Consider the following 72,089-nt stretch of genomic DNA (forward strand, 5'->3'; position numbering starts at 1 on the left):
CTAAAGAGAAGATTTCTAAGTCCAGTACTGTCAATCTAGCACCTTTCCCAATATATAAATCCACTACAAAAACTGAATAAATGATTAAAAATGTGACTAAGTACATAAATATATCATTCTTTGTTGCTAAAAGGCAAGATACATCGTCAAGGTACATGAAATGTTGTAAATCTAGCTGGTAAATCAAATACATACACACTGCTGGAGATAAAAGGGAAAAAAACAGGGATGATGTGATGGTAAGGTGTACTATACAGCACCAAATCAGGAGAAGGAAGTAGATAAAGCATTTCTAGAACAAATAACAGAAATATCCAAAACACATCTGCTGAAAATGTAACATGACAAAACAAAAAATGTCCAATGAATTCTTGGAATATACTGGGGATACCTTTTTGTTTCAGAAGCTGGAGGAAGTAATCGGGGGCACAGCCATTTTACATTTGATTATGACTAATGGAGGAACTGGTTGAAGGTGAAAGGTAACTTGAGTGAAAATAATCATGAAATGATAGATTTTTTTGATTCTAAGGAAAGAAAAGAATGAGAGCTGCAGAATAAGGACAATGGATTTTTTAAAAAGCGGGCTTTAACAAACTCAGATAACTTGTATATAAGGTCCTGTAGGAAGACAATCTAAGAGAAGAAGTTCAGGGGAGCTGGCAGTTTCTCAAAGAGACTCTGTTAAAGGCTCAACAGGAACTATCCTGATGTAAAGGAAAGATAGGAAGAGGTCAATATGGCTGCACCAGAAGCTATTTACAGTAAAAGCTTTTTTATCTGACATGTTGGGGGGTATAGGGGATGGCAGTAAGTGAAAAATACCGGTTAACTAAGAGGGAGGGAGTTTGGGTGTGGGAGGGGGCTCGGGGCAGGGGGTTGGAGTGCGGGATCCGGGCGGCGCTCACCTCGAGCGGCTCCCTGCAAGTGGCGACCTATCCCTGCCTCTGCCCACAGGCACCATCCGCCGCAGTTCCCATTGGCCGTGGTTTCCAGCCAATGGGAACTGCAGAGTGAGCGCTCAGGGCAGAGCGGGGGCAGTGCGCAGAGCCGCCTAGCTGTGCCTCCACCTAGGAGCAGCAGGGACAGGTCACTGTTTGCGGGGAGCCGTCAGAGGTGAGCGCTGCCTGAATCCGGCACCCCAAAACACCTCCCACATCCCAACCCCCTGCCCCTAGTCCCCTCCTGCACCCAAACTCCCTCCCAGAGCCCACAAACCCTCCCACACCCCATCCCCTAGCCCCTCAGCCCTCCTGCACTCCAAACCCCTTGTGGCTGTTCCTCCACCTAGGGGCAGCAGGGACATATTGCTACTTCAGGGGAGCCCTACAGAGTCAGGTAGGGAGCCTGCCCAACCCCACACCTACCGGACTATAAACCAGACTTTCAATGAAGGTCAGAAATGCCAGTTTATAGAGCTTTCCAGTTGGTAAAGTGCTGGATAACACAGCTTTCACTGTAATTACCTGAAAATATAAAAGGAACTGTACAAAAAGTGGAATCATAAACAAATTCCTAAGGATGAGTACAAAAGAATAGCACACACATTTAGGGACAAAATCAGAAAGCTAAGACACAAAATGAGTTACACCTAGGAAGGGACATAAAAAGCAATAAGAAGAAACTCTGTAAATATATTAGGAGTGAGAGAAAGGCAAAGGAATATGTAGGTCCATAACTTACTTGGAAAGAGGAATAAATAATGAATGACTCCAAGAAGGCTGGCGTATTCAATGCCTATTTTGCTTCAGTTTTCACTAAAGAGGTTAATTGTGACTGGATGCTTAACACAACTAACTTTAACAACAAAGGGGAAGAAATACAAACCAGAGTAAAGAGAGAACAGGTTAAAGAATATTTAGATAAATTAGAAGTATTCAAGTTGAAATTCACCCTAATAAACGTAAGGAACTAGCTGAAGCAATCTCGGAACATTAGGGTTATAAGTAATAGCCAACATGAGACTGTCAAGAACAAATCATGCTAAACAGACCTAATTTCCTTCTTTGACAGGTTCACTGTCCTACAGGCTGGGGAGAAAGCTGTAGCCATGATATAATCTTGATTTTAATAAGGCTTTTGACACAGTCTCACATGCTTTCTCAAAAGTAAACTACGGAAATGTGGTCTAGATGAAATTATTATAAGGTGGGTACAAAACTGGTTGACAGACCATACTCAGAATACTTATACATAGGTTTGCTCTCAAACTGGGGACATGTATCTATTGGGGTTCTGTAAGGGTCTGTCCTGGGTCCAGTACTAGTCAATATTTTCATAAACAACTTGAATAAGGAGTAGAGTGTATGCTTATAAAATTTGCAGGTGATATCAAGCTGGGAGAGGCTGATAGAGGGAAGAAAGGCTGGGAATTCAAAATGACCTTGACAAATTGGAGAATTGTTCTGAAATCAACAGGTTAATAAAAACAAGTACAAAGTACTACACTTAGGAAAGAAAAATCAAAGGCATAACTACAAAATGGGGACTAACTGGCTAAGCAATGGTACTGCTGAGAAGGATCTGGTGGTTTTAGTGGATCACAAATTGAATATGTCTCAACAATGTGACGCAGTTGCAAAAGAAGCTAATATCATTCCATGATACATTAACAGGAGTATCATATATAAGACCCAAGGAGCAATTGTCCTGCTCTAATTGGCTCTTGGTAAGACCTCATCTAGAGTATTATGTCCACTTCTGGGCACCATATTTTAAGAAAGATGTGGACAGATTGGAGAAAGTCGAGAGGAAAGCAGCAAGAATGATAAGAGGCCCAGAAAACATGTCTTATAAGGAAAGATTGAAAGAACTGGGTATGTTTAATCTAGAGAAGAGAAGGATGGGGTTGGGGGGAGGACATGGTAATAGTCATCAAAGATGCAAAATATTGTTATAAAGAGAAGGATGGTCAGTCATTGTCCATGGTCCTTGATGATAGGAGAAGAAGTGGTTGGCTTAGTTTGAAACAAGGGACATTTAGGTTGAATATTAGGAAAAAAAACTTTCTGACTATAAGGATAGTTAAGTACTGGAATTGGTAACCAAAGGAAGTTGTGGACTCCCCATCACTGGAGGTTTTTAAGAACAGGTTAGACAAACACCTTTCAGAGATGTCTGAGTATATACTTAGTCCTGCCTCAGTGCAGGGGGCTGGACTAGGTGACTGCTCCAGGTCCATTCCAGCACTATATTTCTATCATTCTATGATTTAAGGCAATATCATGCTCAGTTGGTACCAGTTGGAATTGGTGATGTGGATTGAGCATTTCATGGATGTTAGTGGTAAAATGGTTACTGACAAACTTGAGCTAACTTTTCTGAGCACCGTTCTTCACACCACCACGAATACAATGAGTCTTTGCTTTTTGTTTCGGGACCAGTGCTGGGTGACATTTTTTTACCCCCCCTTTTTTTTTTCTTCAGTGAAAAATGAAGATTCAGTAACACCAAAGCATTTTGTGAATTCCTGACGATTTATCTGAATTTTGTCTTGGTCTGAAAACAAAACAAAACCTGGAAAAAAATCTAAATATTTAATTCTCATATTTTGTACATGAACTATTTTAATTTTTCATTTGAAAATTACTTTGTTTAGACATTTCCTTTAATTTTATATTTTTTAAAATAAAAAATGCTAAAAATCAAAATGATCTTTTTAGTTTTGGGTTGAATAAAAGAGTTTATTTTAGCAAATAGAAAAAAAATTAAAAATGTTTTGCGTCAAACAATTTTAAAAATTCAATTTTGATTCAATCCAAATTTTTTTTTTTCATTTTTCGGAATTGCCAGTAAATTGAAAAATCTGTTGTCACCCGGTTCTAATCAGGACCAAAAATAATTTTGTATTAGGTTGAATGTGCCTTTTGACTTTGCCTTCTTTTTCATCCTCCCTGAAAGATAAACGTAAAATCTCATCGTTGCAAAGTAAAAAGCAGCAGAACTCAATTGGAGAATGAAAGGTTTAATTTTTTGCCTTATTGCAAAATTTAGCTACTTCTCCAAAGTCTCTTATTGTGCTTTGTGTGTGAAACTTTTTGTACTGCTCCGATTATAACTATCTTTACTGTACCAGGTTTAATTTACCATGTCTTTCATTTCCTTCCCTCCCTCCACCACTATAATTGCTTTCCCTCAGCTAGTGAAGATGCAACATTATTTTACTGACCCCAAATCAGCCCCCGAGGTTGACAATGCTTTTCTGAAGGGTGAATCTCTGTTTGCACAGTCTTTTGGTAAATGCTTCTCTGGAAGTCTGACAGATTTGCTGGTTTTGTCTTTTTGCTCTGTTCTTGTCTCAGGGTTTTTTCATCCAACATCATGGTAATTAAAGACAAGCAAGTCATGCCTTAAGTTGGATGAGAGAAGATGAGAGAGTGGGGAAGTAAGTACAGCCTTTAAGCCCTTTCTTTGTTCTCCTCTATCAAAGAAGAAATTGCCATAAGTTTTCCACTTATTTGTTGCTTTGTATATTTTGTTAAATATGTGGCATACATTAAAATATATAATGCATAATTTTTTTCTCATTTAAAAATCTGTGAATATTTATATCCTCTATAATTACTATGATATTTCACAATATAGTAAGAGAATACATGATTTCATAATCAGACCATATATTTTCCACTACACCTGTACCCCGATATAACGCTGTCCTTGGGAGCCAAAAAATCTTACTGCGTTATAGGTGAAACCGCGTTATCTCAAACTTGCTTTGATCCACCAGAGTGCGCAGCCCCCTCCCCCCACCCCCCTGGAGCATTGCTTTACCACGTTATATCCGAATTCGTGTTATATCGGGTCACGTTATATCAGGGTAGAGGTGTATATTTACATTAAGCTAATAGTGAATATTTTACGTATACAGTACATGAAAGACATTATGGTAAAGGTAGAACAAATAAATTGAGCCACATCCTCAACTGGTGTGAACTAAAGTAGTTTCATTAAAGCCAGTGGAGTTTTGCTGATTTGCACCAGTGGAGTGTGACCGATAGACCTTAGGGTTGGGCAGGTTTCAAAGACAAGTTTTTTTAGATGTGCCAGATGCTGTGGGTGCATGGATACTCAGACTATTCTCTATAACTGTGATATTGTCAAGATCTGTGAGGAATGGTTATGGAGCTTCTTCCCACTCTCTCCCTGACAGAATCAAAGCCCAATGACTTATTCAGGCCCTCCTATCAGCTACAGAAGTTAGTCAGTCATTCAATCAGAGAACAAAACCCTTAACATGTGACTTAGATGACCTATCAGATCTCCAATGCAGAATTGAAAATAATGAAACATCCATGGCAATTCTCACAAGAGACAATCTGCAAATCATCAGTAGGCTGAAGTACATTCAGACAAGATAGTTTTTGAATAAATGTGATCCTAGAACAAATCTGCAAACTCTCTTGCCCATTCAGGACAATACACAACTAGAAAAATGGACCAAATTTTTGAAAGTTATGTTTTACCCGCCACTGAATTTGACACTTCTTTTCCTAGAAGGAACCAGAAGTGCAAGGATTAGTGAAAAAGAAAAATAATATTAAAAAAACTCCTTTTTGAACATGTACAAAATGGGTTAGATTCAACTTCTCAGTGAATGGGTTGCTGCTTATTTTATCCAAACAGATTCCCCCCCCCATTCTGTTCTATTCAGATTTTTATACCATGCCCATCACCAGGCACTCTGTGTCTACTTATCCCTCCTTCTGTCATTACTTAGTAGGCATCCAAGTTGTGCATTAACACCCCATTTCCTTTTTCCTTGCACGGTGATTACAGAATCACTCAGGTTCTCTTTTGTTATATCAATGTTGACTCTCTTTGGGGGATTGGGCGTCACTGTATTTGTTTTCTCTATCTGCTTGATGCAGTTAGTGTGAGATTCATCTGGGTATATTTTGAGACACTGTGATTGTCTTGCTTGGCTTCATTTATTGTTGTTGTTTTTTTAATTTCTTCATGGGTGATTGGCGGGTTGTTCATGCCACCATATGCTTTTCACGTTAGCGCTGCAGTACACTTGACAGGTTTAACTAACATTTTTTCCCCCTGTGGTTCCTGCATGTTAGGTTGCAGCAGGGATTCAAAAGACTAATTTGTGTCTATTGTATCATATTAAAACAGACTAAATTGTCTGTTCAGCTAACTCATGAGATTCAGGCAGAAATGATAATTTTGGTGCTTGGTGATATGTATTGTATCTGATTAACTAATGTTACCGGTATATTAATAGTACAGATATTTCCTGCTTTTCCAACAGGTTCAATAGAACCTATTCCTCTTGGTCAAACCATTTGTAGATATTAGATGTTAATATTGTGAAATAAAATCAACTGATATGAATTATGTAATGTAAAGAAGCTCCTCTAAGACATTAACAGTGAGTAAAATCATGTGTTCCCAAGGTGACCAGCATTTTATTTGCATTGAGCACTAATTAGTGAATCCACCTTGCTACTGAATTTTCTTTGTGAGGGCTTAATTCTGAAGGTGCTGAGTGCTTGAATCCTGATCCTGCAAAGGATTAAAGCACAGTAGTTCTATAGACCTATGAGAATATGCAAATGCTTAAAGTTAAACATGTCCTTTGCTGGCAGGGCCGGCTCCAGGCATCAGCTTAACAAGCAGGTGCTTGGGGCGGCCAAGGGAGAGGGGCGGCAATTCGGGGGCGGCAGGTCCCTCGCTCCCTATAGGAGCGAAGGACCTGCCGCTGAACTGCCACCGCCGATCGCGGCTTTTTTTTTCTTTTTTTTTTTCCCAATTGCCGCCGCCGATCGCGATCGCGGCTTTTTTTTTTTGCTTGGGGCGGCAGAAATGCTGGAGCCGGCCCTGTTTGCTGGTTTGGGACTTGAGTGCCCAACACCTTGTGTCATTGAGCCCTGAATAGCCATGGATTTGCTGCTCTGGCTTGTTGAGGCCTTGAAACTTATCAATGAGGATTGACCCTTACCATTCATTGAAGTCAGGTAGTCTTAACCTGTCTGAATCAGCTTGCAGGGCTGAGACTTAATTCTGTGCTCTTGGCTCCTTGTCACTTTCAAAATAAGTCAGAGAGTATTTAGATCTAACAAAAACAAACAAACAAAAAAAAACCCAGCAGAAACCAGGATAAAATGAAGGTGCCACTTAGAGTTGAAAAATACATCTTCTGATCTTTAGAATTTATGACCAACAATCATTCTGAGGCCTTTTAAAAAGACATTTGCTCTCCTTTAGATTTGTATCTTAATGAAAATAACCTGATGCTTTTTTAAAAAGGGAGTCACATACTTAAGCAGATACCTGTTTAGAGTAATGCTTGAGGAGATTTATTTTAGTTGGGAGTTCATCCATAATACATTATCTCTTTCCCATTAATGGTGGAGATTTTCAGTAAGTGAAGTATAGTGCTTGGGTTCACAATTCTAGTTTATTCAAGTTTCAACTACATTTCATTTGAGAGCTACTGCATCTGCAATCACTTTTAAAATGGATTCATGCAGAATTGATTGCAGGTTTCCATGGGTGATCATTATACTCTTCTTTACATTTTTTGCCACTTTCTAAATTTATGTACTGCATATTGAGGTAATCTGTTGCACTTGCTTTAGGGTAGAGCAATGTAAATAAGTTACGGATAGTAAAAATTAAAGAATAAATAAGGTAGAGATTAGATATCTCCGTACATAGTAACAACTCCTGTCACCCACCCACACTCCAGGGGACTGCAGTCCTCATATGCAGTGGAATCAAGTGAGAGCAGTATTTGAGGAGCCTTCTTAGAGCAGAGATTGTGCATGGCTGAATATATAACATATTGTCACGTGGGATTGGGGTGGCTGTTTGAAGGTGAGGCTATTCTGGTTGAGCCATCACTGGCACAGATCTAGCAAGACATTCTCCCTGATTGCAGCCTCATGGTGGCAGTATCAGGTACATATTGACTGCTGAAGATCCATAGACCTGGGACAGGGAGAAAGGAATCTCCCAGAGCATGGCCTGGTCACTTGATGTTCAAAGTCAACATAGAGCTTGTTTACATGGGAATACTCAGGAAAATTAATCCAAATTAACTAAAGGTGTGAATTTAAAGTGGATTAATTAAAGTGCAAGAAACCCTTTAATTAAGCTAATCTGAATAAAGGTCACTGAATGAGTGTGTCCATACAGGGGTTTCATGCAGTTTAATTAAACCAATTTAAATTCACACTTAATTTAGATTAATTTTTCAGATGTCCCTATGTAGACATGGCTACATGGTAATACTTGCTCTACTCTTCTCCAAACTAGCAGGAACCATCACCTGGAATTTACTGACCTTCAAAATCTTCATTTTTAAGAATTACTTTCAGTACCACACAGTGCTCATGGGCCAGAGCTCTTCTTGGGAATGATCTAAAATAATGGTAACTCCTAGTGGGATATATGGAATATATGCAAAAGGTGGTACCTCTGCATAGTAGATCCCAGCAAGGGGGAATTTGCTTGCAGTTGTTCCTGGAAACTTACTTTACTCTCACTGTGTCTCCAAGCAGCTGTGTAGGCTCGGCAGTGCCAACCTACGGGACCTTGCCTCAGCTGGCATGCTGAACCTAGAGAGAGTAGCTAACAGCAACCACTAGTGAAACGGCACATCTGGTCTCCAAGTGCACAAGAGTCTCCAGGGCAAAGGCAGCAAAAGGATTTCCAAAATATAATATTGGCAGAAACAGTGCTGGAGCAAGCTAGTGAATAGCTTAGAGCAATGTTGCGATGGATTATTACACATTGTTGTTTGCAGTGTCGTTATAGCCATGTTTGTCCCAGGATATTCGAGAGACAAAGCTGGTGAGATAATATTTCATTTGACTGACTTCTGTTGTCTTTTTCACTAACAGAAGTTGGTTCAATAAAAGGTATTACCTCATCCACCTGAACATATTTTTATACACAGTAACATTACCTACATACGGTTGATTAAATTGCTTAAATTTGGGGGGTGGGAGGGTTCAGAACCCTCTGTTCTTCCCTTGAGATGCCTGGACTTTGATTGTCACACAAAAAAAAACGACTGGATAAAATGCTTACAGCAAAACATTATGAGATACCCATTTTACTGTTCTAAACTTTATTTCATATTTTAATAAAATGACGGGAGTCACTATTTTGAAACTATGCTTTAGTTGTAAGGGCTGAGGTGCATTTGAAAATGTTGCAAACTGATGTGAACAAAACAAAACTACTAAAAAGAAATGGCCAAAACGTTCACATTTGGATGCTTAAAGCCATATTTAGATACTTAAGCAAGCAGACTGATTTTTCAGATGTGCTGAGTCTCCACAGCTCCCAGTGACATCTGCCATAAGAACTCAACACATCTCTGATTGTCAGGCCAAATGCATGTGTGTGTAAATATGGATCTGGGTACCTAACTTTAGGCACCCAAGTTTGAAGAGTTTGGCTTCTATGTACAATAGAAAAAGTTTCCATGACCTTCCATCAGCATCCTGCAATCACTTGTCTCATGGATTACATTTTGCTATTGTGACGTTTTTAAAACACATTTATATCCCTAATGAAGCTGTTGGAGAATTTTTAGCATTTGCTTAGTATTTTTGCTGTATATAATGCTTCTGAATTCCAGTCTTGCCAAAACCCCATTGCTCTTTACTTGTGCAACAAGTAAAAACGATTGCAATCTGCTCTGGCTAGACTCACAGGGATTTGTTATGTGTACAGCTGGGACACTGCACTGTCTGAGTTTGCATTTATTGAATGAAAGGGTATAATCTGTACAAAAAGCTGTCACCCGAGAGTCATTATAAATTTTCCCAGATGCATTGGTTTCATTTAACAAACAATAGGAATGCTAAAAGAAAGTGGCATTTATTTACTTAATATATAGAACCTATTAAGCTGTTCGCCAGCCAAATGCTGAAATCACACAATGGAGGCACTTGCGCTCATTATTAGTGCTAGTCTCTCCCAGAGAAAGTGGTTTTAAGATTATTTCCCAAAGCTACAGCAAAAAACAAAAAAAACAAAAACCTTCCCTACAACCAGTTTCCCAGTTATTTTATTTCCACTTGCATATTTTCTACACTAACATCTCCCTATAAATCACCTCATGAATGACAAATGCTTTGAAGGTCATTTGATAAAGACAGAGTTTACATTTGATAAAGACAGAGTGCAGTAGCGTAGTCAGAACAGGGTTAATATTTCAGAGAGAGACTATGCTTTTATGAAGGAAACTTATTGCTGGACTTATTTGAATGAAGGAGTCATATTTAGCTCATAACCTTGCTGACACTTGCCTGATGTTGGTAGACTCCGTTTTTGTTGCAAGCTTTAATGAACCCACTGGGCTCATGATGAAAAGTGAACAGGCAAGCGAAGTGGTAATGCTTGGGCTACAGAGGTGCATGTACAGTTAAACTTTCAACCCCCTGGAGCCATCTCTGCTGGAACATTAAGGTCATGTTCAGAATGAGAGCAGTTTATCATGATCTAATGGTGACTGGGTATGAGAGGTGAACAGCATGAGGCCAGACTGATGACTGTGTCAGACACAGACAGAGAAGGAGAAAATTGAGGCAGGTGTGACTTGAGCATAAAAATATTAAAACAGCACTTCTAAGTGTCTTGGGCACCAAAAGCACAAGAGAGAGAAAAGCAGAAACAGGATGAATCTTTAATCTGTATTTATTTGAAGTAAATGAATAAATACACAAATGGACAGACAGTGGGCCCTCTCACTGACCAGTGACAATGTGTCAGTAATGCAGCATTTCAGTGAGGTAAAGTAGACAGTCTGACATGGCCACGTACAGCATGCAATTGGTGGCTTATTTATACAATTTGAGTTAATTGTTTTCATTTCATTAGAGGGCACTGGGCCAGATCTTAGCTTCTCTAAATTCCCATTGCAGCACAGAGGTAGTCGAAAAGGAACTAAAAGCTGGTCAGAGAGGGTAGCTGAGGATTTACCTGGCATGAGTGAATCCTCCATACAGCTCTGTCATCATTGCTTGCTCCCTGGAGTAGAGAGGGAGAGCCTAGAGAGGGTGATCTCTGGATGGCATAACAAGCCTATGGGGCTGTTACAAGTAGGTGCAATTTAGAGCAGTCCTATGGTTTCACTAAGTTATCCTTGGAGCCAAATCAGCCCCTCGTGGCACCTTAAGAGTGGGGAGACAAAGTTGTTGGGAAGCCATCTTTTTCCTCTCCCAATCAGGTAAACTGTGTGCTGCTCTAGTGCACCTGAAGATTCAGTCCATACTGTCTACGCAAAGTCTAGGAATCCAGGTCTGAGAAGCAACTTTTAAAGGAGGATATGAGTTCTAGCAGATGGCGACAGGTACGGAGTTTCAGATTTTGAGGAGGTCTTAAAAAAAGATGTGGTGGTGGGTGTGGGAGAAATACACAAAACAGGTGGTGCTTTGGGTGACCAGCGTGGGCTGAATGAAGAGGCCAGGGAAAACAGGTAGGAGGGAGCTAAGTTGTGGAGGGCATGGGAGACTAGAACAAGCAGCATTGCATATTTGTAGGATAGACCAGGGAGCCAATAGAGAGATTGGGGGCGGGGTTCAATGTGACTGTATCACCAGGAAAGTTAAATGATTTTCTCAGCCTCGTTTTCAGCAGACTGGAGAGTGAAGAACTGAGTTTCAGGAAGAGCAGAGAGGAGAATGCAATATAGCAGAGTTGTGAAATGTTGTGAACAATAAGTTGAAGAGAAAGGATTAGTTCATCAACAGTGGTTTGTTCAACCCTATGTTATCACTCCTCCTTGCCTCTTACCCTCTGCTTTTTTCACCACTGGCTCCACCAAGTTTCCAAGCCCATCAAGTCAGGTGGGTGGCATTTTTCAGTAACAGTAAAGCAGTTTTTCTAGCAAAAAGCCTGGTTTTCACCTATGCTGAAAATAAAATATCTTTCCTCCATACATCTGTTGTGTAAACAGCCAAAATTGCTCACTTTTACATCTTGCACAATTATAAACACCAGTGCTTTCTCTTAGGGGAAAAACTCTCCCAGTCTCCCTAGCTCCTCATCTGTTTGTATTTAGACTTTCAAATTACTCAGATCCAACAAGGAAGTTGGAAGACTATCTTTAAAATTATAGCATCATCTTCATGCTACTGTGACTAAGTTTGTGTCAGCATTTCTATTATAAACTTATATTTTCAGGTCAATGATCCATGAACTAGGAAGGGTTTACAAATAAGCCGATAACAGCTCCAAAGGAGCTGTTGACATCTATTGTATCAAAAATCCTCTTTTTCAAAAGTGCCTCAAGCTAGTTGCGTGCTTGTCAGGGTTCCCTCTCCACTCTGAACTCTGGGGTACAGATGTGGGGACCCGCATGAAAGACCCCCTAAGCTTATTTCTACCCGCTTAGATTAAAATTTCCCCAAGGCACAAATCCTTTCCCTGTCCTCGGATGGTATTGCTGCCACCACCAACTGATTTAGATAAAAATCCAGGAAAAGTGGTCACTTGGAGTCTCTGTTTCCCCCAAATACCCCCCCCCCAAGACCCTTCACCCCCTTTCCTGGGGAGGCTTGAGAATAATATACTAACCAATTGCTTACAAAGTGAGTACAGACCAAACCCCTGGGTTTTTTGGACACTGAAAATCAATCAGGTTCTTAGAAGAAAAAAGTTATTTTTTTAAAAAAGTAAAAGAATCACACCTGTAAAATCAGGATGGAAGGTAACTTTACAGGGTAAATAAAAAGATTTAAAACACAGAGGATTCCCCTCTGACTCTGTTTTCCAGTTACAAAACAGGAATGAAATTACCTCTTAGCATAGGGGAAAATTCACAAGCTAAAACAAAAGATAATCTAATGCATTCCCTTGCCTTTACTTACAAATTTTGTAATCTTAGATGCTCATTTCAGGTAGGTTTTTAGGAGATGTTTTTTTTCCTGCCTGGTCACTCTCTCACCCAGAGAGAGAACAAACAAAGAGAGCACAAACAAAACCTTCCCCCTCGATTTGAAAATATCTTCTTTTCTTGTTGGTCCTTTTGGTCAGGTGCCAACCAGGTTATATGAGCTTTTTAACCCCTTACAGGTAAGATTTTAGCTGTATGTTTATGACAGTGCTAAATATGCTGTTTTATAATATACATACTATATCTAGAGCCAAATTCTTTCAACTCAATTAATTTCAATGGAGTTCCATCCCGTTGTCCATTCCCAGCCTCTGGCAAACAGAGACTAGGGACACCATCCCTGCCCATCCTGGCTAATAGCCATTGATGGACCAATCCTCCATGAATTTATCTAGTTCTTTTTTGAACCCTGTTATAGTTTTGGCCTTCACAACATCTTCTGGCAAACAGTGCCACAGGTTTACTCTGGATTTTCACGAGGGTAATTGAGAAGAGAATTTGCCATGTCACTAGATGACCAACAGCAAATAGTGAAGTTAAAATAAGTTTTTCTCAACACCATGAGCTGAAAATTGTGCATCCAGTCTATTTGGTGACCATGTGTAACCTTGTGGATACAAATCAGACTAGTGAGTGGTTGTGTCATCACTTGACCTGTAACCCTCCATGCTTTAAATGCTCCGTTGCTGCAGCTCCCTGCCTGGGATGCTCTGAGTCAGCAATAAGCATGCACTCTGTCTGTATGCTGTGCAACCCTTATCCAATACTCTGACATCAGCAGTTTGCCTCCTGCAACAAAAGAGTCACTCCCTGGTTTTCACAAGCTTTGATTACACTTGGCAAGATGACCCCCAGCACTCCTTAGTCCCAAATTTTCCTCAAACTGTGCACTTTGCCATGTCCAATCCCTTCCTGGAATAGTCAGAGTAATCATAATGTTTGTCTGCTCCTCTAAAGAGACAATCTGCATAGTTTGTCACTTTTACTGCACTATCACTTTAATTCAAACACTGCACTGGGTTGGTTCAGGTAAAAAATAAAACAAGTTTAATAACAAAAGGAGATAGGATTTAAGTGATACCAAGTAGAAGGGATAAAGCTAGAAAGTACAATAAACAAAATTTAAAAATATGCTTTCTAGTGACTATGATTCAACAAAACCACAGTCCTCGTTCAAGGCAAGATTCTTACCCCACTACCTTCCATCAAGATTGTCAGGATCTCCCACAAAGTCCAAAGTGCTTGGTTTCTTTGTTGTCTTGGGTGAAAGATAACTTGGGGCTCTTCGTTCCTTGTTTATAGTATAACAGACATTTGAAATGGATTCTTCTGAAGTTGCCTCCCAAAATAAAGTTTATTCGAGCAGTCAGGAAGGAGACATGGAGTCTGGTGGTGAAGGAAGTTCCATGCTGGTTTCTTCGCCTGCTGGTGTTTCCTATAATGCAAATTGATCTGAAATGCCCCCTCTGATGTAAATAAATGGCCACTTGACATGTGATTGCTAGTTAACTCTAATGACACCTGGCTGGAGGGATCAGCTTGTCCTTTGTCTGGAAGAACCCAGTTTACCCACTTCCCAGACTTGTTTGGTGAACACATTTTAGTACCATATTTCCTTCAGTTTTGTATGATCCTTTGGGCATTTACTGTACACATACCATACAAGAATATTAATGATCAGTGTGTTTTTAGTTTTCCAGTGATGCCTTACATGCCACGTATCAGATCCAGTTTATGATGTTAATGAATTGCGGTACACTGAACTGGTCAGGCCAGCAGAAACTCTCTACCAGATATCAGGGAGCACATTTCCCTTCAAAATTGGGGTGCTTTTAAGTAACACCATAATAAAACAAGCTTTCAAATGGGGAGAAAAACACATCCCAAATTCAGAAGGTTTGACATTCAATGTCAAAGTTCATATATAAGTGTAAGTAAAATGCTATAAAAAACACCTCTTGTTTAGAACAACAGCCTGGCCATCCACTCCCAACCCAGATATAGTTGACCATAAGTATTTTAATATTTTAGAATTTTGGATTTAGTTTTTAAGTTTTATTGTAATACTTTGTTTTCTGCGCAGTGGCCCAAGCCTAAGTCACTATTAATAAATCATTACTATTACTCACCTGGAGAACCAACTGCTATTTTATCCTTAGTTTGCACTGTGTGCTCCTTTTTTTTGCTCCTTTTTACTGTTCAGCAAAAGTAACATTTGAAAGCCTGAATGCAAACAGGTAAACATGCCCATGATCAGGATATGTAGTTCATAAACTTACCCATAGATCTGTTATCTCTGCACTACCTAACTCATAACAGGTCAGCAATACCGGACCATGGTATAATTCTAGCTTTAATGTGCAGTTATAAACATTTTCAGTTAATGATATAACTTTAGGCCCTGATCCTGCACTGACCCAGTGCAGGTGGATCCTTGTACCCATGCACAACAGGCTGCAGAATCAGGGCTTTAGTCTATTTGGTATTGTTTAGTGAATCAACTGCTTTTAGTGTGTGATGATAATTCGGTTAGGGTTTAACAAAAAGGGGACAGTAATGCATAAATAAGTCTCTGGCTTCTAGAATATTAGTAAAGGCTTTTTGCACCATTGTGCTAGGGGGCGCATTTATTCTTCTTTGTTGTGATTGGCTAAACTGGGTGGGGGAAACAGACAAACTAGAAGATTGCTGTGCCTATTTTCATAACATTATCAGTCCTTTTGGGATATGTAACCATAGTAATGAGGATTGAGTTTCCGGATATCAGTGTGGGAATCACTTATTGAAAAGGATGCTCCCTTTGGGGAAAGTAGATGGAGGAGGGAAAGGTTGTATGAAACTAGATTAATGGCCAGTGCTGGGAGGACTAGACTGCGGAACTGAAATCTAATGACTAAAAGTGGGCGTAATTGGTATCAATGTTAATGAACCAAGGAGGAAGTGAAACATATTAGAGTAAAAATATAGTACCATTACATGCATTTTAACCCATTTTTAAAACATTTCTGGCTTAGAAATCTTTACTATCCATAAAATTTGTTGATGCTTCTAATTGTTTAAAATCCCAACAAGGCCTCTAATAGCAATGGGAATGCTCATTCTCATCGGATATAGTCCAATAACACACACACAGATTTAATCACTATGGTTCCTTAGCAGAGAACTGCTAATGCGGTGTTAGTCTAGATTGCATAAATCGTATTCACTCAAGTACTGCAAATGGGGGAGTACTTAATTCTATTATTATTTTTTCTATTTAATTGAAACTGAACCACTTAAATAGCACAATTAGAGTGTTCTCTGGCAGCCTAAGTACAGTTAAGGTTATCAGATTTTATTTTGATTGCTTTTAGAGCCAGCATTGCTAATGCAGATGACAGGTTTAGAGTTATTTTGTTTATTCTATTGAATATTAGCTGCATATAAAATAATTCTATACCTGTGTGAAGTGCACTTATTACAAATTCCATACGGTGCTGTCTGTTATGAATTAGCCTTTCTAAGAACTGTTTAATATTCTTACATGAAACAACAATTGTTTTGTGATTGGGCTGTTTGGATAAAATGGATCTTTCCCCTTCTTCCTCTCCCTCCTCTCCACACTTGAAGGTATTTGTGGTAACTGCTGAATGAACATGCCGAGCATGTACACCATACAGCTGCCTGTCACACAGGCGGTGTGGTATGAAAGCTTTCGCTGATCTGCTTCTCTTCTTAATAGGTCTAGTTAGGGTGACCGTGGAGTGACATTTATTAATGCTTTTTCAGATAAATCTAATGGCTAAAAAATGCAACTATTTTCTAATGGCATTCTTAAAAAAAAAAGTATACAAGGTGTTGTGTTAGTGTTCAAACTTCTTATTAGCTGTAAAGCGAAAATGATAAACAGTAACAAACCAGGTAAAATGACATTGCCAAAATATGAAGGAGGGGCACTTCCTAGATTTTGTGATGGAGTAAAAATATAGAAGGCAGCATCTATCAAATACATTTCCAAGGCTCACATCACTGTAGTATCAAAATGCCAGTCTGTAATTAGAATGTATATCAGTGAGACTTCAGGTTTCCTTCCCTCCTCCCTTTTTTTAAAGGTATTTACTTATCAGTAACTAGGTTTAGGTTCAAAGAAACATACCATTGAAGTTATTGGGTAGCTTAGCTCTTAAGGGAGGCAAGTTTTGAACTGTGTTCTAAGGTCTGCAAGACTTTGGGCTCAACCTAATGTCTGATGGGAGTGAGTTTCTACATCAAAAGTCCTCCATCAAAGGCCCAAATTGGAGTTATTTGTTCAAGGGAACATGATTCAGAAGGCAGCTGTCTCCAGCTCTGACCCTGTCCCTACATGCCATTAAAGCTGGTTAGAAAATGCCAGGAATGGGTGAAATCACAACAATTCTCATGGAATTTCATTTCCATCCAAGTATTAAAACCAGCTCTGCATCCCAGGCTTCCCTTTGGGCCTCTGCAAACTGACTTTGGCAGACAGGATGGTGACAGCTATTCAGTGCTTTCATTTGGAAAGATATTTTCAGCAGATGCTTCAGCTTTATTTCTCCCTTTTTCTTCCAATAACAATGAGAAGACTATATATGGTATAATGACTCATATCTGCTCACTCCAGCTTGAGTACTGTGACTTCTGTATGTATTAGGGGATATAAATCCCTTTGTGACCCTGAAAATTTGATCCCAAAATTAATAATGACAGAAAATGTAATTGCAAGTCGGTCTGTGGAAATATTTATTTGTATATAAAATAAAGAAAGAAAAAGAAAGAAAGAAAGAAAGAAAGAAAAAGGAAACAAAATAAAACCTATGTTTAAAAGAATGTTAAGGTTGCAAAGTCAAGCACTCAAAAGTTAGGAAATGTCAGAATTAAGGTTGTGTGTGCAACCCTAATTTGGCCTTTTCTGCATATATGCATGATGATTGTCTTTAATTACATAATCATATACTATTTTTATACAATGAACCCAATTATAGTCTTACTGAAGTCAAAAGCAAAATTTACAATAACTTCAACAGGAACAATAGCATAGTTCAGATATATGCAGTGATGACACACCCCCATTGACTTCACTGGGCTTTGGCTCGAAGCCATAAGAAGCATGTTTTTATTAATTTAATTCATTGGGGTATGGTTCGTAACACTAATTTGGAAGTTGGCAGATTTTGTGTAGTAGTAACTCTTGGTGAATAAATAGTATTGTTTGATACTTTGGGTATATTTGAATGCAAAGGCCTGATCATTTCTCTGTCTCCCAACTAGTTCTCTAAAAATGTGTATACTTTATTGATCAGATCATTATCATTTCTGAAAGTTATTCCTTTTAAAAATCTGAGTTTATTAAACAATCATCTGAGGATGATAATTGGGGGCTAAGTAGATTAGTGCCCAGTGCTTTTTAGAAAAATAAAACAAAACAAACCATTTGTCATGAAGATATTCACAAAAATGCCTTGCCTGTCACTATGTATAATTGATTGTAGGTTTTCAGTGTTTAATCTGTGTTTAAACAGACCTAAGATAAACTTTATATGTTGTTTCAGTCCAATCTGGCTAATATAGTAATTTTTTTTACATTCTGAGTTGTGAATTTCATCAGAAATATATTTCATCACACAAACCAGTTTTTTGACGTATAAGTTTTGAAGATCACCTGACATATTGTCTCTACAAGTTGCGTATTTAGGTTTTAGTTCTCAGGTCTTTTGCTGATAAATAACTGCCATGTTTCTACAACTTCTTACTTTGTAGGTGAGTACAAACAAAGAAAATGTTATTTTTTCTCTGGAACCCAATGGAGTGTTAAACTACCACAGCCTGAAAATCTTCTGGTAGATAGCACTTTCAGGCAGGTTTGCTGCTCTGTTTACTGGAGGTTGTGATTTTGCAAGTTTAATTGAAGCCTTTTTTCCTCTTCTGTATAAAATACCCTGTCCTATTTGGGCATACTTACAGGAATCATCTGAGACTATAATTAAGTTGAAATAAAGGTATGATTTTAGTGAGACAAGGTGGGTGAGGTAGTACCTTTTATTGGACCAACTTCTGTTGGTGAGAGTGACAAGCTTGTCTATCTTTTTCTCTCTAATATCATGGGAAACAACATGGCTACAACAACACTGCATACAGTAATATATAATTTTAATAATAGATCTGTCACCATGGGCTAAGATTTAAGGATTGATTAATATGCTAAATCTCAAGCTTTATGCCAGTTAGTCATATGCTAAATGATCAAGCTTTTAGACAAAAGTTTCAAAGGTGGACAAAGATACTAAATTAATGAATGCTCAATGACTTAACACCATCTACATTAGACATAATTAAAAAGTATTGATTGGGCTTGAAGGATTCTGCTGACAGAATAAAAGAATCAGCTTGGTTACCTGATCTTTGCCCAGTACTAGAAATAGATCAATGACCAAAGACAATAGTTCAAGTTCTGTTATATCCAGGCCTAAAAACAGATTGAAAGAGGTCAAGGAAATCCACGGACTCAAACAGAGCAAGACATGCCTCACCACATCTTTTTCAGTAATTGTCCCCTCACCAGGGGGATCAGAGACAAATCAGTAATTGGCAAGATTGTGCTCAAGTTGAAATGTTATTTGAGCAGTTGTCTAGTTGTTATTTGTTAAACACTGACAATGCACCTGACATTGCATAACATGCAAAGAAAGTTTCTGCCCCAAATTGCCTAAATTTGAACAAGACCCTTAGAAAGATTGGGGAACCTTAAATGTTATGTCAACTTAGAATACATATATTTTAAATGATCACCTCCAGTTCCTGCTCTTGTAAAAAATTCTCCATAGCATGGCCTTAAAAATCCTCACAGCACGAAATACTCATGTCTGCATCCAAGCACAGAAAGATGGTGGGACCAGTCTCTATGTACCACTTGGAATAGTGCTGATGGTTGGAACTTTCTGGATGTTATGGGGAAGAACTGTCCATCTTAGCCTCCATAACAATCACAGCATAAAAGCCCTGATCCTGAAATGAGATTTGCATAGGTTCAGAAGTCTGCTTGTGTGCATCTCTTTGCAAGTTAGAGTCCTTGATTAGGATTCAATGCCCAATAATACCATGGTGGTCCTGCTTACAGTCCCAGAACAAATTCTTCATTGCTGTTCCAAGCAACATTAGCTTCCAAAGCTATTTTCAGCATTTCTTACATTGATGTATGAGGCAAATAAGCACCTGCTCTCTCAGCACCAGACAGTCCTTTGGAATACATTCAAAAGCTCTTTATGATGCAGTCGGACTAGAAATATGATTTTGCTATAGGTGTCCTAGCCTGCTTCCTTCCCACTTCATCTGCATGTGTCGTGTGTACCAAGATGACCACTGAGGATAGTACAAAACAGTGGTCGGCAACGTTTGGCACGCGGCTCGCCAGGGTAAGCACCCTGGCGGGCCGGGCCAGTTTTATTTACCTGCTGACGCGGCAGGTTCGGCCGATCGCGGCCCCCACTGGCCGCGGTTCGTCGTCCCGGGCCAATGGGGGCGGCGAGAAGCCGCGGCCAGCACATCTCTCGCCCGCGCTGCTTCTCGCCGCCCCCATTGGCCCGGGACGGCGAACCCCGGCCAGTGGGGGCCGTGATCGGCTGAACCTGCCGCGTCAGCAGGTAAATAAAACTGGCCCGGCCCACCAGGGTGCTTACCCTGGCGAGCCGCGTGCCGAACGTTGCCGACCCCTGGTATAAAAGGAAGAGTTTTGTTTCCAGACCCGCAATACTAGATAGCCAAAGACAAAAGATAATTTGTCCAGCAAGCAATTGATAGCATGGTCCATGGACCATGCGACCTGATCCACTGATGTCAGTGGACAGGCCATTAAAACAGGCCCTGACAGAAGCAAAGGAGAGCTCCAACCTTGAAGCAGAAGTGGCTAAACATGACTCTAGAACTGTAATTCTCACACCTTTCATGTGAACTGAATAGTTTTTATTGAAAATAATGTAGCTTTCTTAAAACTTGTAGCTAAACATCAAAGATCATCTAAGGCATTCACGATTTTTGTAAGCATTCTGTGGGAAAAAAGTGGATTTGAACTGTTTGCAGATCCAATCGTCTCTGCTAACAAGCAATTATGTGAAAGATGTGGGTATATTTCACTCCTGTACCCACAGGGAGAGGAGTAGATACAAAGATTAAATGCTGATCTAAAGCCATGTACTGTAGCATTCTGCATTATCTTCAAGAAATCTACTGTCTCTTTATTTTTATTTACCCCCATTAAATCCCCTGACTAAACTCTTTCCCCCTCCAGGCAACACACTGAATGATGAAAACTGCTTGTTGTAACCTTTGGTGCATGGGGATTCTACTGAGGATCAGATCAGAGCTGGGCATTAAATAAATTGCTAGATTTTAAAGTTTTATGTTCTCATTTGTTAGATCAAATTGTCTGACTGTGGTTCTCTGCTCCTTGTTGGTTAAATTAATGGAGCTACCTCTAGAATAATTCATGATGAATACTTAAAATATACAACTGTGTACCTCCCAGTTCCCACAGTTTATCTGAAAGACTCAAGATTCTGACTCAAACAGTATTTATTTTCTTTACGTCTTCTAGATAAAAATCCCTATTAAGTTCCAATGGACAGCTTTCCAATTTCATGTTTTTATTGCTAGGAATTTCAAGATTTTTCACTGTTTGAACTTGAATAATATGCAATTTTATTAAAGAATGCATCTCAAAACCTTCATCTTTACCATCAGTTGGTATCAGTTTTATTTCTGCAAATATGCAATATTTGTGTACAAATTTGCTTGCATAAAAGGTAAGGAAACCACAGAGAAAAGAGATACTTTATATCACTCTCAAAAGGTATGTCATGTAGCTTGTAAATACAACAGTTGATGTTGCATAGATGATGCAGCATTGACCAATGAGTCTGACAGCTGCTTTGCTTCTTTCTTCCTGTTCCTCGGAAACCTAAATTTTTGTTTCTGAATCTGGAAGATGTCAGGTGAGTTAATCAATTAAAACCCAACTATTAAAACTAGATATAATGAGAGGTCAAGGATTGAATGGGCTGGAGGCTGAACTATACTCTCAGGATCACACCTCTCAACTCTCCTGCATTAAACAAAGTTTTCTGAATTTTGGCTGTGGTTTTGAAAGTTATCTTCCATTGCACCAAAAACATTCCCATCTTTTCAGGCTCCATGTTGGTCACATTTCTGTGGGCATTTCTGGCTTCCCTTCCAAGTATTATTGTTGTTGAAGTGCGTGGGTCCCTGCCCAAATGGGGCTTGCAATCTAAGGAAGCTACCCATGACTTAAGGTGAGAACTCCTCTGGGAGGTAAGCAGGGCAGTCGGAAAAATCTACAAATTAAGTATTAAATCTTTCAACCTTCTCACCAGAGGAAAATATTCTAGTGAAAGAAAGATTCCCATGTGAGTTGGCTCAGTCCTTTAAGAAAAGTTTTAGAATGTGCATCCTGATAGCTGCCTTGGTAACTGGCATTTGGACAAGAGAAGAGGTATAATCTGCATCAAAGTCAGTTACATTGAATTCTCCCACCTTGTTCATGTATTTTACCATGATTAGTTCAGAGAAGCAATTTCCACCAGGCAGTGGAATATATATTTTATTTACAGAATCTAGCAGTAGTAAAGGCTGTATAGAAATAACAGAAAAGCCCAATTGAATTAGTCATACAAGCATAACAAAAAATGTACCAAGACTTCCAACCACTTAAGTATAATGCATTCAAGAATATTACCCAAGAATAATGTAATTTAAATAATAGCCATGTCCTTATCTAAAATCATAAAATAGATTCTCTTCTTCTCACTCTACTACCCCTTCTGTAGTTACCATTCCTTCTGTCCCTTGCTCCATTCTTTTCACTCTCCTGTTCTGTTTTCACCAGCACAGTTTCTGTCCTCATCACCCTTGCCCACTCCTGTGTGGAGCATCAATCAAACCATCAAACAAAATGACCCAAGGAGGCTAATCTTACATCAGTTGATCCCAGTTGCAAAGTTCCCATTGATTCTAATAAGAGTAAGATTGGGACTAAAGTAAATTGTACACATGTGGAAGTAATATGTGTGTGGAAACAGACCATTTTCTGTGAACCAGCAATATTCAAATCAATATCAGGTTGTTTTGCCCTATCTCCATTATCTTATTTCATAAGCTTTGTGTATTGTTCCCTGCTGAATGTATTCAGGGAGTTAAATTTAGTTTACTTCAAAGATACAGCGTTCATTGTGATGGGGGAAAAAGACCGTAAAAAGAAGCACAACAATCAGGTTTAGCATAATAAACAAAAACCCAAACCAGACTTTCGTTTTGAAGCATTATCCTTTTCAGTCACTGCAGGCTATTTTTTAATTTCACATCCTTATCCTGTACTATATTGTATCTCAGTAAAAGTATTCTTAAATTCTTAAATTAACTTATGTTAACATTTTTATTAGTATTAGAGTTGTGGAAATAAATTAATAGCACTTTTGTTCAATTCTTTTGTGGATATCCATTGTTGAATTTGTACAACAAAGATTATTCTGTATTTAAAAGAGTTAGCGATCTGGGGGGAATTTGTGTATTTTGTGTAGTTTTCAGTGTCTTCAAATATGTCAACAAATATGTCAGCAAAACATAGAAAAGCATAAACAAAATAACATTACACTACACGGATTACAAATCACAGTGCTATATTCTGCTTTGATTTCCATTTTCGTCATAGGGAAGTGTTTGTCTCTAATGTATGTGCTTGTCATGGTGGAATTTAATCTGGGAAATGGTAAAAATGTTATCTTTAAAAAGATAAGATTTTAGTATTATAATACACAACCTAGGTATTGATAAGGGCTTGAGAAATGCCTCAGTCATACACCAAAGGCTTCACAATTTACCTTCTATTGGGGACGTATGAGGGGCCACTGCAGTCCAGAGAATGGGATTCTGGCTAAGGAGGACATCTGTCCAAGATTTGCTGGTTCAGCACATCCCCTTAGGAGCCTCCAATGGAGTATAGCAAAAAGCTAAAGTTGCCTTCCCTTAGGTTGGATTCTTAGGGTACAGGAGAAGTAGCTGGCAGACAGGGATGTGACTTACATCTCTCTCTCTCTCTGAGAGGCTGGGTGAAACTGGTGCAACGTGTGGATATTAATACATACCTACGGTATTTTCCTTATTACATGGCAAAGCTGTTACTAATGTGACTCCAGGAAGCACTTCATGTCCCTGAAAGTTTGTTCTCATCTCTCACCATTTAGTGTTTGCCATAAATATTTGCCTACTAGAGCCAGTGGCCGTGCAACCTTGTGACAAGCATCATTTCGGAATTTGAATTCTGAATTTCCCAAGAATCCAAGTGGAAAAAGTATATTGTCTACACCCAGAAATATAATTGTGGCCCTTGTGTCTGTTTCCTTCTGGCCAAAAATTCCGAGTAAGTTTAACTCTGAATATCCTGTGTTGCCATAACGTCATTCAAGACAATGGACTTATTCCAGCACGGAATTTGGCCTCTTTTCTCCATTTAGTACTGAGCCATTTGAAAATCTGGATCCAATTGTGGGCTTAGCTCCTTTGAAAATTCTGGCTTATACCTACCTGAATTAAATAATGCTAGAAGATTGATTGTTGTGGATAAATGTTGCTTCTCCATAAGTATTGTATCTACAGTACTATATATATTTATAGATTATAAAGCCAGAAGGACCATTGTGATCAAATAATCTGGCCTCCTGTATAACACACAGGCCATAGGACTTCCCTGAATTAATTCCTGATTGAACTAGAATATATCTTTTAGAAAAACATCCAACCTTAATTAAAAAATTTATAGTGATGGAGAATCTAAAACAACCCCTTTGGAAGTTGTTCCAATAGTTAATTATCTTCAGTGTTAATAATGTGTGCCTTATTTCCAGTCTGAATTTGTCAAGCTTCAGCATACTATCATTAGATCTTGTTATACCTGTTGTCTGCTAGATTGAAGAGCCTTTTTGTTTGTTTGTTTGTTTGTTTATTAAGGTATTTATAAACTGTGAGCAAGTTACACCTTAGCCACCTCTTTGTTCAGACTGAGATATTTATCCATTGCTCTAAAATAGCTATTTTAAGTCTATTCAAGTAAGCTTTGTTTCTAATAAGAATCTTAAATATTATTTTAGAGGCTACTTTTTGAATTAATTGCTGCTTTAGCAGAAATTATCAAAGACAAAGTGCTTTGAACAATAAGGTTTTCCTTTGGCTACATCGCTGTTGATTTTGGCCCAATTTACAACATGAAGTGAAATGAAAAATTTGCTGTACCGATTATATTGCGGTGAGAAACATACATTGGGGGACCAAGGATTACAGATGGCAACACAATACTCATATCAGGTTTGATTGTCATTGAGTCAATCTGTCCAATTTAAGGCATGTGAGGATGTACTATCATGCCAAGCACAGAAAAGAAATCTATGTATTAGCTCTTTTTCTTATTACTACGGGAATAATGTTCATATACCATCCTCGTCTCAGAACATGACAATATGTTCAAATAAATCCAGAAGACTAAATGCAACTTCCCCTTTATATATACTATTGTAGAAGGGCTCGGCCGAGGCTCATCCCTCCGCGGAGCTGTGGGGTATCCCACCGCCTCGCAATAGTTCGCTATGGGCCCAGGCCCTGGGTCAGGGCGGGACAGTAAACAAACACTCAGGAGCTCAGGCCCTTAGGCAGGGGCTGAGCCAATAGTTCAATAGAAGCCCAGGCCCTGGGTCAGGGCGGGGCAGCAAACAAACAGTCAGGACCTCCTGGTTCTGAGCGTCTGGTGCGAGGGGGAGACTGCCACCCGGGAGTGGGGTGGCAGAGGGGATGCAGGCCCACCCACTCCACTGCGTCCCAGCCCGGGGCCCTAGCAGCAGCAGAAGACTTGCTACTGTGTCAGTGGGGATCCTGACCGCAACACACTGACATTGGTTCTGGCAGTGCTGCAGCCGGACCAGGGTCGTCTGCCCCCGGGCTACTTCCGCACTCCCCCTCGTAAAGTACCTGGGTTAGGGCGGTTTCCTCGGTCGGAGGTTTCCAGCACCATCGGTTCCTCCGGGTAACTGGCGAGGGGTAGGCTCGGCTGCTCCTCGGGGTAGCTGGCGAGGGGTAGGCTCGGCTGGCCCGGCCAGTCCTCGGGTCGGCCGCAGCCTGCCGGTGTCTCCCAACCCGGAGCTAGGACACAGGCATCTGGCCTCTCCAGCGGCTGTCTTTCAAGTGAGCTCTGCAGTTGGGCTTTTATACTTCCTGTCCTGCGCCGTGACCTCTGGGGTGCGGGCGCAGGATCCACTGGCTCTGCCCATGTTGGTGCTAGGGGAGGCTCGTCCCTCTGTGGGGCTGTGGGGTATCCCACCGCCTCGCTACACACCCCCCCTCTCAAGGCTGGCTCCCGTCCATCGGGGCCAGACCCGTCCAACTCTCCCAGGCAGGACAAGAAGTCAACATTCACGTGGTCCTTACCGGCCCTATGGCGGACAGTAAAAGCATAGGGCTGTAGTGCCAGGTCCCAACGCGTTAGCCTCATATTATTATTTTTCATTCTGGCCAACCACTGAAGCGCGGCGTGGTCGGTGACGAGTATGAACGGGGGCCCCAGGATGTAGTAACGCAAGGCGTCACAGGCCCGTTTTACTGCCAGGGCCTCCTTCTATATCACCATGTAGTTCCTCTCTCATGGAAACAATTTTCGACTGAGGTATACAACCAGGTGTTCCTTTCCATCCACCTCCTGAGACAGGACCACCCCTAGTCCTACCTCCAAGGCATCCGTCCGGAGGATGAACTCTCGGTTAAAGTCAGGGCTGTGCAGGATGGGCTCGCGGCAGAGACTGCCTTTGAGGGCCTGGAAGGCGCCGTCACACTCCGGGGTCCATTCTACACATCGGGGGCTGGTTTTGGTCAAGAGTCCTGTTAAAGGGGCTGCGATGGAGGCGAAATCAGGGATGAATCGTCGGTAGTAGCCCGCAAGTCCCAGGAACTGGCGTACTTGACGCTTCGTGGTAGGTGGTGGGCATGCCACCAGGGCCTGAACCTTTCCCACGAGAGGTCTCACCTGTCCCCTCCCGATAGTGTACCCCAGGTAGGTGGTCTCCTGCCACCCAATATGGCATTTTTTTGGATTGGCCATTAATCCCACTGCCTGCAGGGACCTCAGGACGGCCGCTATCCATTCCAGGTGGTTGTCCCAACGGCAGCTGTAAATAACGACATCGTCCAGGTACGCGGCCGCATACTCTCGATGAGGTTGAAGGAGGTGGTCCATCAGCCGCTGGAACGTTGCCAGGGCACCATAGAGCCCGAAGGGCATTTGAGTGAACTGGTAGAGGCCCGTGGAGGTGGCAAATGTGGTCTTTTCCTGAGTGGCAGGGTCGAGGGGGATCTGCCAGTATCTTTTGCTCAGATCAAGGTTAGTGAGAAAGCGGGCCTTGCCTAACCGGTCCAGCAGTTCATCGACCCGAGGCATCGGGTATGCGTCGAATTTTGAAATCGAATTGACGCGTTGGAAATCAATACAGAAGCGCTGCGTGCCATCTGATTTGGGAACCAGGACTACCGGGCTGCGCCATTTGCTTTGCGACGGTTCAATAACCCCCAGCGCTAGCATCGCCCGGACTTCCTCCTCGACAACCTGCCGCATACGATGTAGCAAGGGCCTATTTGATTCCCGGATCACCACCCCCAGCTCCGTCTGGATGGTATGGTAAACGAGGGTCGTGTAGCCCGGCTGGGCAGTGAACGTTCTGGGGAATGCCTGCAGGAGGCATCCGGTCTGCTTTCGTTGCTCCTCGGTCAGGGATTCTCCAAGCTGAGGCGTTGTGGAGTCCTCGGTTGGGGTTACATGGGGTCCTAACTCGGGCTCCGGGGAACAGGGATTAATTAGAAGGCCTTCTCGTTCTCACCAGGGCTTCAGGAGGTTAATATGGTATCACTGGGCTTTTCTTCGCCTGTCCGGCTGGTTAATCTCATAGGTGACCAGTCCGACCTTCCGAACCACCTCATATGGCCCCTGCCACCGGGCCAGTAGTTTTGACTCACTGGAAGGGAGGAGGAGCAGAACCCGGTTGCTGGGTTCGAACTCGTGGATTCGGGCTTCCCGGTTATACGTTTGGGCCTGAGCTTCCTGAGCCAGAGCTCCTGCTTGCGTGAGACGTCCCTGAAGCTGGAGGATGTACTGCAGAAGGCCCTGGTCTTGCTCCCACGTCTCCCTCATGAGGTCCAGCAGCACCCTCAGACAACGGCCATATAACAGCTCAAAGGGGGAAAATTTAGTGGAGGATTGCGGTACCTCACGGACGGCCAGGAGCAAAGGCGGGAGCAACTGATCCCATCGGCGCAGATCCTCTGTGCAGCATGTCTTTCAGGGTACGGTTGAACCATTCCACCAGGCCGTCGGTTTGCGGGTGGTAAATGGAGGTGCGTAGTTGCTTAATTCCCAGGAGGTTGCACACCTGCTGCAGCAGCCTAGAGGTGAAGTTGGTGCCCTGGTCAGTGAGGATTTCCCGGGGCAAGCCCACACGGGCAAAGACCTTGATAAACTCATCAGCGATGGCCCTGGCGGTGATGCTCCGGAGCGGGACGGCTTCGGGAAAATGGGTAGCATAGTCCACGATGACCAGGATGTATAGAAACCTTGCCCTGCTTCTTGGGAGAGGTCCCACCAAATCCATGGCTACTCACTCAAATGGCGTTTCCAAAATGGGCATGGGGATCACGGGGGCCAGGGCCATCCGTGAGGGAGCAGCCAGCTGACACTCCAGACAGGAACTACAATAGTTCCATATCTCCTGGTGCACCCTGGGCCAGAAGAATCTGGTCAGAATTTGGGCAAGGGTCTTTTCCTGACCCAAGTGCCCTGCAGCCAGGACGTCATGGGCGAGTTTCATCACCGTTCGTCGGTGGCACCGAGGCACCATCAATTGGGTCTGGACCTCTCCGGTGCACGGATCTCAGTCCACCCGATAGAGGCGGTCGTGGCGTAGCTCGAAATGGGGCCAGACCTTGGCCCGGCCTGGATCAATCAGAGCGCCATCCACGGCTGCCAGCTGCTCATATGCCCGACTAAGGGTAGGGTCCCCCCTTTGGTCCCGGCAGAAGTCAGTGCTGACCCTGGGGTCATCAGCAGACGTTGGCGGAGGGTCCTCAGGCGCTCCTTCCTGCCTACTAGGGTCCGGTTCTTCCACCTCCTCTGCAGGGTCCTCGCGGCAGTACCCCTCCAATGCTGGGGTGACATCGGGGCTTTCCTCGGCGTTTGAACGAAGGACGCCAGGGAACTCTGGCCAATCACCTCCCAAGATCACGAGGTAGGCGAGTCGCGGGGCCACGCCAACCACCATCGTCCGCGTGACCCCATCCACGGTTAGTCGGACTCGGGCACTGGCGTAAGGCCGGACGTCGCCATCGATGCACTGAAAGTGGATGGTTCCCAGGCGGGGGTCCACCGGGAGGCTTAGCCTTTGGCGGACTAGGGTCTGGCCACAGCCAGAGTCAACCAGGGCCCGCATCAGGCAGTCCCCGACAACTACGGGCACTGTGACCTTGGTGGCCTGCGGCGGTCGGGCGCGGTTTTCCCCTGTGCAAACGTGCCTAAAGCTGCAATCCATCTCGGTGCAGTCCCGTTGCAGGTGTCCATGTTTCCCACAGGAGAAGCAGGGCCCGAGTTCTGGTCGTCCAGGCCAGGCCGAGCCTCCCCCTGGCCCCTGGGGGGACTTCGAGGGACCTGGCTGCTCCTTATCTCCGGGCCCACGGGGGCTTGTCGAGCTGGTCCCTCGGGACGTCTATAACGGGGCTCCTGACTCCGTGGAGGATTTCGCAGTTTGATCCGGGCGCTCCCCTTCCTCTCTAGGTTAGGGCGCTCGAGACCTGGAGGGTGGCCCCGAGTAGCCGGTCCGACCGGGACTTCCCCGCAAGGAAGTCTTCCATGAGGGCGACGGCGGCGGCTACCGTTGGAGGCCGATGATGGAGGACCCGAGCCCTACCCCGCGACGGGGGGATATGGACAAACTGTTCCAGGATGACTTGCTCAGTGAGCTCATCAGGGTTCCGCCTGTCAGGCTGCAGCCACTGCTTGCACAGGTCTCTCAGCTCCTGGGCCACCAACTGGGGTCGGGCACCCGGGGTGTAGGTCAGACTCCGGAACCACTGCCGGAAGGTTTCCAGGCTGACGTCTAAGGCATCTAGAATCGCCACCTTTACCCGGGCATAGTCTCGGGTGTCCTCCGCGGATAGCCCCCAGTACACAGTTTGGGCAGTCCCTGTCAAATACGGGGCAGGAGGGTGGCCCACTGGTCAGGTGTCCAGCCTGCGACCTGTGCCACCCTTTCAAAAGTCACCAAAAAAGCTTCGGGGTCATCATTCGGTCCCATCTTGGTCAGCTGCATAAGCGGCGTGGGGTGGGGTGACCCAGCCGTGTCTCCCGGCTGGGGCTCTGTGAGGCGAGGCAGTGCCGTCGCCAGCTGCTGTAAGCATTGCTGCTGGAACTCTTGGTTCTGCACGTTCAGGTCGGGACCTGTGCTCCCAGCTGCTGGACGAGCTGCTGTTGCTGTTGGAGCTGGGCGGCCTGCTGCTGCTGCTGGAGCTGGGCCGCCTGCTGTCACTCCTGACTCTCCGCCAGGAGCGTAAAAAGTTTAAACAAATCCACGTCTCCTGCGGGGGACTGTTCCCCCCCAGACCCTTTCTCACAGGGGTCAAGGGCTCGTGCCCACATCCTGGGCAAGGTCCCCACTTCTGGTACGACTTGTAGAAGGGCTCGGCCGAGGCTCATCCCTCCGCGGGGCTGTGGGGTATTCCACCGCCTCGCAATAGTTCGCTATGGGCCCAGGCCCTGGGTGAGGGCGGGGCAGTAAACAAACACTCAGGAGGTCAGGCCCTCAGGCAGGGGTAGGCTTGGCTGCTCCTCTGGGTAGCTGGCCAAGGGTAGGCTTGGCTGGCCCGGCCAGTCCTCGGGTCGGCCGCAGCCTGCCGGCGTCTCCCAACCCGGAGCTAGGACACAGGCATCTGGCCTCTCCAGCGGCTGTCTTTCAAGTGAGCTCTGCAGTTGGGCTTTTATACTTCCTGTCCTGCGCCGTGACCTCTGGGGTGCGGGCGCAGGATCCACTGGCTCCACCCACGTTGGTGCTAGGGGAGGCTCGTCCCTCTGCGGGGCTTTGGGGTATCCCACCGCCTCGCTACAACTATAAATATATATAAGGATGCTACAGAAGATGTAGGTCATCTGCTTTGTACAATTACCCTTGCTTTATTCTGGCCCAAGGGAGAATTTTCTTATCAGCAATAAATTTGAAAGTGAAATTTATTTTGTGTTCAATAGAACCCTAACCCACTTCTCTTTTATTAATGTGTGTTTGATACCAGCACGTTCATGAAGTTCTTTCCCAAGTATAGAAAGTTGAAAAACCATTGTAAAGATCCTGTCACTCCTTTATATGTAAAGTACTAATTAAAAAAGACATCTCACCATGTAGTTGAAAGTTATCTTCTGGAAAACATTGATTCTTAAATCCTATACAAATGTCAGGTGTAATGAATATTCACTGTTACACATTCTCTTTGGAAATGTGTTTTACCCTGTGGTATTTTTTTTCCCAAACAGTCACAATATGGATCCATCTTGATTTTAGATGAAATACAGACATTGATGATATTTTATTTTTCCTAAATAAGTTAATCAATCTAAGAATGAGAGGTCTAATTTTACCTATTTTTCTGAAAAAAAATTTATGAGTATGTAGGCACACTTCAACATTTTCAGAATTTCCTTGGTCTGAAAATCTGGGCTGGAAGCATTTTGAGAACACGCTCTCTCACTAGTTTTTTAGAACCTTCTAGTGTTCATTTTGGCCATATCCCATTATTGTACAACAGTGTGCCCTTCTGTAGCCCAATATTTTTAAATATATGCTCTTTACACTTCACCTTGAGCATCTCCAAATGCTTTACAAAGATTTATTAAGACTCACAATTCCCCTGTGAGGTCAGTTGGTATTATTTATACACCCATTTTTAGAGATGGAGGAGAAGATCAAGCCATGGAGAAATGAAATGACTTGCCCTGAAAATAACAGTGAGGCAGTGGCACAACCACAAATGGACCTTAAGAGTATGTCTACACAGCAGTTTGGAGCACGCCTCCCAGCCTGGGTCAACAGACCCAGGTTAGTAGAGTGGACACTCTAAAAATAGCTAGCTAGATGGTGCTTGGAAGTTGCAGCTTGGACTATGAAGGCTAGGGAAGGGGGCAGGTTGCAGAGCCATAATTCTAGCTAAGCCTCAACTTCCAAGTGCTGTGTGGACACCTGTTTTTAGAGCACCAGCATGAGTCCACTAGCCTAAATCTGTCAACCTTGCCTGGGAGGCTTGCGTCAAAATATCCTCAGAGTCCTGGCTCTAATCTCCCTGCCCTCACCACTGAATAAAACTATATTTTATTTTTTCTTTATTAATTTGTATAATTATGTTAGGACAATATATTTGAAGGTTTTTTTTTTCTGCAAGGTTTTCCTCTCTGAACTTCAGGCCTCATGTCAAGGCTAATTTGTATAGCGAAGTATCTGTGGAAAAAAGAATTTATACCTTGAGCCAAAAACATAGGTACTTTAATTTACACGCTCTTCCATCTCTTCTGCATGTAAACTGCAACCCTAAGGGCTTGTCTACATGCGGAGCTCCAGGAAAATTCATCCAAATTAACTGAAGGTAAGAATTTTAGTAGATTTAAACCCCTGTGTGAACACTCTCATTGGGAATTCAGTCTGGCCTTTATTCACAAACTTAGGTTTAACTAATCACTTCAAATTTTCCTGGATGTCCTTAAGATGCCATAAGATTCTACTACATGTTGGTAGACTGGGCCTAAAGGGGTTTAAAGTGTAAAGAGATTGTTGTTTTTTTGCATGTTATACCTCGTAGTTATATTAGAGCAGTCCAGAAAATGACAATTCTGTTTGGTAGCTACTTTCAAGGTTTTTTAAAAAACTGTTCTATACTGGCAGAAAAACAAAATCTTTTGAACATTTTCACAAAAATAGAATACTGTTGAAATGTGCAGCGTGTTTTATGTTGGTTCCAGGGCTCTCTGGTGAGAGACAGAGGGTATCTCACACTTTGAAATGTGGTGGGTAAAGCACTGACCTAGGACGTGGGAGATACAAGTTCAAGTCCCTAATTTGGCATTATTTTAGATGAAAAATTCTGCTCTGCCACTGGTCTACTGTCCATGATATAGAGTATAACACATACTTCCTCATTTTGAAAAGCTCAGGTTTCAATTCAAGGCAAACTTGGAACTCAACTTTGTGGTGATTTATTTTGTCTATAGTTGTAGTTGTTTTCTCTAATAATCCCTCTCGTTTAATACTGACTGTGATTCCCTGTATCATCATGATATTCGTTACTTCTGAATTTGACCCAAGTGAATGAATCCAAGTTAAAAAAAAAAAAAAAAAAAAATTACACTGTTCGACAGCCAAAATGCTTCTGAAATAAATGTAGTCAAACTTTACTAATTCTGGGTCACTGAGAACGAAAATGATGCTTAAAATTGTTGATTGCCTCTAGTTTTCAAGATATGCTATTGGGTCAGTATATATGACCCTTGACTTGGGAATGGCGGAGGATAAGTGAGTTATAAAGGGAAGGGATCTCAATTTAAACCAGAAATGACTAAAATACATCTTTGACTGGATCTATGAATAAATCTATGACTGGGTTTGGACAGTACTTGCTTTTTAGGCAAAACAATGAATGATGCAATCTGAAGCTGGTATTGCATCATACATGATATGAATTGCATCATGTTATTCCTAGATGTCATGGATGATGCAATCATAACGAAGCTTACATCACCCTGCTGAACAAATTGCCCTATATCAGCTCTAGAAATCATACAGTGTCGTGCTCTCTTATTTGTCAGTGTTTGATTTTGCAAAGGGACACATTTCTGTTTAGCCAAAGTGAGCAGAGATGCCTCGTACTTGTGTGAACAGTGCAGATGACTTCTGCTATGTTTGTGGTGAAGTGACTTTTGCATCACAAAAGCGCAGTATAACCACTATGGTTAAGAAAGCCTATCACCTTTATTTTGGCTGCAAAATTAGAGATCAGGACAAGAGGTGGGCCCCACACATATGCTGCAACACTTGTGCAACAAATCTTCGCCAGTGGTTGAACAGGAAAAGGAAATCTATGCCTTTTGCAGTGCCAATGATTTGGAGAGAGCCAACAGATCATACCAGCAATTGTTACTTCTGCATGGTGCCTCCAGTTGGGAAAGGTGTGTCAAAGAAGAAAAAGTGGACTGTGCATTATCCAAACATTCCATCAGCTATACGCCCAGTACCCCACGGAGAAGGACTGCCGGTTCCTGATGCACCAGAATCATTCTCACTTGAGTCAGACGAGGAAGAGGAAGAGGATGAAACTTCTGGTCCTGAACCATCAATGTCACAGGACCCACATTTTCTCCCATCCTCCTCCTCTGAACCACACCTCATAACACAAGGTGAACTGAATGACCTTGTCAGGGATTTGGAACTACCCAAGAGTAAGGCAGAGCTGTTGGGCTCCAGACTACAGCAGTATTCCACTGGCAGGTGATGTTAGGGTTTCCATGTTCCGTGACCGTCAAAAGGATCTTGTCCCATTCTTCTTCATGGAAGGTGATCTTGTAGCCTGCAACAACATCGATGGTGTGATGGCAGCCCTCAACATCGTTCACGATCCAGATGAGTGGAGACTCTTCATTGATTCATTGATTCATCGAAGATGAGTCTTAAAGCTGTTTTACTGCATAATGCCAATGTTTTGCCATCAATTCCAGTTGGTCATGTAGTCCATATGAAGGAAACCTATGACATGAAACAACTTTTGAGGTGCATAAATTATGACCAACATCAGTGGCAGTTTTGTGGTGATTTGAAGGTTGTTGCTCTCTTGCTTGGTCTGCAGACTGGATACACAAAGTACTGCTGTTTTCTCTGCAAATGGGATAGTCGTGCAAGAGATTCCCACGACATCAAGAAAGATTGGCCACTCTGACAGTCATTGGAGCCTGGGAGGAAAAGTGTTCAGCATCCACCACTTGTTGAATCAAGGAAGATTTTGTTACCTCCCTTACACATCAAGCTGGGTCTGATGAAGAACTTTGTCAAGGCCATTGACAAAACACAAGCAGCTTTCCAGTACCTCCGTGGAAAATTTCCAAGGTTAAGTGAAGCTAAAATAAAGGAAGGTGTCTTTGTTGGTCCTCAGATTCGTGAACTTCTTCGAGATGATGCATTTGACCTTGCACTGCGTGGCAAGGAAAAGACGGCATGGAAAGCCTTCCAGTTAGTGGCAATAAATTTTCTCGGAAACAGCAAGGCAGACAACTACAGGTTGTTGGTGGAAAACCTCCTCAAGGCATACAAAAGCCTTGGTTGCAACATGTCACTAAAGATACATTTTTGGCACTCTCATCTAGATTTTTTTCCACCGAACTGCGGAGCAGTGAGCGACGAGCACGGCAAGCGATTTCACCAGGACATTGCAACAATGGAGAAACGCTATCAGGGCAAATGGAGCCCATCAATGCTTGCAGACTATTGCTGGACAGTGACAAGAGATGCTCCATTTGATGAATACAAGAGACAAGTCAAGAAGCGCCGAGTAGACACTGAATAGGACTAAACTATGTATAGTTTTTTGCCTTTTGTTTCATAATAAATTTTATTTATATAACCCTTTTGCTGATTTTTAAAGTGTTACATAAACAGGACAGGTGAAATATTATCATGTAAAGCAACCATAAACACATGAAAAGACCTAGGTTTACAATTTATGATTAAAACTCTACTATCTACACAATATACATAGACATAAAATGTAAAAACTTAAATATCTTAGAAACAGTAGCCAATCAGTTGTTTTAATTGTCATATTTGAATTCAGCACATCAAAATACATAATAAATAGCACATTTTATCTCTGAAGCAGACAACTTCTCAAAAATTGTAGACCAGTGTTATCTACACCCAGCAATGTAAACTTAATCAGGAGACTAAGAAGCAATCTTATATGAATGAGTTTCAGTTTGCGTAAAAGCTAAGTAATGTGTTCTCAGAGATAAAAGAGTTGGGAATTAAGATAACCTTTGATTCTGCTCATAACACCAATAAAAGGTGAGAGAACATTCCCTTTGATTTGTTTTTCATTGCTCACACGGAAAGTGAAGTTCCTTCCTTTTTTATATCAGAAAGAGAAAAATATGGTATTTGGAAAGAGGCTAGGTTTAAAAATAGACACAAGACCTTAAGGAAAGGGGAGTGCTTTTCTGTAACCTAGAAACTGAAATCCCTGAAGAAGTCTATTGCAGCAAGACCTGGAAGGAGAGAGAATTTTAAAAAGCCAGGGGGGAAAAAAATCTGCTGAAGGTAGAAATAATGACAAATAAAATCGTAAGTGTGGAGCAGTGCTGGTGCTCTATTTTTCTACTGCAATTATGGTCCTTTGTAATGAGACAATCTCTTTGGAGACCGTTATTCTATGATCCAAAACAACTTCCTGTCTCCATATACTACTGAAAATATAATAAATGTAATGAGATTTATAAACTCTTAGAGCACAACTAAATTGCTCGCACATCAGAAGGGTTTGAACTCTAACTATATGGTTCTGGGGCTTATTTCATGTTAGAAAATAGGTCATCCTGGTACTCTTCCCATTAAAATACTGCAGGATGTCTGTATCTTTAGTTACAAGTATAAGAACCAAATTCTCTTTTCAGATGTGAGCACATAGTTCGCATTAGTGCTCATGTGCAGAATTTCACAATAAGATTTGGCCAGAGGATAGCTGGTGCTCACATGGCTGTGCAGGAGTGTGGGAGAGTGCAAGGATCCTTCCCCTTCCCTTTCCTCAGTTTGCATAAGGGTCAGCCAAAATGGCCGTCTATTCATGCTCTCACAGTGCAACTTGGTAGGAGGCAAGATACATGTTGGGGGATGGGTAAGGGTGGAGGGGTGGACACCCCTTCAAACCACCCTGCAAAGCAAATTGGATATATCAAGGGAGCCAGGTTCACCATCCTAGTAGATCGTCCAGCCTGCTTACTTGCAGATGCCAGGGAGGTCAGAAAGGAAGGAATTATACCTCCATGGGTTTGGCTTGGTATTGCCAGATACAACTTGGGCTTTACTGAGTAGCAGGACATAACCAGGCCACTATGTTTCCATTGTCCAGCTATACCAAAAGAAGGACTTGATATGGATTTAATCAGGCCACAACTTCATTATTAGATGTCTGGGACTACCCAGCAGATAGAAGTGTACAGTGCAGGCAACTCCATGTTCATTTGAATAACTACCTGGGGCTTCCACCAGCCCCCCTTCATTTTCCATCCAGGTCCCCCAGCCAACCCATGGCTTGGACCTTACCATCCACCCCTGCTCATAACAGGGTTAAGGTGGGCTATAAGCAAATGGACTTTAACCAGCACCTTGTTTTTAAGTCCTTTACCTGCACTGGACATCCACCCCACACTTACAAAATGAGTTGCGTCTTATGGCCTACCCCCCTTTCCTCCTCACCATAAAAGGTCCTCCCCGACACCTGCTGTGGGGAAGGCAACCCCCCCCCCCCCCCACACTGCATGTCAGCCAATATGGGGGTGAGGGAAAAATTCCTTCCTAAAAAGGAGCAACTAGTGTAGTGCCTACAGCAGGTCCTAACCCAACCTGATATTCGCACCTTGAGTGGAGGAAGAGCGGTGCTGCTTTGCCTGCTGCCTGGAGAAAGGGCTTCTAATGCTAGGGCTTTCACCTTTTAAAGCTTTCCACCCGTACGTTCCCAAGGGATGAGTCAGCATCGCCAAGCTGACCACCAGCCACCTTTTTGCAGCAGTTTCTGACGTCCTTCCCTCCATCATAAAGCACTGTTACCTTCCTCAGCAAGCCAGGACAACGTCCTCCCCCCCACACACCCCGCTTCAGGTGCAGTGCAGTCATTGACCTGCTTGTGCGCAGGTCATTGACCTGCTTACTGGACACAGTAAGAAAAACCCCTCTACATACAGACTGGTTGCTGTCTGGATAGAATGCACCACAGAAGAGTTGTAAGGTTGATGGAAGTGACACAGGTTTGGCCAGGCTCTGGTAATTGCAGCTCGAATAGTACACAATGTGGAATCTATCTTAGTGGTGTTTTCTGTATGAATATTTGCCCTACCCTTTGTGGTGTATTTATTCGCAACTTCCCCCCCCCCCAGAATGATCAAGTATATTGCATGATGTAGAGTTTTAGTTTCCTTCATTGTTTCTCTGATGCATTTATTACATGCACAAGTTTACTAGCAAAATGCTTTTCGGAAACAGACTCAGGTTTCTTGTGAGAATGCTCATGTAGTTGAAATCTGAATTAAAATGGGCTAACAGTTAAACTCAGCCAATCAAAGAACACAAACAAAACAAAGTGGGGTCTGTCTCCAATCAAAATGAATCAACTGAGCAGGACTTTTGCTCAGCAGGACCTGAATGCACATAGTGAACTGATCATGAACAATCAACAGACCAGCATTGATATTCATTGGAAAATGATTTCAAATGTTACATCTTGAGAAATTCATAGGCTGCTTCCAGACAATTTATGAACACAAAAGAAGACTAAATATGTTTGAATAAACTTACTAATGAACAAACCTTCTTAAGTATCAAAGGGGTAGCCATGTTAGTCTGGATCTATAAAAGCAGCAAAGAGTGGGTATTCACCCACATCCGACGAAGTGGGTATTCACCCACGAAAGCTCATGCTCCAATACATCTGTTAGTCTATAAGGTGCCACAGGACTCTTTGTTGAAAATATGTAAAAACTGCCTTGTGAAAAGCTGTGTGTGTGAGTGACAAAGCTCCTTAAGAAGGTTTGTAAAAGCAGCAAAGTGTTATTCAAGCTGACTTATATACAGCAACCAAGTTAAGTTTGGAAGAGAGTGCAGTTGAACTTGTGCACATGATCAAAAATAGTTGGCGAAGAAATGACAGCAACAGATTGTTAATTAATGCTGCAATTGAGTGCCAGTGTTGCCAACTCCTGCAATTTTATTGAGTCTCATGATATTAGTTATTTGTTAAAGCTTCATCTCCTTAAGTCATGTGATAAAGTCCATCTCCTTGAGCCATGTGATAAGGTGATAATCTCAGCTTTCATTTTTTAAAAATGATGTTTCTAGCCTTCATTGTTGCAGAGGAGAGCTTGAAAACCCAAAACCTCAAGACTGCAACACCAGAAGGCAAATCATATGAAGCTCAAATTTATTATTTTTAACATACTATCTCACATACTGTTTTTAAATATGTACTGTAAATAAGCATCTCCCTGCTACAGCAAAAGGCATGCTGAAAATCTTTACAAATTAGCATATTTCACATTGTGTGTAATCCTTAGGGAAAATGTAGGCAAGTAGGTCCATATTTTGCCTTCATTATGTGTTTATGCACACACAAATCACGTTTCTACATACACATAGCAAGTTTGGCACACTCAGTGGGTATTTGTAAACAAATTTCACACAAATACATGCACATGCTTAATTTTGAAAATCTGGTCCTATATTTATTATACTCGATTATCTATTTGCATTTGGCTTAATTTTTGTCTAATTATGTTGCATTTCTCTGGAATAAAAATCTAGAATAAAATAAAATAAAGAATACGCTCATGCCTAGTAAAAAAAAAAATCTACCCAATAATAAAATACTGTAAATGTAATTTAGTACAATGTCGGTTTCCACAACAATGTATTTTTGATCTCCTAATTTAAGGAAGATATCTTCCGATGCTGGAATTTCATATGACTATAGCAGGGGTTCTCAAACTGGGGGTCAGGACCCCTCAGGGGGTCATGAGGTTATTATGTGGGGGGTTGCGAGCTGTCAGCTTCCACTCCAAACCCCGCTTTGCCTCCAGAATTTGTAATGGTGTTAAATATATAAAAGAGTGTTTTTAATTCATAAGGGGGTCCCACTCAGAGGCTTGCTATGTGAAAGGGATCACCAATACAAAAGTTTGAGAATTACTGGACTATAGGCTTACTTTTTATGATATGAACACAGAAAATATATTGTTGGCTGTACAATTTTAATACTATATTAAAAACCTGAAGGGGCTGGAGATGAAATATGCAATTGTAAAGGCTGAATCCTTACTCTGGCACTTCAAGTACAGAAGGTGGGGGCCCACAAGGATTTTAAAAATTAATACTGGCCACTCCAGGCTTGTATTAAACTCCCAAGGTTACAGCTTGATAAATGCTGACACCACCTAAATGCAAAAAAAAAAAAAAAAGAAAGAAAGAAAGAAACCTTTGAACCCAAGAAGGAGCACTTGGGAATTCCTCCCTGTGGGGTACCCTCAAGCCCTTTCACCCCCCACCCCTCCAGGGAAGAGGGGAGAAAGAAAACAAAGGAAATTTAGCTGGTGACAACAGCTAATTAAACAATATGTGCACAAACCTTTTAGGACACCAACAATCCAATCCTGTTCTTAAAAAAATGGTAAATTTTATTAAAAACAAAAGAAGAAAATACATCTGGAATTTAAGATTTTACTAGATTTTAAAAGCCTAATTCCAAAAATTAAGCACCCAAAATAGCTTTCTTGGGGGTTCAGCTTAAAGATTCAAGGAAACAAAAGTATCTGGGGTTAGCACAAAGGAGATCCACAAGCCAAATAAAGAAATAAACCTGATTGCGTCTAGCTAAACATCCCTAATTTACTTATATATTTTGGGGGGGGGGGTTCAAATAAGTAATTCTAGGTATGATCTGATGATTTCTCATACCTGGTTTAAGCTTTACACAGCATTCCTGCTTATAGCATTGCTGCTTCGTATCCCTGCAGCTCAGAGAGAGCAACAGAACACAAAGAGAAGGTTTCCCCCCCAATTTTAAAAAGTTCTAGCCTTCCCATTGGCTCTTTTGGTCAGGTGCCCACTCCTTTTCTTTTACCTGCTGGCTGGTTAACCCTTTACAGGTAAAGTAAACAGAGAACAGACACCAAGAGGGATTTTACAGCTAACTGGCTGGCTGGATGTCCATAAATGGGAACTACCCCCACATCATTTATCACAACAATAAAATATGTTAAACAATAATGCAGTCAAATAACATACCCTACTATTAGGTGATTTGAATAATGTTTGAAAACAGGATTGCAAACTACTTAGAGATTGATATTAATAAAGCCTTGGACTGTGCTAACATTCCTCATTGTATAGTTTGAATGAGGAGTGTCTCAGAAGTTTTCAACTAGGTCACAGATTGTTCCAGTTAAAGAACTGGACTATTAGATTTAAAATTAGTATGGGGCAAGTGGGGAGATGGAGGCTAACGATGACCTGATTAGATTACTCAACTGCTATATGCATCAGATTCAGACTGAAAATGCACCAGTGTTCTGACTGACCGAATAAAATCTCATGACATGTTTACTATTGAACATGCGTTTTTACCTGAACCACAGTGATGTTTTTAGCAGCAAATTAAAATATTTCCATACTTAATCCACATGCAAAATATCTGAAGCATACATATTCTTATTAAAAGCAAAGAACCATAAAATTTGCAGGAAACACCACTGCAAATGCATTTATTCTAGACACTGAAGATTAACTTGTGTATGGTGACAGATGCTATAGGAGTCCTGCAAGGAAAAGTGATCAGAAAAACAGATGGACTCCTTGGGTAAAATCCTGGTCCCACAGAAACCTATGGAGAAACTCTTATTGATGTCAATGGGGGCCAAGATTCTATCCCTTGTGTCTATAGCAAATTGCCAAACTCCACGACAGAATACCAAAAGAAATATCTTAAATGGCTAAGGGAAAAATATTTGTTTCCCTATATGATATTTGTTGTATGACAACTCAAGCAAGAAGGAAATTCCTCTCAAGCCTTTCAATGCTTTTGAAGCTTTACCATATGCCAGAAAATCACAAGTCATGAATTGTAATAAAATGTATAACTTCTTGGGATGCTTTCTGCTACAAAACTTTTGACCGACAACCAACCAAAGACATAGGTGTGCTGGAACAATTTTATAGTTGGGGGGCTGAAAGTAGAAACCATGTATTTGGTTGTTGTTATACTTCAAGCCAAGGGATGTTGTTGCATCTCCAGCATCCCTATTTCCAGCACCCTTGCAAGGATAACAGAAGGTAACAACACTTGCAATGTGTGTTTGTTGGATCAAGTTTTGAATAAGCTAAAACACAAAATGGTTTGTTTGCCCTTACCCTTATGAATGCTCATATTAATATTCTCTTATTCTCAGTATGTGCCTCTAGGCCATATGTGGTACTTGATTTCTGAACAGAATCAATGAGTTCTGTGCAAGGATCAAGGACCCGTGCTATAGAGAAAGATGGGGGATGAGAGATTTTCATGATGGATCCACGAGTGGAATTTTTTGTCCTTTGATTTCATTATCCTAATTTTATGTCTGTAAATAACTGCATACACATTTTCTAATGTATCTATCTAATTTGGAATTAGAGTTGCATAGGGAACAGGTAGGACTATAGTCTTCTCTGTACTCCCACCCATTTCTACTCCCATGTGACTGGCAGACTCACTTTCTCCTCCACTTTACCATCATCAATCCTGCTTAAGGGTAAGCCCACAAAAAGGAGGCCCCTTTTCAAACTAAGGTCTATATATTGTACTGGTTTCCCATGCTGTATTTTGATTTTTTGTTTTTTGATACTTGAGCCTGTATGCTATAGTAGCTAGAGGAAAAAGCTGGGATACATAGTACAATAATATCCCACAAGTGCTTCTGTACATCTCCAACCTGAATTTTATCCCATACAACGATTGAGTTTATAGCCTATATAAAACAAGATGAAAAGACCTCCAAAACTGAGCAATACAAATAGTTTTCACCACATTTCTCTTTCTATGATTCAGAAACGGACTTGGTCCATTTAAAAAAAATTAAACCTACCAGCATCGAAGTCAATCCATTATTCTGAACGAGTTGCAGTAGTGGAAGCAAATATTGCACAATGGACATAACTGAAGAGTAGGAACACTGGACAATTTTTTGTTTGTCTGTCAAAATACATATCTGTTTAATCTCTAACAGCTAGTGCATTGGTTAGCTTGAATAGCCACAGAGCACAACTACAGGGCACAAAGAATAAATAGAAATCAATGTTAAAAGGAGTGTTATCTGCTGGTGCTGCTTTGCTAATCTCCAAAATACTGACTTGAATTCCTTTTTGCTTGTTGACTTAAGCATGGGTTATAAGTAGAACCTCTGTCAAACACAACCTAGTAGCCTCAGGTCAATACAAATAAATAAATAAAGGCAAATAGCCTGGTTGATATGCCAAGGTAGCAGACATCTGGATTTAGGCTCTGTTTAAGTGACTTTTATCTAATAATGAAGACCAGGCAGAATGATGAATGTGCTTCACTGTGCCTGTGCAGAAATGGGTTTATAAACAAGCACCTGCCATAAATCACAAAAACGGCGTTGTCAAAATTAACTAGGGACCAGATGCATCTTTATAATTACCTGTGACACCTTTTGTCCTGCTTTCATATCCTCCTTCCTTCATTTAGATTATCTGTTTTATTTTACTTGTGGTTTGAATGATTTGCATTCTATTTTGAAACATGGGTTTATGTCTGGGAAGCTTATAGGGCAAGTCTGTAACAATTGCATTAGAGTCAGTCAAAATTCCTGAGGTTCAATGGCCAAATGCCAGAAAACATTTATTCAGGAGAGAAGACAGAGCTACCCAACCATTTTTTCCCCACTAACGATTGGACAAATATCCCCCCACCCCCTTTTCTTCTCCTGAATGGTTTCATGATGCCTTTAGTGGCTATGAAAAGTGAAAAATGGACATTTCTGAAAATTGGAATTTGTCCACTCCAGTTCCTGCAGTTCCTCTTAGCTTCAGCATAGAAAGGATAGCTTCAGCTGCACGAAGCTAATTTTCATACACAAACAATAAAGAAGAATCCTGTTTAGTGTAACAGTGTGAGAAGATTTGTTTGTTTTTCTTTTGAGAGGTTAGAAAATAATAACCTCACACTGCTTCTGGCCAAAAGGTGGTATCAGTTTTGGGCTGCACAAGGCTAGAGTATTAGTTCAGTGGCCCACTTAATCTCTGGTAATTTTTCTACTTTATCATCATCAGGCATCAAGAAATGGCCTTAGTGCAAACAAGGTTAGGCTTAAAGTAGGCAGCACACAGGAAAAGAGATTAAAATAAAAGAGAATGTAACAGCTTGGAGATAAAAGCTGATTGAATTGGACTTTTTTAAATGTATTTGTATTTCCTACTGTGGTTACCATCCTTAACTGATGCACAAGCACAATAGTGTTCCTTCATATTGGTTTACAAAAGAGCTTTGCAGTAATCATGGAATAGAAAACACAGAGCTAGACAATAAATGACTCTGCACTCAGGTCAGCCCATTTAATTTCCCTTTCAAATCCAATTGTTCACCCGCTGTGCTTATTAAATACAAGCATACTGTCTGTATTTGAATGCACTGGCTGTGCCACTTTGGCACTGTCTACCTACTGCCTTTGCCATTACTGAAGCAAGTTGTCTCTGCTGAGGATGATTGTAAGAATCTGAATGAAATACACAGGCTTTTACTTACATTTTAGACTGTTTTTATAGCCACTCTCTGGAGATCATCAGGCCATTTAATTTGGAGGCTTTAAATTTTAACTGTGTGTTTAACCTCTTTGTGCCCAAGATATTTCATATATAACAATGTCAGTGATTAGGGGTAAATGTATCAGGTCATTTTATGCCAAGCAGCTCCACATTTTGAAAACATATTTTGTAATTAGATTGGTGCTTCTGGTCCTGTCAGGAACCTACCTGTAAGCCAAATAGTTTATTATCCTCTATGGCCCTTCTTGGGTGATTTAATTTTAAATGGTAATGGGATTATGGATATTTTATGCTTCCCAGATCTGACAAAGAACAACAGAAATAGTGAGAAAGACAGAACCTCAAGCATTGGCAGTGGAAAACATGATTTGATATAAACAAAGTCAGTCATAGGAATCGCTACAAACATATGCCACTGCCATGAAGAAAATATAGAAGATCCTAGTTTTCTTCTGTAATGGAGACAATAAAGTCACACAGTCACAGAACTTTACCAGGTCATAAATTGCTTCATAAGCACTGACTGTTCCTGGCTCCCAGTCCTTTGTTCAGAACACTAGAGGACACCTGTCTCTCAATAGCATTTTGTACTTTTTCCTTCTGAGAAACCATGCAGCTGCCTTTCGGTGAGGAGATGAGAAAAGTTAACTACGTTAATGCAATCAACAATCTATTAATTTTTGGAATGGACTAGATGCTGATGTAGTAAAACCACAAAGACTCACTGCCCTTTTATTTCTGCCCTTCATGAATTAATGCTTGTCTGGAATTAACTTGAACTTGAACGTCCATTATGGAGACATATGCAGAGCTTAGAGTTACCAATGATTAGCTTCTCCTGCAAGTTTCAACAGTGGACAAGGGGAATGAAAGGCTCAGTATAACCACGTAAATGGCTGTAAATTAAATTAACATAAATAGGTTGTATGGCCTATTCAGTAACCCAATAATGCATCAGGCACTATGTATCCTTTTGGTACTTCTGGCCTGGCACTTGATATTATGGACTGAAAAATGTTTAAAAATTATTTGAATCTTGAATATGGTTTTGAATCTTGCAATGGGCTTTCACCTTAAGTTTGACCTCCTTACAGAAATGCAGCTATGTTCCAGAGTTTGCATACATGTTAAATGCACAGTGTCAAAATGAATATACAGACAGTAGAAAACGTGCAATGTGCATACTCTGAACTTGCACAATGAAATGAATGTGGTGTCTCAGTCTCACTTTTGTTCAGTGCACAGGATTAGCCGCGTGATGAAAGTTCCACTAGGTCTGCCCATGTTCTGTCAGACTTGATCCAGCACTACCAATAGATCATTCTACCACTGAAATACTCCAAAGTCACTGAAAAATTGTTGGAAAAATGTCTATGCACACTTACGTAAGTGAAATCTCCCACACAGGTCATTATAGGAACATTCACGCAGTATATGGTATTAACTAGAGCTGCTTTATAATTTTCTGTTGAAATGTGGTTTCTGCAGAATCAAAATTTTTGATGGGAACAATTTGATTTTACTGATTTTAATTTCATGGTCAGTTTGAGTTCAACATTCATCTGCTCTTGGATAGAGCAGTGCCCCAGGGCTCCCTCCCTGGAGACAGTGTCTTCACCCTCTTGGGGCTTCCTGGCTGCAGCCCTCCAGCTGGGCCACTATAGTTCAGTTCCCCCTCTGGGGTGCCTCAATGTCCAGGCTACTTCCCTTCAGTGGCTAATGGGAGAGGGGGAGGACCCAGGCCCACACACTACTATGAGTCCCAGCCCAGGGACCCTGTAGATCACAGCCATATGCTGTGTCTCTTTAACTATGTCACACAGCTTCACTGATTCCCTGGGCCACTTCCTCATGCCATCTTCACCCTTACCTCAAGGCCTTGTCCCAATGGAGTCCCAGCAACCAGCTCAGGGCTCCTTCTCACTCTCCCCAGCTTCTGGCAGTGCTGCCTTGTCCGGGGTTCTGTAGCTCCATCAGCAAGCCATACACCACCCATGCTCTTCCAGCTCCAGCAAGGAACTGAACTCCCACTGACCAAGCAGCTCTTCTTATACTAGACTGCTGGACCCTCATTGGCTGTGTCCCACATAGCCACTCTAGGCACCTTAGAGGACCCTCTCCACTGCCCTTTTTTGGAGCAGGATGTGGCAGGGCCATGGAGCCTCCCGCAAGGGGCCTCTCAGAGGGTCTGGTATACCCCATGACACTGTAGGCTGATAAAACCTTTACACCACCCAACATTTTACTTTATTTTACTTTATTAATGTTTTAGCGATACAAATGTTCAGTGGGACTATTTTTCATATTCCTCCATCTATAATACCAGGTGCCTCAACTAGCATGAGTTCAACTGCACCAGAGATTGGAAGGACCCAAATAAAACCTTTTTAAAAGAAATAATAATAATTAAAAAAAAAGCTTATCTACACTTAAAAATTTCACTGTTTGAAAACCTGATCTCCCTGGTTCTTTCAGGGCTAGAAGCAAGGGTTTGGTTGCCACTAGGAAGCGAGGAACCTCCCCTTTCCAGTGGCATATTGCTCCCAGTTGTAACGCTGGAGGGCAGCAAGATAGTGGATGGTGATATTTTTAGGTATAGAAAAGCTGTCACTGGCTCAGGAATGAAAAATGTCTGTCCTGGGTTTCAGGCTGGTGCAATTTTCGATGGAACTGAGAAAGATTCCTCTGGGAGGTTGATTTTTTTTTCTAAGTGTCTGTTTGAAACTGTTCAGGGGACGGGAATGTCAGAATAAGACCGAGGGGAGATGGATTACTGGATGATGGGTAGAGGAAGAAGTCCAAGGTGTATGATAAATTCATTTATCACATGGATCTATAATTTATCCTGTGGCATTAATCTCCATATATGTGGTCAGTATATCTAGCTAGCTTTGCACATATATATTACATAAATCAAAACAAAACAAAAACACATGGTAAAAGAATGGTACTTAGGTCATAAAGTTAGCAAATGACTTATTTACCGTTGCCCACACAAAGTTACTTCTGCCCTCTTTTCATTTGGTCTGTGCACTGAATGAGCAGGGATCCATTGGAAAAACTTGTATGTGATCATGTAATTAAAGATTGTATTATTATGCACAAGGGTTCCACAGGCAACCTTAATTCTGTCATTGCCTAATTTCTGAGGGCTTGGCTTTGCAACCTAAATAATATTATTTTATTTTTTTTAAATAAATATTTAATTCCCTATTATTTTTAAAAGGAAAAAAGATTTTGAAAAAATCTGTTAAGTACAGCAACAATGACTCTCCCCACCAAATCATCAGGGTTTGAACCAGGAACACTGAGCACTGCTTGCTATCATGAAGCTACAGGACTAGCTACATTATAGACTGGCTGCTATCCTAGAGAGGAATAGACCATTGGTACCATATGTTACAGTACTGAGGGGGGGGGGGGGCATTGGGGAGGAGCCCGTTTCACTTTCTGGCACCATAGAAGTTGGAGAAACTCTATTGCCATTTGATGCTCTGGGAGCAGGGAGGATGATCTTCTGGGGTCAGGTGTTGGGTCCAGAGATAGACATGGAGCTACATGCCAGGTTCAGGTGAGACAGCCCAGTGTAATTTCTCACTACTTGCTACAGTTAACTGGCTGCTCCCAGGTAGTCCATGAAAAGTGTCTTTTGCTGCTGCACCATCATCATCATAAGCCCAACCTTAGAATATATGTTTGTTCAGTTATTATTTTAGAGCTGCCAAAATTTACTTGAGGAATACAAGTGAGAGAAAGGGAGTGTCAATTTTTAACACTTTGTATTTCAACTAAATCTGAATGGACTCTGATAAGACAAAGAAAAGGTACTAGAGTAGCCAGAGGGCTTTTTTCCTGTCAAATATGAAAAGCCTCCTACAAACAATGGCGATCTCTGTTGGTCTGTCCTGGCAAGATTCTGCTCTCAATTACGCTAGCATAAATCCATAAATCTGGATTTACAACACTATAAACAACATTATACCTGAAAGCAGAATGTAGCTCTATTTCTTTACCTTACCTCTTAGCCTTTTTGTTTTGTTTCAATATTTCTTTTGCCTTTGAAATGATTAATACCTTTAAAACTTACACCCACAGGGACTTGACAATGTTTCACTGATGAAGTCATCCAAATTCAACTGGCTATGTGTATAAAATTGTTCTCTCTTGTCTAATTCCAAGAATATGTCAATAAATCCACACCAAAGAAAAAAGTAATCTATACATGTTTTTTTCCCTGCAGATAATTGCAGAATAGCAAAGGCATTATATATTTATTGTAGAAGTCACTGCAATTTATTTCCTGCAGTAAATTCCAATCCAACGAAACACACGCTTAACAGAAATACAAATCATTTTTGCAATAACTTGTCCTAGTGAGCATGCAGAGATAACATGCTTATATTGAGCTAGTGCACTTACTGGAAATCTTTGTAATGTCGACAGGCTTATGCTTCATGGAACTTTGACTCTTCCCTGGAAAGGCAGATGCATTTTAAAAATTATCTGAGATTTTTTTAAAGTGATGATTGTTGGTGCTCAACAGGTGAGGAACTAGGATATACTAGCAAAGAACAGGATTTTGTGCTAAAATTTAGTGCCTTTGGTAGTGAAGTGGAGGCAAGAAATTGCCATTTTGGAATTTTCTTGGTTACCTGCTCATTCTCTGAAAACAATTAATATGCCAACACCTTTCCATGTGATTGTCTCAGGCAAATTCCTTTGGTTATCTTTTCCATACCAAATAGTTCTTTGTAGGTCCCTTTCTAAACACCAAAATATATACACCAAAATGGGCTATATGGTAGTTATATGACTTGTTCACTGAAAATTGATGCAATTTGTTAACAATGTGTCTCAAAACTCTACTTACAACCAACATTTCGTATCATATATGTTGCCATGGAAATAAGCAATACAAAACTCGTTTCACACACAAGAACTGGGAGGAGAGGGGTGTCTGACCTAAAGAAATGTGTAAGGTTTCAGAGTAAAACCAAAGTACTGTATATACTAATCTAGAAATCCAACATAATTTACAACAGAAAACTGGCAGTTTTCCTAAGCAGCACATACTTGCTCTCATCAGAAAGTCACACCTCAATGTAGCAAAATATAAACATCTCTACTGAAGTCTAAGCATATGGGAAGTGATCTGCAAACAGTTGGCATGTATGATTTTTTTCAGACAGCAGAAGAGCTCATTGCATGTTTCTACAGTAGGGCCTCCTAATACATGCTGTCATATGTGCAGTAACGCAGTGTTCTTCCATCTGCCTCAGCATGTTGTCCTGAGCTTTTTAATCTCATCTGTGGGTTATGTCCTCTGCTGGATATTAAACAATTTTTCACATGGCTGGATGGATAATACATATTAAAATAAACTGGCTAATGCATACTGGATGGAATATGAACTGTTCAGTTGCATGACAGAAGCCCTTTACTTTTAAGACCTAAACAAGGGTGCCTTTATAGTTCAAGTTGTAAAGGCTGGTACATTTAGAGCACCAGGTTCTGAGTTCATATACTTACATGTTTGATGTACATATGCTGTGAAGTTCCGAATGACTGTGCTGTTCAGCCTGTGAATCTTTCACATGCCCACAGATTTTTTACAATATCCTCAGATACCTTATTTCTGTAGTAAACATTGTCAGGTCTCAGACCTTTCCTCGCTTTCTTTTTTTTTTTTTTTTTTTGTTGCTGATTTTGCAAAGTGTTCTGGTTAAGCAACTCCCTCAACACCACAAAATTGGTGAAAATGATAGTAATATGGCAATGTAATGATAGCAGTAGGTTGGTAGAATTTTTGTAAACTGAACTCTGTGAGCCACATTATGAACTAACCTACACCACGTGCAATCACGTAGAAGTCAATGGAGATTCATGAACTGTTAGATAGGAGGGGTTTGGCCCAATGGGAACAAATTACCTGTGATCGGAGCATATAACAACATTGCAGTAGGTCACATAGTATTCATTGTGCCAAGTGCAATGGCAATATTTAGCCATATACAAATATACTGTGTTTCAGCAGGTATTGACTATATATACATCTGAAATAAGTTCACCAGTCCACTCATCAAAGAAACACTCTCTCCAGGGAAACAGCTACTTTCAGATTGCATGCTAGGTTAGTCTCTATTATAAAGTGCCTCCTAGTTTAAACAAATATATACAGTTTCTGGTATAGTTGTGATTGTAGATTGTTGTCAAGGTTATTTTACCTGGGTTAACAATTTAAAAATGATGCCTTTTTTTTTTTTTTTTTAAAGAATGAGAGTAGTTAACCATTGGAACAATTTACCTAGAGAGGTGGTGGATTTTCTAGCAAAGTCTTTAAATAAAGACTGGGTGTCTTTCTAAAAAGAGATGTTCTAGCTCATCTGCAGGTTATGGGATCAATAAAGGATTTATGGGATGAGGTTCTATGGCCTGAGTTATACAGCAGGTTAGATGATCATAATGATCAGCTGTGGCCTTAAAAATCTATGGATCTATGAAATCTACGGATTTATGAAAAACATCAGCATAAATCGCCATTTCAGGGCGGTGTGGTTCATTGCGCAGGGCCTTGCATTAGAATTAAGGAGAATTGGGTTCTATTCCCAATCCTGACCAGCTTAATAACTTTGGGCAAGACATAGTTAAAAATTTCTATGACTGTTATTCCCTAGCATAAGGATTATGGTAAAATGCAGTCCCTGATCATAAGTAAACTATAACAAGTGCAGCAGCGGAAGTATACTATATTAGGGAACATTTTCTCTTATGTCAGGGAGACAAATATATTATTTATTCAAGCTGATGAACAGCAAACTGTGTACAGCTGGGATTTGCAGCCTCTCTTCTATATCAATAACTTGTCAAAAGAATGGGCTTTTGTTGTTGTTTTTTTCTCAGTTTTGCCCTTGTGTAAACATTTTCATTAAGACACAGATTCATCTAAGATTTGCCTAGGCCTTTGGTTCTACTTGACCCGGTGAATGTCTGTCATAAAATAAAGCAAATTTGTATCCATATCAGGGGCTATAGAAAACAATTATATTCACTGAGCCTCTGTTATGCATCAGAATTCTAGGCAGTTGCCTTTGGAATGAGTCCCCTTTAAAACTAAGGGATAGCAACAACCACCTTTTAATTCTGTTGTACTATAGAAATCAAGAGTCTGTTGCTAATCTCTTAAGTGGTATGTTCTGTTATTTATGCAAGAGTCTGTTATATCCCAGAGATAGCATTCCTATCCCATTCTTCCCCCTCACAGTGCCCACACAAACAGAAAGGCCTGCTATTTTGGAAACTTTTACCTAGCTAACTTATTATAGTTCAAGGTATTTATTTGTCAGGCAGGAAGGGGGGTTCTCTGGGGGTAAATTGCAGGTTTCTATGGGTTTTTAAGAGATTCCAAGAAGTGGTTTCCATCAGCAAGTACAACACTGTAAATAGACTTTGGGATCTATTTGTGATGTCCAGAACTGTAAGTCAACCCTGTTATCCTTCTGCCTCAGCAAAGGGATCTTCTGCTGCTAAAATGAGTGACAATTCCTTGCCAGTCCAGTTTGTTAGCCAGTCCCAGAGATTCTCAGGCTCGGCCAGTCCTGACTTTGCCTTACAGGTTAACCCTTGGTGTACTTCAGTTCCCAAACTCTCTAGAAGCATCTCCAGCAGCATCCAGCCCGACACCGGACACTCACTCCAAAGAGAGAGAATACGCACCAGCCTGTCAGCTCACCAGAGGATGTACATCTCACTTTAATAAAACAGCACTGACATGGATTCATAATAAAAAGAATTCATTTATTAATAATGAACAGAGATTTAAGAGATCCTAAGCAGAGATAATAGAAACAAAAGTATACTCACACTTTCTAGTGACTAAAACTTGATCAACAGGCTACAGTCCTTGACTAAGATATGCTTTTTACCTAAAGGAAATGTTCAGTGTCACACACCCCATATGGCTGGGGATTGACCATTCATGAAATTCACAGAGTGCTGACCTCTTTGTCCCCTAAGTGATGGATAAGCAATGGGTTCTCTCCCCTATCTTCTTACAGACCAGTAAACCTTTGAACTGTGTTCTTTTGAATGTATCCCCAGATAAAGTTCTTCTCCTCTACTGTTGATGCTCTAGAGATCTGATGCCATGCTGTTTTCCTATCCTCCTGGTAACTTGCTTTTTCTGTTGACTTAAAATGCAAATGAAGCATCCTTTGTGTTGGCTTCACAATACCTGATTCACAAGAGATACATGGGCAGACAGGTACAGCAACATTCTTTTGTCTGAGGAAGACTTGTTTATCAACCCTGTCTGTTTCCTTGAGTTTAAACACATTTTTAGTATACACATACAACTTTTTTAATGAACACGCACCCGTACATCATGCAACACCTATGATGACCTGTACAACATAAGTTTCCATCTGATATCTTAAACTTCATTCTTTATAGATAAATATAATGACAACAATGTGTTAGGTGTAACGAGTTTTTCAGGCTTTACAGGAGTTGCTGTTACACTGCAGTGAATCCTTTGACAGTGGGCACTGAGGGGCTTTTAGGGTCACACTAGTCTCCCAAATAAATAAATGGGAGGATTTGCATGATTAACTCCCATTATCGTTAATGGGCACAATAACTACCTTCTGCCTCAATGGAATAACAGAACCCCTATTATGCCAAAATACCTGTGAACTTCTAGTGAATATCCGGCATGCCAGCTTGTTAAATTATTTTTAATTGGTACAGCACATCATTCAGTTATATTAACAACTATGATGTCTAATTTCCCTGAAGTCCTGCTGCTGATGTTCACCTTTCTCTTCAGCAAAGTACAAGTTCATTGACAGCAGCCTTCTGTATCCTATTTATCATAAATAGCTGCAAATCAAGATAATTCCTCTGGGAAACTCTGCAATTAAATTTCACTGTTTAAATATGAACACATTAGTTTTGCATCCATCAAAAAACAAAACCCAACTCTGATTAGGAACTCTTCATTGCGATTCCTGCATTTTCTGATATCATGATGAGTACTGTGAGGTCATAAAACAGTTTTTATGATTACATTAACTAATGAGCAGGTATAATATATAATCTAATAAGAAAACTATTAAAATAGCAAAAGCCTTTAAAAATCCTCAGATCTCAAAATATATATCATGTTTACATATACTCAGCAGTGTCCAGACAGATATTTCTTAATTCTGTACCATGATAGACATCTTTGAAATATCTAAGATAGACAGAAAGACAGACATTAGGTTTGCTTCCAGCTAAAATTGCTGTGCATCCTTGCTATTTTTAACATGGCTGTGTTCCTGTACCATAACTCCCAATCTTGTGAATCCAGATCATATAGTTTAAGGCCTTGTCTAAAAAAGGTGCATTTTTTTTACCTCAGGGTAACTGGCATGCATGACCTATCTCAAGGCAATAACACAGTAAAGACAGGGTACTTCAGTTTTACCTGGAGGTAAACTCAGTGAGGTCAGCCCTATAGCCCCACCTGTTACCTTGCCACACATACACACACACAAAAGGTTTCATTCAAAAAATTTCACCCAGCTCTACTTAGATGTTTTCTTCCATTTATTTCATGTTATACAGGTATGGTCTTACTGATTAGCAAGTGGAAAACCTTCTGTATCTATGTATTGTGTGTACTGGGGAGGAGGATGTTATATGTGTCATATTTTGCTGTTTCTCCACACAAATGAATCTTTCGGTGCATTGCAATCGAAATTACTTGTACTTGTGAAAGGATGATGAAGCATAGAGAGGGGCAACTGAAAATTAATAAGAGCCACAGTAAGACTGCCACAATACAAAATAACTATATTTTAAAAACTGAGGCCTATACATTACCCTTTTTGATGGTTACAAACATTGTGTCTAAAAACAGAAGTGACCCGGTATTGCTTGCTGAAGTCTCATGAAAACTCTACCAGTTTTTTACTCATATAACCAGGCTCCTCCATTTGCATCCTCAAAGTCTTCACAGACCGAGAGCTTACAAAGAGTTTGACAAGTTCCTAGCTTTAGTCAGGTCCCAGTGGACCTACAAGCTGAGCCCACATTCTGCAGGAAGCCCCCTGAATTCTGAAGTGCTCTGGTTCCCCTGTTGGAAATTCTGCAGCAGCTTCTTTTATATTAAAAAAGGGAGATTTTATAATTAATGATATGTGAAAATTAATAATGTACTCAGCCAGTAACCCTGGTGTTATTTATTCTTCCATTGAATTTCCCACATGGGGAGCCATGGAAGAAAGTTTGGTTTGTGGGATAAGCACATTTGTTGGATTTTTTGTTAAAATGGTCAGCAGTGGAAGAGTTGATATTTGTGACATGTAAACTAGCATTTTTAGGTCTCACACTTAATAACCAATTGAGATATATGAGGCAAGTGACATCTCAGAGCATTTTTGTTCAGGAGGAGGACTGCATTGGTTTACATTCAATTCACATTTTCAAGACTATCTTCACAACCCATGAGGACTTAAAAAATATGAAAGATAGTTGAGATCCAGATAAATCATGGATAATATAATATTTAACACTTTCACAGATAGTGCCCTTGGTAATAGATTAGGATTTAAATGATCTAGATTCTACTCTTGGCTTTGAAATTGACTTGCTCTAACACTGAGGATCATTCACTTAAGCTCAATTTCCCTCTCTGTAAAAAAGGATAACATTGTTTACCCACTCTTTCAAATGCTTTGAAATCTATGGATAAAAAGCATTCTGCAAGTGCTAAATACTATTAACTACACACGAGTGTCCATTTCAGCCACAAATAACTAGGGTGGTTGTACGCTAAAAAGAAAATTCGTGCATGAGAAGATTGGTTTGGGCTGTGGGTTTATGCTTCATATTTAGCATATATTTTAGTACATTTTATCTTGAAACAGCGTTAAGTACAAGGTGAAGCCACTGAGAGAAATCAGACCAAATGACAAAAGAACAACATTTAGTAACTTAATTAAAAGTAAGCAATTAAAAGTAAGCAAATTTATTTTTAAACATTTGCAGCTTATAGCTGTAAAAGACCTTGTCACCCTGTAATGACAACTTCATAAACCAGACCAAAATTAGACCATATTTTCCCAACAACAGATTGTTCCTGTTGCAGGCCACATGGTCCGTATTGTTGTTATCTTTTAACATTAATTCAAAGTAGCCTTTGTGCAAGAATTTTTAAACAAGAGTCAACACGAGCTGAGGTATAGTTCCCATCTCACTTAATCTGCATGGCATTTTTCTACTGTATTTCTAGATAGGATGCATATTTATTAATTAGGCAAAAGTGTTTGGTTTTGCTTTCTTTTTAAAAGCAAAACAATGTGATGAAATACTATGCACAGTGCACAGGTTTCCCTAAATATCTTTAGCAATAGCTCTGTGACTAAACTAGACCCTGATCCTGCAAGCTGTCGCACATGGTCAGACTCCTTCCTCTGCCCAAATGGGGTTGAACAGGGGGCCAGGTGTGTGCGTGCACAGAGCAGCTGTCATGTTTGAGACTATGTTAATTGCAAGGCTACGGCCAAACATATAGTAAAATGATGCCTTTGTCCATAACCCGATATTTTCCCCTTCCATTGAATACCTTGAGAAGTTATGCTGAAACTCAACATGTTTTCCTTTCAGGGGAGGAATTAGTTGCCAATGTCTTTGCAGAGAGGATTGTACTACCATGGCAAACCCAAGTTTCAGCCCTAATTACATGCAATGTCTGCCCAATTATGCACTGTCATTGACTATTTGGCCTCCTGGTCTGTCTGTCAATGATAATTCTGTCAGTGTCTGTCCTCACTCTATACTGCTTCCCCCTGGGGTATAGAAGCAAGATTTTAGTGGTATTTCAAAGTAGTTTTGAGCTATACAATCTGCATGTTCTGAGGCAGCTTATGCTCAAATAAATTTGTTAGTCTCTAAGGTGCCACAAGTACTCCTGTTCTTTTAACGACATCCACAGTCACTGTTTTCTGGCTCTGTCCCACTCCACCCTGCCACCACGCTCTCTAATATTGTGCAAAGACACTGATGTGCAGTGTTCATGCAGACAGAACTACCAATGGTTCAGGACAAGGGGTTGTATGCCTCATAGTCTCCCCTCTCATTCCCTCCTTCCTTGATTTTCTGACTCATTTCAGACAATTATTATGCTTTTGCTTCCCTTCATTTTGGACTGGAGATGGCAGCACAGGACCCTTAGTAAATGCATGTGAAAGCATTCTTTAGATGTCTGTACATGATACAGTTTAAAAGATGGCGGTAGCTGAGTATCTCTACTTTCATTCTTGAGGGTTAATTCTCACACTCACAAAGAAGCCATGACTTTTTTCTGCCATTTCCCAAGATATAAAAAGAGAATTTCTTCTAAAGGGTAAACAAAGTGGCAGACTTGTTCTGCAGGCAGCATTAGCCCCATTACACAAGTGGTTCCTTTAAACGCTGTCATCAGTTTATTCTATGAACGCGAAGTCCAGGCCAGAACTGCATGGTGATACTACACAGCACAGGCTGTGCTAATCAGTCTCAGAGCTAGAGATTCATGGTGAACCAAGACTGAAAATACAGTTCCTAAACTAGGTATTGTGGACTTTTCAGTGAATAGGGGAGACACTCGTTAGCTACGATCTTTTAGTGGTCATGTAAAAAAACAATTATATTCTTTAGAGAGGACCCCCTCTCTTGACTCAGGTCAGACTCTTTGTGGGAATTTTATTGTGGGGTCATAAATCAAAGGGACTAGGCTTATGATGGAGCCTAACTGGAAAAGAATTTTAAAGTGATGGATCACACAGCTGCTTAGCATCTATTCTTTGGTTCTGGGACTTTCACATTTTCTTCTGCCATTTCTGACAGCAGCACAACGCAAAGTCTTAGAAGTGAAGCTTGTTGTTGCTTGACATTAAATCAAAGCCTTTTGTTTCTGATTCATACTCTTATGGTGAGTTAAGGAGCTGAGCTATGTCACTGTTGCACTCAATTATATGTGTGCACATACGTGCACACACCTACATACAGAGGCTACTCTACTTTCAAGATTCAGATTTGTGCTCTGCTGCTGACATTGAGAGGTGACTTTATTCATTCTAACGTGTCATTCCTAAAAATGGCATAACCATTCGCTAAATAGGTATTCTGGCAATGACAGTAAAACCCAAACATAAAAGATATGCTGCCTCTGATACACCTAAACTGTGCTCCTAAACTGTCTGCGTTACGGCAATACATTCTTTTTTGTTGGGTATATATGTAAGACTAAAATTAGGGATCAGAGCGGTTGCATGCATTTGAGAAGATTGGAGAGGGGATTAGAGAATTACTGTTAGGAACTTGTGCTTCTTGTTCTGTTTTGACACATCTCATTTTGCTTTTATTTTATTTTTTGAGCTATTTGCTGACAAACAGGGTTTTCCTTGTGAAGATAGCATTAACATGCAAATGGTATTTAGTAGCTATTTGTCTTATCATAGCACTTAGGAGCCCCCGTCACGGACCAGGACCCTTATGCTGGGCACTGTACAACCCAGAACAAAATTATTGTCCCTGCCCCAGACAGTTTACAATCTAAGTATAGAACTAGAGACAACAGATGGGGGTTAACAGGGAAACAATGAGACAATACTGGTCATCATGATAATTAGTGATCCTAGCACACTGGTGGCCTAGCTGTTGTCAAGTTTTTTGTAGATATCATGGACAAGTTTTAAGGAGGATTTTGAGAAGGATAATGAGGTAGCTTTGTGGATGTTTATGGGAAGCAAACTCCCAAGTCTGCGGAGCAGCATGGGGAAAAGCATGTTTGAAAATTTAACAAATGGGTGGTGGAGGCTGGCATCATGGGCTGATTGGAGGCATCTTGATAGCGAATGAGAGATGATAGGTAGGATAGCCCATGAAAGGCATTGGAAGTGAAGACAAGCCGCTTGTGTTTGATGCTATAGAGAAGAGGGCAGTGGAAGAGGGAGAAAAGAGAGAAGTGACCTGGTCAAAGTGACAGACTAGAAAAATTATCTTTACAGCAGCATGCTGAATGGATGTGAGCAGGGCAAGACAGCATTTGTTGAGGGGAGAGAAAAAGATGTTGGCATAATCAAAACATGAGATGATGACAACTTGGACAAGAGTTTTAGCTGTGGGATGGATAGAAAAAGGCCATATCTTAGAGATGTTATGCAGATAGAATTGGCAAGATTTAGACATAGACTGGAAGTAAGGTCTTACTGAGAGGTTCAGATCACATATGATGCCCAGGTTCTGTGTCTTAGTGCTGGACAAGATGGTGGTATTGTCCACAGTGATCGAGAAAGAAAGTAGAAGGAAAAGCTTGTGGAGGAAGATTAGGAGCCCTTTTTTAGCCATGTTAAGTTTAAGCTTACAGCTAGACATCCATAAAGAGATTTCAGACAGACAGGCCATGATTTAGTATGGACAGAAGGAGACAGGTCTGGAGTAAAGTGGGGATAAAGAGGCTCCTCCAGAGAACATGCTAAAGGAGCGACTTGAAAGATAGGAGGAGAAACAGGAGAGGGAAAAAATCACATAAGCCAAGGGAGGGGGGGCATTTCAAGGAAAAGAGCATGGCTGATGGCTTGAAGGCAATGAGGAGGAGGATGGAGTAATGATTCTGAGCTTTGACTAAGACAAGGTTGTTAGAGACTTTGGCAAAAGTGGTTTCAGTTAAGTGCAAGGGGTGGAAGCCATAATGCAGAGTTATTTTTAGCTGTGCTACCAGAGATAAATCTAGCAGGTGTGTTTACCCATGCTGCAATCACACTTTCGATTGCATGCATGTGGAACATGCTTTGCTATATTCACCTTGCTGTGCTTGGAAGCCTTAAATCAAAGTTACATTAAATTATGTTCCCCTAAGGTCAGGTCTACACTAGGAGCACTTTGCTGGTATAGAATGCCAGTATAGCTATATGGTCAAAGTGCTCTTATGTGGATGCAGCCAAAATCTGTGCTTTTGACAGTATAGATTATTCCAGCCCCCCTAAACAGGACAAACCACCTTGCCAAAAAGTGGAATTGTGCTGGTATAACAGCATCCGCACACTGTGATGGCTGATGTCACTATGCTGGCAGAAGTCTGTAGTGCGTACCTGGCCTAAGTAAAAGCTTCTTAGAACTCTGCCACCGAAACATTTATACCATATTAACCCCCCTCCAGGAAATTAATGGTTTCTTTCAAAACTAATTTTAAAGAAATGGCTATCAGTAGCATTTAAATGCAAACTTGTCTTTTCAAAAGGCTGCATAAGAGCTTGATATTGATTTTTTCCCCCTTTTGATTCTAGAAGGAGTCATCCTTTTCTTCTATTTCTTTGTCTTTAAAAGAGACCCATGGAGATTACATTGAAAACATAGTAGTTGCAATTTGCGCAAGGGGATAACAGCAAAATAAAAGGCTGTCACTCCCATCCCAGTTTTGCATTCTTACAACATGCTTTCATCCTTAAATCTCTTTCACTGCTCAAAGCAGAGCTGCAGAAGTTCTTTCTTGTCCTAAATGCCAGGGACCACATATAAAATATATCTAAGGAGAAAATCAACTTTATAAACTGTTCACAAGTTATGTTATGAAAGAAATTAAAATAAATTCTGGCAAAGTTTCTTTAATTTTCTCTTGACTATTAAGCAGATAAATCAAATTTTAGGGGATTTTTTAAAATTATATTTTATTTTTAAAGAAACGTACACAGAAAAGATCAGTAGAGAGAGAACATATCAGATTCAATAGTGTAGAGAGACCATAAAATAGAGAAGAATATAAAAGAAAGTGCACTCAAGAAGCATCACTGTGTTGAATACAGAATAGGCTCACTGTACAATAAAACTCAACATTTCCAAAATAAATTCTTCTTGGTTTTTCTTCTCCTTGTTCTTTTCCCCTTCATGATTTAGGGTAACCATGAGGGAGAAGTGGAGAGACTTTGTATAAATGCAGCCCATTTCAAAGGGAAGTATCCAAATATTTCAGATCTTCTTGAGCTGAGCTGAGGCAACTATTTCTGGACCACTGGACAAATTTAATTTCTTTTCCATTCACATATTATCCCCCAAAAGATTGTGAACTACATTAATTAGTTTGAGGTTAAGTTATTTGACCAGTCCAGTTTAGAAGGTAACTGCAGAGTGAGCAAAATCAGAACTAATGCATTTTAGAAACTTATACAAATTAGCTGAAATTGTTTTGATAGTCATATTAATATTTTTGTTTTAAGGTCCAATAACTAATCCCTTCAAGGCTAGGAACTAGTGCTCAACCCTTGGAGATTCAGGGCTTTCTAAAGACATAAAGCTCCCATTTCTAATCATTGTCACAAGATGCTAGACTACATATTTGCCATCTTGTCTCTCTGGCTGTGTGCTTTGGGAAGAAATACCATATTTGGGGAAAAGGAGGAAACATTTATTTGGCTGTTTTGTTTTTAGAAAATGGCAACTTTTGAATCTTCTGAGAGGTTTGGAATGTTGGAAGAAGTTCCTGGGGGAGATGGACTGTTGAGCAGAGTGCAAGTGAAGTAGTCAAAGGTGCGTGATAAATGCATTTTATCATGCAACTTTGAAATGTATCACCTAAATGTCACCACCCTATATAGTAAGTGCTATTAATATAGATGTAATTTTCTAGTCTGAGATTGATGTTTGTGTCTTTTGCACTTTATTTGCAACAGGTAGGATATTGATCCAAAAAAAAAAAAAAAAACCCACCCTTCAATCTATCTAATCTCCCTTTAGGAAATGAAGGAAATTACCATGGAAAGAAATGCTGAGAGAATCCATGTGCTCATCCATTCCATATTAAATTCTATTTGATACTCTAGTTTCAACTACTTACCTTGACAACCAAGTCTGTACTCCAATAAACATTTGAATGAAAATCTAATAATAATAAAAGTAATTAATGCTTAGCTAGTAATGTACATGATGGAATAATTATTAATTAAAATATAATCTCTCCATTTACAACTTAGTCCTTTATAAGCGTGCCTAATTCTGGTCTCATACTTAGCCTCCTCCTTATTGGTGTCATTCACTGGTACCCTTAGGTCCCTTTCTTCATTTGTTTCCTGTAGTTCTACTCCATTAAGTGTCATTCTGAGATATTAAATTCCATTTGTCACAGTTTTGCTCCTTTCCTCAAGCTATCTAGATGCTCTATAATATTTCTTCTGCCCTTCCAGTCTGTGTCCTCATTGAATTTTGACATTCAATAACTCATATTAGTTTCAAAATCATATGTATAGATATTAAATACAATGGGTTCCAACACACAGTCTTGTATAATTGCAGTGATTGCATCCTTCCATATTGATCAGTTTATCAGTTATGCTCCTCCAATCCAGACTTTCTCCCAACTCCCATCTAGCATAAATAACTCAGTTTTGAGCTTTTTTATTAGTATAATGTTTTCTTCCTTGTAAACTTTTCTCCAAACATTTGGTCTCTTAGAAAGTCACCTCCTAGCTCTTTCACCTTTCTCTTGCTATTTAATTTGCCCTTTTCCCAAGTCTGTAAAGTTATCTACTCCTAATGAAACTTTCCTATAGAGCTATCTTTTCAAAAACATCTCCCCAGACATCTTTGTGCTGGTAGACTGAGGACTAGTCTAGTATGACAGCAATACATTTTCACTATCCTGCTTCCATGATCTACCCTTTGTAGAACACGTCTCTAGGGCTCTCTTAAAAGCCATCACATATGGTTTTGAATCACCATTCTGAACTGAATGATATGCAGCAAATCTGATATGTTTTAGCATATTGTTGAAGAAATAGTTCTTGTCTTGCAGCTGTAAATGTAAAGCCATTGTGTGAGAGTTCCATGTAGAAGACTGAAACAACTAAAACATGTTACTCAATTGTTATTACTTTATTAGTAGAATTAATTGACATTTGAATTACTTTGGTCTATCTGGGCGAGAACAAAGAAAAGCATCTATCATCGTTTAATATGGTAATTTATTTTCCCCTGAAGAATCAAAATGGAGTCTACAGATACACTTTTAACCTGATCTGCATACATCAGCAGTCACACTGAAGCCAAATATTTAGGATCAGTCTCTTGGTATAGTACAATTCGAAGATTGTACTAGTACTAGCAATAACAATTCTCTGATGACTTTGACATGTAACATTAATCAAGAAAGAGATTTTGGTCACTGAAAATAAATCTGCATTAGATCTTTAATTTTAGTGGTGAGTTGGTGGTTTTCATGTGATTTTCATGACTTTACCTGCAAAGCATTGAAGTCAAGTGATGAGCTTTCAAAGCAGGCAGTCCATTTTCACTGTAGAGCACTTTAGGTTTTTTTTCTCAAAGAGAAACTGAGCTTCTGCCAAGGAACACTCTCCAGATTCTGGGGCTATTGCCAGTGTGGCTCCGGAGCAATGTTTCAACAGTCCAGGATCATTGTCATGTAAGGTATTCCCAGCCCTTCTTACCAGGTTGTCTGAGGAGTGGTGGCTACCCCAACAGAGAGCAGGATATGGGCCAGACTTTTAGATTATGTCACAAATAGTCTGGCCAATTTGACAAGGCATGATGCATCACAAAACAAAATATGCTCTTTTTCGCTTACTTCTAAATAGATTTAAACACTTGTTGCATGGTTACATACCTGAGTATACAGAAAATTCATTAGGGGCCATTCCCTGAAATGAAGAGCTCCATTGTCTTTCAGAACACAATCTTTTAGTGCCTGTGTAAAACATACATTAACAGTTGCAGTTTGCCCTTACAAGAGGCAAAGAACTGCAGACATTTTTAGATACCCCTTTTTTTTTTAAATGAGTAATAAAAATGACCTGTGTCCATAACAGCTATTGTAAATCCTTCCTCGGGGCTGGGGTACAGATGGACAATTAATATATCATGAGGGTAGAATACAAAAAAGAGTGCAGTTCTACAGATGGCCATATACTCTACTGTGGGTTCCACTTTCTTCAGCTCTGCAGCTCTTCTATTTGCTGAAACTGAAGTAGATGAGCACGGTGTTGTGTCTGCTACTCCTACCGTTATCACTACTGCTGCATGGCCAAATTTGCCAATGTCATTGGGGTATATCCCACCAAAACAACACACATTGAAGTACAGGATAGTGTCAGCACTGACTGTCATCTAATTAATGAGAGGTTTGCACACTTTGTTGCTTCTGTAGGCTGTGCTCTTGCATAAACCAGGGGGCCTGGGAGAAATGCATCCTGTCCACAATCTGACTGTGTGCCACCCTCTGACCCCTTTTTCTTTCAGGGACAGATTGCACCCCCCATGTCCTTCCCCTCTGCCTGGGGCACTGTGTGTCCCCCATTCTCCCTCCATGTCATAGCATGCTCAGCCAAAAAGTATATAAATAACACAAGTCACCCTGTCTTTGTCTATTCTCATCCATTACACAACTTTGTACAATACAAAGGGCCTGTTCCTGATCTCATTTGCCTTGGTTCCACAACAATGAAACTCCACTGATGCAGATAAAATTACTCCTAATTTACACCAATTTAATTAAGAAGAGAATTTGGTCCAGAGACTTGTTTTACTATTAGAAAGAACTAAATAATTTTCAGGTGTGTTTATTCAGAGAAGTGCTGATTGCCTCAGCACATATCCCTATCTACTTCTGTCCCAATTAATATTTCACTGTGTTTCAAAGAAGGGTAGACTAGGATTTGCAAATGCATATTGCCTCTGAGGAAGAGAACATAGAATCTGGTAAATTATACTGCTAGTAGAAAAAACTAGGAGATGAAACTATTGAAGGGAACAATAAAAATTGACTACTTAGAGAAAAGAATCTAGTAGTACAAGTGGATAAACAATGTAATTAATACATTTCGTGATGAATGGAATGTCTTTTATGGCAGGTAGTTACCTACAAATGGTGGTCTCTTGTGTTACTGTAGTGCTTAAAATGAGATTTGAATTTGGAAGTTTGCTGGAAGAGTCTGTGGGAAAAGGTAATGGTGTAGTATGAGAAATGTGGGCAAAAAAACAATAGCGTCACACTACGAAGTCACTATCAATTACCTAGAACATTTAATCTGTAGTTTCATGAAGTAATAATATTCTACTCAGCCTGCATAGAATATATATAAAAAAATCCTTCTAGATATCTGGTTTTGTTATTCCAACAAATATAATGTACTATCTGTGACGTGATTGTCTTTGTGTCAGCTAAAGTGCACCCGGATTTTTTATGAATGGAAAATTTTGTTGTTAGAAAATATAGTAATCTCAACACCACCCCCAGCCCTAATAGGTAACTAAATCTAGGGGCCCAAATTGCAACTTTTTGGCCTAAGTTTCAAGGAAGCTGGATGCACTGGCTGACTCCAGAATTAATGAATCATATGACAAAGAAGATATTTTCAAGCACACAGTTACCAAAATTGCTTGTAGGGGGGAAAAAAGCATGTTAGCATTCTTCTCTTTCTCCACAGCTTCTTTGTGCAGGCTGACCTAGTACATTTCATAAAACAAAATGTTTTTTTCTGGATCATATCCCAGAGTATCAAAGAGACTAAGGCAACAGTAATAGTCACAGTGATGCCTCACAGCAGTAGTAGAAACACTGCTATCAGCAACAACAAGGTGAGTTGAAAAAAAATTGAGATGTTATGAATGCAATTGAACATATATCTTATTTGAGCCATTTTTTATTTCCCTCCCACATCAGCCCAGAGGCAGGCAATAGTGTCTAGACAAATATGATTAGCATCTATTTTGGGGGAGAATATTGCCGTGATGGAAAACCCAAATGTGTCAGTGAAGAAGTGTTCGTATATTGGAAACTGAGTTATTGAGTCAGAGTCTCCATTTCTGGGGAATAGTTTTAGTATAAAGGGGCTCCCTGCTGAAACTTTAGCTGGCCCTGATTGCAACCTGCTCATTCCATGTCCTAGAGGACATGCTACTGAGGAAAGGAGGCATACTGTGGGCAGCAGGGGTGTGGCCAGATAATAGATAATGTTTTCGCTTCTCGGCTCTCTGTGAGCTGAGGGGTGAAAACGTTATCTATTATCTGGCCACACCCCTGCTGCCCACACTATGCCTCCTTTCCTCAGTAGCATGTCCTCTAGGACATGGAATGAGCAGGCTGCAATCAGGGCCAGATAATGCTACACTCTGGCTCTTCTGGTGTGAGTATGTGGGGAACTAAAGCAGACTGCCAGCTGCGCTCGTAAATTAGGGCAAGCCCCTGGCAGAGCCCAAATTTTTGTAGGTGCAAAAGTGGCTTAAAATCAGTTATGCCATGGAAGCAAGAAAGGACTAGTACAGACTCTCTCCCACTGGTTGTATTCAATACAGGCACCATATTGTAGTTGTCTTGAGTTGTCTACCATCCATCATGTACTTAAAGACTATCCTCCCCACTGCTAGTGACTGTGAGCGCCTGAAGAACTATACTTCCTGTAGGCACTGCAGAACACTTCATGCTATGGAAACAATTCTGGATGACTTCAGAGTTTAGAGATCGTATTTTCAAAAGTGTCAGCATTAGCCTAAATTTGATTATTGACTTGAGTGGAAGCAGAGTTAGGCCAATGCTGAGCACTTTTGCAAATTCCACGTTAAATATCTGCACCTCTTAGTTATGCTTTGGAAAGAAGAGGCTGAGTGAATAAGTACTGAACATTGGACTCCTTTTGCCTTTCAGGCAAGCATCTCAGAATGTATTACTTAGGTTAATGAAACAAAGCCCCTCTGTACCAACCTTTTTTACAGATGGGGAAACTAAGATATAGAGAAGCTAATTGACCTACTCAAGGTCACTCAGGCTGAAAGCTGGGAATAGAAAATAAATATACTAACTCTGTACTAAAAACATAAGAACATAAGAATGTTCATTCTGGGCCAATGCATGGCCCATCTAGCTATGTATCCTGTTTTCTGACAGTGGCCAGTGTCAGATGCTTTGGAGGGAATGAACAGAACAAGGTAATTTATTGACCATCTTGGCTAATTGGTGGACTTATCCTCCATGAACTTATCTAATTCCTTGTTTTTTAACCCAGTTACACTTTTGGCCTTCAAAAACATCCCCTGGCAATGAGTTCCACAGGCTGACTGTGCGTTGTGTGAAGAAGTATTTCCTTAGGTTTATTTTAAACTTGCTGACTATTAATTTCATTGGGTGACCCTTGGTTCTTGTGTTATGTGAAGGGGTAAATAACACTTCCTTATTCACTTTCTCCACAATATTCCTGATTTTACAGACCTCTACCTTAACTCTCTTCAGTTTTCTCTTTTCCAAGCTGAAGAGTCCCAATCTTTTTAATGTCTACTCCTATGGAAGTTGTTCCAAACCCCTAATCCTTTTTGTTGCCCTTATCTGTACCTTTTCCAATTCTAATATATATTTTATGAGATGGGGTGACCAGAAGTGCATGCAGTATTCAAGGTGTGGGCATACCATGAATTTATAGAGTGGCATTGTTATATTTACTGTTTTATTATCAATCCCTTTCCTAATGGTTCCTAATATTCTGTTAGCTTTTTTTCACTGCTGCTGCACATTGAGCAAATGTTTTCAGAGAACTATTCACAATGACTCCAAGATCTCTTTCTTAAGTGATAACACCTAATTTAGACCCCATCATTGTGTATTACTTTGCATTTATCAATGTTGAATTTCATCTGCCTTTTCTTTTTGCCCAGTCACCCAGTTTTAAGAGATCGCTTTGTAACTCTTCACAGTCTGCTTTGGACTTAACTATCTTGAATAATTTTTAGGGCTGTCAAGTGATTAAAAAAAATAATCATGATTAATCACGCGATTAAAAATATTAATCACGATTAATTGCACTGTTAAACAGTAATGGAATACCATTTATTTAAATATTTTTGGACGTTTTCTACATTTTCAAATATATTGATTTCAATTACAACACAAAATACAAAGTGTACAGTGCTCACTTTGTATTTATTTTTTATTACAAATATTTGTGCTGTAAAACACAAAAGAAATAGTATTTTTCAATTCACCTCCTACAAGTACTGTAATGCAATTTCTTTATCATGAAAGTTGAACTTACACATGTAGAATTATGTACAAAAAATAACTTCATTCAAAAATAAAATGTAAAACTTTATAATCTACAAGTCCACTCAGTCCTATTTCTTGTTCAGCCGGTCACTCAGACAAACAGGTTTGTTTACCTTTGCAGGAGATAATGCTGCCCTCTTCTTGTTTACAATGTCACCTGAAAGTGAGAACAGGCGTTCGCATGGCACTGTTGTAGCTGGCGTCACAAGATATTTACGTGACAGATGTGCTAAAGATTCATATGTCCCTTCATGCTTCAACCACCATTCCAGAGGACATGCGTCCATGCTGATGACGGGTTCTGCTCGATAACAATCCAGAGCAATGCAGACCGACACATGTTCACTTTCATCATCTGCCACCAGCAGAAGGTTGATTTTCTTTTTTGATGGTTTGGGTTCTGTAGTTTCTGCATCAGAGTGTTGCTCTTTTAAGATTTCTGAAAGCATGCTCCATGCCTTGTCCCTCTCAGATTTTGGAAGGCACTTCAGATTCTTAAACTTTGGGTCAAGTGCTGTAGCTATCTTTAGAAATCTCACATTGGTACCTTCTTTGCGTTTTGTGAAATCTGCATCAAAAGTGTTGTTAAAACAAACAACATGTGCTGGGTCATCATCCGAGACTGCTATAATATGAAATACATGGCAGAATGCAGGTAAAACAGTGCAGGAGACATACTATTCTCCCCCAAAGTATTCAGTCAAAATTTAATTAATGCATTTTTTTTTTAAAAAAGCATCATGAGCATGGAAGCATGGTAGCCGAAGCATGAAGGGACATATGAATGTTTAGCATGTCTGGCACGTAAATACCTTGCAATGCTGGCTAGAAAAGTGCCAAGCGAACGCCTGTTCTCCCTTTCAGGTGACATTGTAAATAAGAAGCCGGCAGCATTATCTCCCGTAAATGTAAACAAATGTGCTTATCTTAGCGATTGTCTGAATAAGAAGTAGGACTGAGTGGACTTGTAGGCTCTAAAGTTTTACATTGTTTTGTTTTTGAGTAGCAGTTATGTAACAAAAAAAAATCTACATTTGTAAGTTTCACTTTCATGATAAAGAGATTGCATTATTGTAGTAGTATGGGGTGAATTGAAATACTATTTCTTTTATCATTTTACAGTGCAAATATTTTTAATAAAAATAATAATATAAAGTGAGCATTGTACACTTTGTATTTTGTGTTGTAATTTAAATCAATATATTTGAAAATGTAGAAGAAATCCAAAAATAGTTAATAAATTTCAATTGGTATTCTTTTTTTTTTTTTTTGACAGTGCGATTAAAACTGCGAATAATCGCGATTAATTTTTGAGTTAATCGCATGAGTTAACTGCAATTAATCAACAGCCCTAATAATTTTGTATCATTTGCAAACTTTGTCACCTCACTGTTTACCCCTTTTTTCCAGATCATTTATGAATATTTTGAACAGCACTGCTCTCAGTATAAATTCTTGGGGACAACACAATTTACCACTCTCCACCGTGAAAACTGACCATTTATTCCAACCCTTTGTTTCCTATCTTTTAACTAGTTACTGATCCATGAAACTACCTTCCCTCTTATCCCATGGCTTCTGAGTTTGCTTCAGAGCCTTTGGTGAGTGATCATGTACACTATATCCACTGAATTACTTTTGACATGTTTGTTGACCCCTTCAAAGAATTCTAATAGATTGGTGAGTCAGGATTTCCCTTTACCAAAGCCATGTTGACTCTTCTGCAACATATTGTGTTCATCTATATGTCTGATAATTCTGTTCTTTACTATAGTTTCAATCAATTTGCCTGGAACTGAAGTTAGGCTTACCAGCCCATAATTGCCAGGATCTCATCTGGAGCCTTTTTAAAAAAAAATCAGCACTACAATTCCTTTTGTCATCCAGGTCCTTCAAAACTCTTGGGAGAATACCATCTGGGCCTAGTGACTTATTGCTGTTTAATTTACAGATTTGTTCCAAAATCTCCTAAATTGATACCTCAGTCTGGGACAGTTCCTCAGATTTGTCACCTAAAACTAATGGCTCCAGTGTGGGAATATCCCTCACATCCTCTGCAGTGAAGACAGATAAAGAGTTCATTTAGTTTCTCTGCAATGGCTTCATCTTTCTTAAGTGCTCCTGTATCACCTTGATCATCCAGTGGTCCCACTGATTTTGCCAGGTTTCCTGCTTTGATGTAGTTACAAAATATGTTACTGTTGTTTTTTGTGTCTTTTGCTAGTTGCTTTTCAAATTCTTTTTTGGCCTGGCAAATTATACGTTAACACTTGACTTGCCAGAATTTATGTTCCTTTCTATTTTCCTCATCAGGATTTGACTTCCAATTTTAAAAGATGTATTTTTGTTTCTAACTGCCTCTTTGACTCTGTTGTTTAGCCATGGTAGCATTTTTGGTCCTTTATTATATATATATATATATATATATATATATATATATATATATATATATATATATATATATATATATATATATTAATTTGGGATTTATGTGTAGTTTGAGCCTCTATTTTCCTAATTTAGTATCAGGCACTCAAATTCACCCATCTTAGTATTTAAACTTCTTGCATTTGTATACAAGCACTTATATAATTTGTCAATATTTAGTTGTCTGCCTTCAAGCGATGTAACTGAATGGGATTTTTTTCATTGACTGTTTCTCTTCAGCTTCTACCTGTACTTGATCAACTCCTACCCTCTCCTCTTTACTAGCCTATAGAGCAGTGATTGGCAACCTGCGGCCTACAGGCCGCACGTGGCCTGTGAGGGTAATTCGCTGGCGGGCAGCAAGACAGTTTATTTACATTGACCGTCTTCAGGCACGGCCGCCCACAGCTCCCAGTGGCCGTGGTTTGCCATTCCCAGACAATGGGAGCTGTGGGAAGTGGCGGCCAGCACATCCCTGCAGCCTGCGCGGCTTCCCACAGCTCCCATTGTCCGGGAACGGCAAACCACGGCCACTGGGAGCTGCAGGCAGCCATGCCTGAAGACTGTCAATGTAAATAAACTGTCTTGCTGCCTGCCAGCAAATTACCCTGATCAGCTGCTTGCGGCCTGTGAGCCACAGGTTGCCCACCACTGCTTTATAGTATCCCCTTTAATAAATCTTCCCTTAAGGAATGTGTCTTTCCAAACCCTTTGCTCCTTTACATCTGTCAGCTTTCCCCCTGCCCTTAGTTTAAAAAATCTTCTACAGCCTTTTTAAATTTTACATGTCAGCAATTTGGTTCCATTTTGGCTTAGTTGGACCCCATGATTCCTGGATAGGCTCCTCCTTTCCCAAAAGGTGTCCAGTTCCTAATAAACCTAAATCCTTCCTCTCCAAACACCATTGTCTCATCCACATATTGAGACCCTTCAGTTCTGCCTTTCTAACTGGCCCTGAGTGTGGAACTGGAAGAATTTCAGAGAATAATACCATGGAAGTCCTGAACTTTAATCTTTCTCCTAGCAGCCTAAATTTGGCCTCCAGGCCTCTTTCCTACTTTTCTCCATGTCACTGGTATCTACATGTACTAAGATACCGACTCCTCCCCAGCACTTCACGTAAGGCTGTCTAGATATCTCTTGAGGTCCACAGCCTTCGCTCCCAATAGGCAATTCACAGTGTGATTCTCCTGCTCATCACAAATCCAACCATCTAGATTTTATTGAATTCCCCAGTGGTATTATCTATTTCTTACAAATAACTGGGGTCCCCTCCACCAGAGAGGTATCTTCAGTGCAATAGAATACCATGGAAGGAGGGTCCCAAATATGGGTTCATTTACCTCCACTCCAGTGATGGGTTCAAAGGTGGACCCATGAGCAAAAAGGTCCAAACCAAAAACTGAGATAATTTACTGAGCCACAATCTCCTTTTAGCTAATCTCTTTTGGAATAATCTTTTTTACTCTGCTATCCTAGGCTATTAGTGCTGAATAGGACCCGCTCACTATCAAACAGTACTGGATAAAATCCTAAGCATTTTTTATTGAATAAAGTAGATGTGTATTCTGTTGTATAAATGTCTATCTAAAATGCTCTATTTTCTCCACCTTAATATTAAACACTTGCTATCAATTTATTACAACAAATACAAATTATGGGGTCCTTAATTCCCTCTTCTTCCTTGCATGAAGGAACACTGCACCTATGGATGTGGGTTAGTGAGTGTGGTAATGGTGGGGAGCATTATCTCCATGGCATTCTCTTCTCTTCCTCACAATTCTGCTGTAACCCCTCAATGGGTGTTCTGCAGGGTTCCACCTCCATGGATGCAAGGGGTGAGAGTAGACAGCTGGTGATACAGCCAACCTTCACTGGTTTTTTCCCCAAATCTACACCAAAACCTAATTAGGGGAAGTCAAAATTGTCTACTCCAGGCAATGACTCCAGTAACTGACTTTGTCCATCTCCATGGTTTGGAACGTCTCCCAATACCTCATCTGCATGGATTATGGGGGATCTACAAGAATACTGGAATTCTAACTAAGGTTATTAC

The sequence above is a fragment of the Emys orbicularis genome, chromosome 11, assembly GCF_028017835.1.
Source record: "Emys orbicularis isolate rEmyOrb1 chromosome 11, rEmyOrb1.hap1, whole genome shotgun sequence".
Classification (NCBI taxonomy): Eukaryota; Metazoa; Chordata; order Testudines; family Emydidae; genus Emys; species Emys orbicularis.